General features: G+C 35.3%; 6 protein-coding genes across 8 annotated transcripts; 5 read left to right on the forward strand and 1 right to left on the reverse strand.

Annotated features, from left to right (window-relative positions):
• The first annotated feature begins 21,682 nt into the window (after positions 1 to 21,682).
• On the forward strand, positions 21,683 to 23,946 carry LOC140863143 (LEAF RUST 10 DISEASE-RESISTANCE LOCUS RECEPTOR-LIKE PROTEIN KINASE-like 2.5). 2 transcript variants are annotated; one of them, XM_073266330.1, is made up of 3 exons: positions 21,683 to 22,071; positions 22,400 to 22,441; positions 22,523 to 23,946. In XM_073266330.1, the coding sequence occupies exons 1-3, from the start codon at positions 21,726 to 21,728 to the stop codon at positions 23,659 to 23,661; spliced, it is 1,527 nt and encodes a 508-aa protein (XP_073122431.1). In that variant the 5' UTR covers positions 21,683 to 21,725; the 3' UTR covers positions 23,662 to 23,946. The 2 variants fall into 2 exon arrangements, with proteins under 2 accessions (XP_073122431.1, XP_073122432.1); XM_073266331.1 differs by having other exon boundaries at positions 22,403 to 22,441.
• Positions 23,947 to 25,109: 1,163 nt separating this feature from the next.
• On the forward strand, positions 25,110 to 27,788 carry LOC140860800 (uncharacterized). Its single transcript, XM_073263806.1, has 4 exons — positions 25,110 to 26,118; positions 26,304 to 26,387; positions 26,485 to 26,526; positions 26,617 to 27,788. Exons 1-4 carry the CDS (start codon positions 25,110 to 25,112, stop codon positions 27,786 to 27,788), a joined length of 2,307 nt encoding a protein of 768 aa, XP_073119907.1.
• Positions 27,789 to 29,015: 1,227 nt separating this feature from the next.
• Positions 29,016 to 31,601, forward strand: LOC140867086 (uncharacterized). Its single transcript, XM_073272164.1, has 4 exons — positions 29,016 to 30,545; positions 30,927 to 30,977; positions 31,080 to 31,127; positions 31,216 to 31,601. The coding sequence occupies exons 1-4, from the start codon at positions 29,051 to 29,053 to the stop codon at positions 31,395 to 31,397; spliced, it is 1,776 nt and encodes a 591-aa protein (XP_073128265.1). The 5' UTR covers positions 29,016 to 29,050; the 3' UTR covers positions 31,398 to 31,601.
• Positions 31,602 to 35,364: 3,763 nt separating this feature from the next.
• Positions 35,365 to 37,579, forward strand: LOC140866588 (uncharacterized). Of its 2 annotated transcripts, XR_012144933.1 has the most exons (5): positions 35,365 to 35,536; positions 35,688 to 35,748; positions 35,830 to 36,001; positions 36,694 to 36,906; positions 37,057 to 37,579. XR_012144933.1 is itself a non-coding variant. In XM_073271615.1 (4 exons), exons 1-4 carry the CDS (start codon positions 35,387 to 35,389, stop codon positions 36,734 to 36,736), a joined length of 426 nt encoding a protein of 141 aa, XP_073127716.1. In that variant the 5' UTR covers positions 35,365 to 35,386; the 3' UTR covers positions 36,737 to 37,575. The 2 variants fall into 2 exon arrangements, 1 of the variants encoding a protein (XP_073127716.1); XM_073271615.1 differs by having other exon boundaries at positions 36,694 to 37,575.
• A 517-nt stretch (positions 37,580 to 38,096) lies between these two features.
• LOC140867286 (uncharacterized) lies at positions 38,097 to 41,256 on the forward strand. The gene is made up of 3 exons (XM_073272359.1): positions 38,097 to 38,848; positions 39,750 to 39,783; positions 41,133 to 41,256. The coding sequence occupies exons 1-2, from the start codon at positions 38,181 to 38,183 to the stop codon at positions 39,751 to 39,753; spliced, it is 672 nt and encodes a 223-aa protein (XP_073128460.1). The 5' UTR covers positions 38,097 to 38,180; the 3' UTR covers positions 39,754 to 39,783; positions 41,133 to 41,256.
• A 6,765-nt stretch (positions 41,257 to 48,021) lies between these two features.
• On the reverse strand, positions 48,022 to 48,822 carry LOC140860801 (uncharacterized). Its single transcript, XM_073263807.1, has one exon. It carries the CDS (start codon positions 48,820 to 48,822, stop codon positions 48,022 to 48,024), a length of 801 nt encoding a protein of 266 aa, XP_073119908.1.
• Between the last annotated feature and the right edge of the window lie 9,611 nt (positions 48,823 to 58,433).

Raw genomic sequence — 58,433 nt, forward strand, 5'->3', positions numbered from 1 at the left:
AATAAGGCAAGATTAGTAGCTCAAGGATACAGACAAAAAGAAGGAATTGACTATGACGAAACTTATGCACCAGTAGCTAGACTGGAAGCAATAAGAATATTTCTTGCTTATGCTTCATTCAAGAACTTCAAGGTTTATCAAATGGACGTTAAAAGTTCTTTCTTGAATGGAAAACTCCAAGAAGAAGTGTTTGTTGAACAACCACCAGGATTCACAAATCATCAATTCCCAGATCGTGTGTATCATTTAAATAAAGCTCTTTATGGACTGAAACAGGCTCCTAGAGCTTGGTATGACACTCTAACCAAATTTCTTCTTGAACACGAATTTACTATAGGCACAGTTGACAAAACATTGTTCAAATTTACGAAAGGTGATCACACTCTATTAGTTCAAATATATGTTGATGATATCATCTTTGGGTCAAATAACCCCAAATTATGCACTAGATTCTCAAAGCTAATGCAGGAAAAATTCGAGATGAGCATGATGGGTGAACTGAATTTCTTTCTTGGATTACAAGTTGGACAAATGGACAGTGGAACATTTATAAGCCAAACTAAGTATACCAAGGAATTAATCAAAAAGTTTGGTATGGAAAATTGCACGGTTACAACAACTCCCATGGGTGCATCAATCAAACTTGACAAAGACGAAGGGGGAATATCAGTTGATGCTACAATGTATCGAGGTCTATTGGGTCATTGCTTTATTTAACAGCCAGTAGACCTGACATTGTTTTTGCAGTATGTTTATGTGCAAGATTTCAATCAAATCCTAAGCAATCCCACTTTATAGCTGGAAAGAGGATACTGAGGTATCTAAAGGGAACTCAAAATTTTGGCCTATGGTATGCTAAGCACAACTCCTTCAATCTAGTTGGATACTCAGATGCTGATTATGCTGGATATAAACTGAATAGAAAAAGTACCAGTGGAGCATGTCAATTCCTTGGGGATAGACTGATTTCATGGTTTAGCAAGAAACAGACATTCATTGCAACCTCCACGATGGAAGCTGAATACTTAGCTGCAGGAAGTTGCTGTGCTCAACTGCTCTGAATTCAACAACAGTTGAGGGACTATGGAATTGAAGAACAGAATTCACCAATCTTCTGTGATAACACCAGCACAATTGCAATTACTTACAACCCTATTCTTCACTCAAGAACGAAGCATATCGAAGTTAGGCATCATTTTATCCGAGATCATGCACTCAAGAAGAACATTCGACTGGAGTACATTTCAACAGAACAACAGACAGCAGACATCTTCACAAAACCTCTCCCAGAGTCTAATTTTTCTTACTTTCGAAATATTTTAGGACTTATCAATTTAGAGTAAAATTAGTTTATCTATTTTGTCCAAACAGTTTAGTATGACCTAAACTGAATTATTTGCAGGGCTTTAAACTAACTTTCTAGTTGTTATTATAAGTATTGATAAATTCTTCTCTATCTTAAAAGGTTTACGTATATTTTAAGGGGGAATTTCTTTTGCAGGACATCAGATAGACTTGCATCAAACAAAAAAAAAAAAAAACAACACATTCAAAATAAAAACTCATTTTATTAATAAACCCTTTTTACAATATCTATTTCTATTTCCACAGCCATTTTCAACAGGCGAAGATGCTCCTCTAATGGGTCATCTTCCACCTCTTCCAGGCCATGGAAAAGGGTTACCACCCTTAACTCCTTCTTCAAGAGCAGGAGTCGTATGCCTTCCCGGCCAAGGACGTACGCAGCATCATTTATTCCAAGCACTTGCTTGTATTTCTCCAGACGTAGCACCTCATCAGGATCGAGTGCATCTGGACCTCTGAACTGCATTTGGATCAGATTTGCTCGCAGTCGAGCAACTTTTTATTCGATAAAATCATCATGAGCAATTTTCCAGCTCTCCATTTCTTCTACTCTAGTGTTTATCTGAACTTCTTTATTTTGTTTATACATATATAGACTAGAAGTCCGTTATCGAAGAGTTTTTTTTCACATTTATTATATGTTAAATTTAAGTATTTGGAATTTCGAGAGTCTCTCGCGTATAAATTTTCACAAAATAAGGCACTGTTTATGACAAGAAAATCTCTGAAATACTGACTGCATGTAATCATCACCTGATAGCATAGTTTCTCTTACCCTTTAGTGGTATAGTTTACCTTCACTCAATTAACTACGACGCACCATATCAGTTTAGGAAAAATCAGTCGATGAACAAAATCAGTCTATTGATCAGACATTTGATGAACTTCAAAAAAAAACTTCAATTGCTCCGGATACAACCATCGAGCAGCAACTACACCCTTCAGATTTTGATAAAGCTCTACCTGAGGTTCAACTTATGAACGTTGACGAAGTTATCTCTCACATTGAGGAAGAAAATAACTCAACTCTGATGATATCAGCGCTAGCTACAGAAGAATTTGTGTCTCCCGCTCTCCTTCAAAAAGAACTTGAAGAACCTCAACAACTCTTCTTGGAAGCACAATATTCTCCAATTCATGATCAAACAGACGAGTCACTCACTTTAACTCAGATAAAAATCTCAGAACCACATCTGTCTCAAGTAGATGAGTTATCAATCCTCATCGAATCAGTTATGACAGAATCTAAGGAAGTCACTCAGTCCTTGGACAATCCATCTCTACTCAAGGACACACCTACTCCAACCGAGTTTGCTACAGAGGAAGCACCTTCTAAACTCACTTCAATTGATGATACTTTTATTTACTCAGTGCATCTTCAGGACAAGGAGTTGCAAGAACCAATGAATGAATCTTCCCCACATGATCAAATTATCAAAGATTCATCTCCTCCTGCCAAATCTATTGAGACAGAGACTTCATCTCAAACTCTAGCAATGGCTGTTCAAATAGCTCCTGAATCATCAACTCATCTGGATAAGGGCAAAGAAAAGATTGAAATGTTCGCAATTACTCCGTCCTCTCCTCCTAAAGGACAGAAACAAGATTTTTCCAAAGAATTCCTTTCAGTCACTGACAAAGGACTTCACTCTCCAACTTCCACAGCTGAAGATGATTGGTATCAAACACTTTCTCAAATTGAGAACTCAGTTTATGCCATGTCTAAGAGTATCACAAGTCTTAAAGAAAATCAACAAACTACAGACAGCAACATCTCCTTTTTGAGACAAACAATGAATGTTGAGTTTGGAAAACTTCAGAAAAAATCTTGCACTACTGGATAAGCTCCTAGTAGATACAACTCAATCAACTAGCTCATTGTCTCATCTGCAAAACTCTCATCAGTCTTTGGAGACAAAAGTTGACAACTTGAATAGCTTTGTTCAATCATTTCACAACTCATTTCAGTCCAATTTCCAAGGGATCTCTTGGCAGCTGAACTCGTTAGCAGACTTATCTCAGAATATATTGCGAGCTCAACATGAATCTCAGGCTCTACAACGCTCTCATTCAGCGGCTCATCCACCAGCTCGTAGTTTAGCATTTCACAGACCATCCTTTGATCGGCGATAATTTGCTTTTCTTACATCAGGAAAGTTATATTATCTACTCTTATATCTTTCAGTTTATCAAAAAGGGGGAAAGAGTTCTTACGAAGTGTTCTTACGAGTTCTAGTTCCTATGATTAAATCTGCATAACAAATGAATATCAGCTTATGATATGACAAACTGAAATGTTTTGATAAACACCAAAAAGGGGGAAATTGTTGGGAAATTTAGTTTTGGTATTTATAAAAGAAAGCCAAACTATAAACTGATATTCAAGAAATGATGACGTCAGCACTAAATTGAAATGCAAAGAAAGATTCAGTCTACCTCGACTAAAACTCAGTTTACCTTGCTAAACTGAATTCATCAATACATCTTTACTCAACTGATCATCTCAGAGAATAAAGCAGTTTACCCTACTAAACTGAATCTATCAGCAGTCATGTTCAGTGTACCATTGCTCAACTGTTGCGCATGTTCAGTGTACCATTGCTCAACTGATTGCGCAAAAGTATTTACAGATAAATATAGTCCGTACTCTAACACATCTGCAAAATGTAGTGCCGCGATACTAAGAGAATGTCAGCATTAGAGATCGTTGATGATAGTGACAAATCCAACGGGAATAGTTTGAATCCTATCTGAAGAACATTTTGAAATTATGACCGTTGCAAACCAAAGCTTATAAATAGGGATCTTGATCAAAGTTCAAGGGTTGATACACTGACACTGCAAGAATTTCAAATACTCCTACGTCACTCCTACTTTCACTTCGGAAGGATTCACTAGAAGACTTTGATTTATACAAGCAATTTGCACAAACCCAATCCGATTTATGACTTAACACTGCCTAAATAAGAACTCCTAGTATATCACCTTGGTTTCAGTACTAGACTGATTTTACAGTAAAGTAAATACAACTCGAAATCTTTTAGCACAAATATTGACCCTTCAATGGTCAGAATTATGCTTATCAATGTGTGAGCTTTCGAGTTTGAAAGAGTTCTTACGAAGTGTTCTTACGAGTTCTAGTTCCTATGATTAAATCTGCATAACAAATGAATATCAGCTTATGATATGACAAACTAAAATATTTTGATAAACACCAAAAAGGGGAAAATTGTTGGGAAATTTAGTTTTGGTATTTATAAAAGAAATCCAAACTATAAACTGATATTCAAGAAATGATGACGTCAGCACTAAACTGAAATGCAAAGAAAGATTCAGTCTACCTCGACTAAAACTCAGTTTACCTTGCTAAACTGAATTCATCAGTACATCTTTACTCAACTGATCATCTCAAAGAATAAAGCAGTTTACCCTACTAAACTGAATCTATCAGCAGTCATGTTCAGTGTACCATTGCTCAACTGATTGCGCATGTTCAGTGTATCATTGCTCAACTGATTGCGCAAATGTATTTACAGATAAAGATAGTCCGTACTCTGACACATCTGCAGAATGTAGTGCCGCGATACTAAGAGAATGTCAGCATCAGAGATCATTGATGATAGTGACAAATCCAACGGGAATAATTTGAATCCTATCTGAAGAACATTTTGAAATTATGACCGTTGCAAACCAAAGCTTATAAATAGGGATCTTGATCAAAGTTCAAGGGTTGATACACTGCCACTGCAAGAATTTCAAAAACATCTTACGCTCAAGACTTGATCAAGAAACTCAAAAGCTCACACATTGATAAGCATCATTCTGACCATTGAAGGGTCGATCTTTGTGCTAAAAGATTTCGAGTTGTATTTACTCTACTGTAAAATCAGTCTAGTACTGAAACCAAGGTGATATACTAGGAGTTCTTATTTAGGCAGTGTTAAGTCCTAAATCGGATTGGGTTTGTGCAAATTGCTTGTATAAATCAAAGTCTTCTAGTGAATCCTTCCGAAGTGGAAGTAGGGGTGACGTAGGAGTATTTGAAATCTTCGAACATCCATAAACAATTTCTTGTGTCATTTCAGTTTACCATTCATCCTCATACTTCATACTCCTAAACTGATTTACACCAAGTGTTTTAAATCTGTAGCTTGACATCTTTCCGCACACATTCTGTTTGCCAAACTACATTTGACACTAAGATAAACCTTGAACTCATTCTTAAAAGGATCGAGTTCCATTGTACTTAGGTAAAAACTGCTTGAAAGTATATTCACCCCCCCCCCCCCCCCCCCTTCTAGACTTTCAACCGAACCTATCATATTGAGTATAAAAATTTTTAACTTGTTTAAAATATGATTGTTCATTCTCTAAAAAAAATATTTTTCTTTACACTCCATATATAAATATTTTTATGACATGTAAAACAACATGTACTTTATATATTTATATATATATATATATATAATTTAAAACAACTCGATTGGATTACAATTGAAGAAAATTAAGCAAAAACATATTAATGTCTTATCAAGGCATTGTGGAATAAAATAATGGTAGAAAAACTATAGGTAATGAGATTAGACGAAATAAAATTATTCTCTTCATATACTTGATTAGAAGTTCGAAAAATATTAATATAACTAGAAACTATGTTATTAGCGATAACAATAAAAAAATTAAAAATAATTTATCTCTATACTTATAATCTCGAATAGGAATAAAAAAGGATAATTTAAAATAATGTCACCAGTTCCACTAAAGCTAATACTGTAAGAGTTTTTTGAACAAAATATTACAAGATTTGAAAATAAAAGTATAAAGAAAAGTTTGGATTGACTGTTGCACATTATATGAATTTGATTTCTGAAAAAAGATATTTACCACATATTAATATGTTAGATTTTTTAAAACAAGATTTTGATGAACTTATAAAAAAATATGTATATATATATCATTAATTAAATAATTATTTGTATAATTGAATTAAATACTCTTAGTATATATCTGTATATACTATATATCACAGAGTTTATATTATAAAAATATTATTTTTATTTCTATATTTTTTGTTAGGATATTGATTATTTTTTATACTAAATTATTATCTAATGTATATTTAAATTTAATTATCGAAACCAACCAAACAAATTTATTCAATAAACTGAAAAAATATACGTAAGAAAATTTTGAATATATTATTATGTATACCAAGATGATTGAGAATAAAATCAAGTCAAGCTACAACACTTGTCTTATGATTATCATGGTTTACCAGAGAAAAAATAATACATGATTTATATTTACTTTATTAATAGAATATCAACATTCATTTCCAAATAAAACTTTTAATAAAGGAAAAATAGTTTTTTATGTTCACTAACTTATTTACTTTTAGGATCTAGTCCACTAAGTTTTCAAAGTTTGTTTTTGGTACACTAAAGTTTAATTATCAACAATTATTGGTCTAATTGGTAGCGTGACACTGAAAAATACTGATTTGTAATAAATAAATAAAAACTACTGACATGACGTAAAAATGCTGAGATAAAAAATTGTTGAATTATCAAATATCACGTCAACAATTGGATTAATAATACTCAAAAATTAAATGTTAGTGCACCAAAACCAAATTTGACGACTCAATGGACTAAAACTCAAATTTGGACAAGTTAATGAATCAAAAAATCATTTCTCTGAAATAAATTACTATTTTTTACTTAAAAATCAATAATTAAAATTATCATTTAACATAAATTATTAATTACGCTTGAGATTTTGTACGTATTGTTTAAAATATTAATTGAGTCGTATTGTTGCCATCAACTATAAATTTTCTTAAAGCGAGAAGCGTTCGGTCATACAATTAATATCGGAGTCACGGTTATGGTTTCAATTCATATTGATTGAAAGCACAATAATGGATAAGATGATTGTTTGTACTGTTGTACGATTTAAAAGATTTGAGTTGCACAGTTACCATCAACTATAGATTTTAATAACACACAAATCATTTGATCTTACAGTTTGCAGCAAATATATATATATATATTAAACTCAAGGTATAAACATATAATATCACTACAAAAAAAACGTTGATCAAGAACCGACAAATATCACAAAAAAAAAAAAGTTAAAGGCGTAATATTTCCGCTTCATCTTCTAATTGAATATTCATAGTGACTGAAGTTTAAACTTGCCAGTAAAAAGTATAACATGTGATTTTAATAAAGATAAATATTTGAAATTTGATAACTTCGGTCTCAATTAAAATTGTAATTACGTGCAACGCACGTACATTTTTTTAGTATATATATATATATATATATATATATATATATATATATATATATATATAGACACAAATACGTATATATGCAAGCGTGTGTAGAGATAGTAGCTAGTATACATGACACACAAGCCAAAAATAGTGTAGTTTAGTTATTTATTTTCTATAGACAATTTCGACAATATCTGAAACACCCGACGTAGTGGATGATATTTTGGATCCAATGGTTAGAATTCCACTGATTTTTTATTCACAATCTTAATAAGTTCCATATTGCCTCAAAACATCACTAATACTCTAACAATTCTATATATATTTTAAGGAAAATTGCATATATCACCCTTGTGAAATCCCGTGTTCGCTGATAACCCCTTGTGAAATTTTTTTGAGCTAAAAACCCCCTGTGTTTCCGGATCTGTAGCACGCGCACCCCTCCTGCTGTGTTTTGTGGCTCACGCGCTGATAGATGCGAAAATGCACGGGTTTTTTTATAAATTTGGTCCAAAATACCCTTAAATCATACCCATTCAGTCCGGACATTGAACTCGTCACTTTCATCTTCCCCGATCACGACTTTGGCCAGCCGTATTTCCGACTTTCCTTGCTTGCTTTAGACTCCTCTTCACCTCCCCTACAAGCCTCGACATTTTTCTCTTCATTTTTCCCCTCAATATGTCGAGTTACAGCTCCAATCTTACGTTGGTACTCACAACAAAGCCGACTAGTTTTCCTTAATTTTCGACCAACTTCGACCACCAATCTTCCAAAAAAACCCCGATCTGTGACCCTCTTTTCCATACGAACAAAACACACACATCAATTTCCCCGATTCGTACTTCCTTTGGGAAGATAAGATATGGGCAATTTCGTTATTTTTATGGTAAAATTCTGAATGGTATGCGTGTGCTACAGATCCGGAAATACATGGAGTTTTTAGCTCAAAAATATTACACAAGGGGTTAAAAGCGAATCCGGGATATCACAGGGGTGATATATGCAACTTTCCCTATATTTTATTTGAACAATAATTTCTAAGTCATGTGGATTTTCAACAATTTTTTTGATAGAGCTTGGTTATTTTATGATTGAACTTATTAATAGTTTAATACCAGTTTAACTTTTAATAAAATTAAAATTCTAATTTTTTTTTTGAGTACGTGTGCGTTGAGGCAATTACAATCATGGCTTTTAATTAAATCCAAGATTTCAAATCATTTGACAAAAAACTTGTTTTGATTAATAGTATTCGAGTGTGATGTTTTCGTAAAATTAATTGTGAGGATGAGGTTTCAATCTAAAAAATCATGATGATGAGGTAAAAATTGTCAAACTACGTTCATTATGATTGAAATTCCAAAAAAATTCTTTAGTTTTTGTTTGTTTGTAGATAAATGAATTGAACATATTTTTTTCACGAAAATCTTAATTTGAGAATATTGAAATTTCAAAATTCGTTGGTTTTATTTGCTTGTAAATGAATTGAAATTAATTTTTTCATAAAAACTTAGTTTGTAGAAGATTTAAATATCGAAGTTCTTTTGTTTTATTTGCTTGTAAATAGAGTGAAAATATTTTTCGCAAAACAATTTAATTTTTTTAAGGAACTGATGTTAATATCTTTTATTTGACAACAATACAGCACTGATGTTGAAACGACCCTAACTCTATAATAAATAAATATGCGGAAATTTTTTTTTTTTTTATACTTACTAAATAAAATATGTACATATATGCCCATACATATATGCACAGAGTAAAAATATTTAAAATGAATAAACAATTAAATACTTAAATAAAAAAAATGCATTCTTAAAAATATAATAAATATCTGAGTCAAACATTAATTAAAAATATACTGCATAAGTAAATAAAAGTTTGCATGCACTGAAAATATTAAATAAATATTCTAGACCCTCAATCACTGAAAATAATAAAAATGTATCATGCTGACAAAAACAATAACATGCATAGCGACTCAGAATATTTCACGGTCACGGGGCCATTGCATGCATGCTCATACGTCCTCGCCTCCGGTGGGTACAATGTCATCCTCAACGTACTCACCTGCACCATACCAGTGTAGTGAGCCTAGAGGCCCAACATGCTAACATAACAAGGGTTTAAAATAATATAAACCAATTTAATACTAATACATACATATACATGAATGAGCATGCTTAAAAATTACATAACATAACTTACTTAAATAAACATAATACATAACATAATACATAACCTTATTGAGCAATTTATTTTCTAACATAGCATGGTTGTATCCGTAGTGTAACCTTAAATCATACATTAAATACTGATCAGCGTGGAAACCTACGTACGTGGCCGGTGACGAATCACCTCTTAAATTGGCAGTAAACTGCCCTTCAATCATATGGGGACGAATCCCCCTTAAATTGTCACACTACTTCAACTTCCAACATAAAATATTTTTACTGCTCAACTTAAACATTAAATCATGCATAAAATATTATTTCATGAATGCATGTACTTGAATAAAATGTGTGTCCATCATATATATTTAATTTAATTTCTTATTAACATATAAATATTAAAATAACTCAAATGCATAAAAATAATTAAATATATAATCAGGACACATGCAAATTTTCTCATGGATGGTCCTGGACTGCTGGCCCTAACACTCAAGACCATTAACTTAAAACTGGCCCATTAACATACTTAAGCCCATTATTTCAGACTTTAAGCCCAAATAATTATTCTAAGCCCAATTAAATTAATAAAGCTCATTAAAATTACACTAAGCCCAATAACACTTAAACTGGCCCATTGGGCCCAAAAACCCAAAGACTGGCCCATTAACTTTTATGGGCCCAAAAGCCCAAAAAATAAATGGACTAACTTAATTAAAATTTTAAAAGACCAAATAAAATTATTTGGGAGTCCAAATAATTTTATTTCAATTTAATTGACTCAAAAATCCATTAATTCATAAAATATTTTAAAAATAAAAAGACTCGAGCCCGGCCCACCTAACCCGGACCCGGACTCACCTGACCCGACCCACTAACCTACTGACCCGACCCGGACACCTCAGACCCGACCCGGACTACTCCTAACCCTAAAACCCGAACACCCCCTCTTCCCCTCCTTGGCCGCCGCGTGCAGCAGTCCTTTAGGGACTGCTGCCGCCTCACTCCGGCCACGATCGGCCGGAGCGCCGCCGGCAGGACCTTCCCAGGGTCCTGCCGGTTCGAACCATACTTTGGTTCGAGCCCCATGCACACTGCACGTCGAACCCGAAGCCTCAAATCCCGAAACCCTAGCCTGCGACTTCCATGAGCCCGACTGCACCCTCTTGCTTTCTGGGCTCTTTTGGCTTGATTCGCCCGAGCCAATTGAGCCTAGGTTCACCCTAGACGCCCTAGAGACCCCAACCAGCAGTCATCCAAGCCATGGTTAGCCAAAAACGTGAGCATGCTTATGAAATCAAAGAACAATGCGCCTACAACCAACATTCAAATCGATTTTCTGAAAAAGTCTTAATGATTTTCGATGCATACACAACACACACATTAATATAACTGATAGGCACGAAAAGTATAGAAGGAAATCATGCCTTTCACCGTAGGAGTTGATTAGAACGCACGTAGGACGTTTCCGGGACGACGGGGCGAACACACCTTCGAAGCTTTAAAAGATTTGAGCTATGGAACCTCCTAGGCCCGAGGAAGAAGATGAAGATGGAGAATGGAGGGGAGGGAGGCGGCTAGGAGCTTAGAGACGTGAGTTTGGGTAGATTAGGTTAGACTTTTGGGTTAATTAGAATTTAAATAGGATAATAGCTTATTTAGAATTATAATATACCATAAAACATTTCTTTAAAATCCCTAATAATTATAATAATCTGATGGGAAAGTTAAATCCCGAAATATTAAAATAGGGAATTTTTAAAAGTGGTTAAAAGTCATTATTTTGGCTAATTTTGGATAAAATGGACTCCTAAAATTAAATAAAATTAAATACTTTAAAATTTTGGGATAATAAAACTCAAAATAATAATTTAAGGCTCTAAAAAGACTCATAAAATAATTTGGATCGAAAGTTGTCATCTCGTCCGTCCACGGTCCCGTCTACGCGATCAAATAATTAAAATACTAAAAATCATAAAAATCACTAATTATGGGTTAAATGCTTAAAAATAAATTAAACCATGCACAAATAATTCACATAATTATTTAACCCATAAATCATAAATTTAAATAATTAAATATCCTAATTATGCAGGCAGATTTACGTATTTAAAAATACCGGGTGTTACAATTCTCCCCCCCTTAAATTGAATTTCGTCCTCGAAATTAAAGTACTTACCCGAACAACTCCGGGTAGCGAGTCCTCATGTCTGCCTCGGTCTCCCAAGTAGCTTCCTCCTCTGAGTGATTCAGCCACTGGACTCTGACCATCGGTATGACCCGCGTCCTAAGCCTCCGCTCCTCCCTAGCCAAGATCCGTACTGGTCTCTCCTCATACACTAGATCTGGTGGCAACTGTAAGGGTTCGAAATCCAACACATGCGACGGGTTGGAGACATATCTCCGAAGCATGGATACATGGAAAACGTTGTGCACTGCCGCTAGCCCTGGAGGTAGAGCTAAACGATAGGCCAACGTGCCAACTCGCTCCAAGATCTCGAATGGCCCTATATATCTCGGATTAAGCTTGCCTCTCCGTCCAAAACGCGCTACTCCCTTCATGGGTGACACCTTCAAGAATACGTGATCACCTACCGCGAACTCCAAATCGCGTCGTCTGGCATCTGCATAACTCTTCTGCCGACTCTGCGCAGTCCTCATCCTATCTCGAATCTGCGTCACGATGTCAGCTGTCTGCTGCACAATCTCTGGACCCAACAAAATCCTCTCACCAACCTCATCCCAATGCACCGGAGATCTGCATCTCCTCCCATAAAGTGCTGCATATGGAGCCATACCTATAGACGACTGAAAGCTGTTGTTATAGGTAAACTCCACTAATGGCAGTCTAGTCTCCCAAGATCCTCGAAAATTAATGACACAAGCTCTCAGAAGATCCTCGAGAACCTGGATCACTCTCTCGGACTGGCCATCTGTCTGGGGATGAAATGCTGTACTGAACAAAAGCCTAGTCCCCAAAGCTGTGTGCAGACTCTTCCAAAATGCTGAGGTGAATCTCGGATCTCTGTCTGACACAATAGACACTGGTATGCTATGCAGTCTAACAATCTCTCTGATGTAAAGCTCTGCATACTGTGTCAAAGTGTAGTTAATCCTTACCGGCAAGAAATGAGCTGACTTGGTGAGTCTATCCACAATCACCCAAATCGCTGTACACCCTCTGGTACTCCTCGGTAAGCCAACTACAAAGTCCATCGTAATATTCTCCCATTTCCATTCCGGAATAGGGAGAGGTCTAAGAAGTCCCGCTGGACGCTGATGCTCTGCTTTGACTTGCTGACAAGTCAAGCACTCTGACACCACTCTCCCGATGTCACTCTTCATCCCGGGCCACCAATACGTTAACTGTAAGTCTCGGTACATCTTCGTACTTCCGGGGTGAATGGAGTACGGAGATGCATGAGCCTCTGCTAGAATCTCGGCTCTCAACTGATCAACGTTCGGTACCCACATCCTCCCACGGTACTGAACGATGCCATCCTCCACTGTATACAAGAGACTACCTCTGGCCTCATCTCTCTGTCTCCATCGCTGTAGCTCCTCATCAGTGGACTGTCCCTCTCTAATCCGATCTCTCAAAACTGGCTGCACCGTCAACACTGACAAGCTCGGTGCATGGCCGCTCGGATAGCACTCCAACCCAAATCTCTGAATCTCGGTCTGTAGTGGTAACTGCACAGTCAAACATGATACCACTGACGACTTCCGACTCAAAGCATCTGCCACTACATTAGCCTTACCCGGATGGTAGCTAATGTCACAATCATAATCCTTAACAAGCTCAAGCCATCTGCGCTGCCTCATGTTCAACTCCTTCTGGGTGAAGAAGTACTTGAGGCTCTTGTGGTCGGTGAAAATCTTGCACTTCTCGCCGTAAAGATAGTGCCTCCAGATTTTCAAAGCGAAAACCACTGCTGCTAACTCCAAGTCATGCGTCGGGTAATTCTGCTCGTGAATCTTTAGCTGCCTCGACGCATACGCAATAACCTTACCACACTGCATAAGCACTGCGCCTAAACCCAGTTTAGACGCGTCGGTGTACACCACTAACTCCTCGTGTGGTACTGTCATCGCTAACACTGGTGCTGTAGTGAGTGCTTCCTTCAGCTGATCGAAGCTCCTCTGACAGTCTGAACTCCATATAAACTTCGCATTCTTCTTGGTCAAGGAAGTCAAGGGTACTGCAATAGAGGAAAAACCCTTGATGAACTTCCTGTAGTATCCGGCCAAACCCAAGAAACTGCGAATCTCTGAAGCATTCTTCGGAATGCCCCAATTCTGCACTGCCTCCACCTTAGACTGATCGACTGCAACTCCATCTCTCGAAATAATGTGGCCAAGAAATGCCACCTGCTCAAGCCAAAACTCGCACTTGCTGAACTTGGCATACAACCGATGCTCCCTCAAAGTCTGCAATGCGGTCTGAAGGTGCTGTCTATGCTCCTCGATGCTCCTAGAATAGATCAAAATATCATCAATAAAGACTATGATGAACTGATCCAGATATGGCTGAAAGACTCGGTTCATGAGATCCATGAAAACCGCTGGAGCATTGGTCAACCCAAATGGCATCACCAAGAACTCGTAATGCCCATATCGTGTCCGGAAAGCAGTCTTGGACACATCTGCATCCCTAACACGCAACTGATGGTAACCAGATCGCAGATCGATCTTGGAGAACACTGAAGCTCCCTGCAACTGGTCAAACAAGTCCTCTATCCTCGGCAGTGGATACTTGTTCTTCACTGTGACTCTGTTAAGCTCTCGGTAATCGATGCACAGTCTCATACTGCCATCCTTCTTCTTCACAAACAACACCGGAGCTCCCCAAGGAGAAAAGCTAGGTCGAACGAAGCCTTTCTCTAACAACTCCTGTATCTGCTCCTTCAACTCTTTCATCTCGGTAGGAGCAAGCCTGTACGGTGCCTTAGAGATAGGCACGGTGTCTGGCACTAAGTCAATACTGAACTCCACCTCTCTCACTGGTGGAATTCCTGCCACATCCTCCGGAAAGACATCCGGAAAGTCACGAACCACCTCTAACTCTGATAATGATCTGCTAGATGGCTCTGAAGTCGTGACAATACTCGCTAGAAACCCCTGGCAACCCCGTCTCAACAACTTCCTCGCCTGAATATAGGATATCACCTGAGGAATATCACTGCTCTGAGATGCATAAAAAGTGAACGGGTCGCCCCCTGTAGGTCTCACTGACACTGATCTCCGACGAAAATCAATCGAAGCTCCATTGACTGTCAACCAGTCCATACCCAAAATAAGATCAAAACCACTCAAAGGCAAGACTACTACATCTGCTCGAATGGAGTGTCCCTGCAGCTCTAACTCCAGTCCTCGAATAACCTTCGAGGTAGACATAATCTGCCCTGACGGCATAGTAACATCATACCCGCTGTCACTACTCTCAGGTGTGATGCCTACCCGCCTGATAAACTCCAGGGAGATAAACGAATGCGTAGCCCCTGAATCTAGCAACGCAAACGTGGAGTTGCCTCCAACTAGAATTCTCCCTGCACGCAGAAAATTCCCAACAGTTTCATACCACTTCTAATTTTTTTTTTTTTTTTTTTTTTTTCCAAACGAGTCACTACAAGTTCTTAATTCTAATCACAAGTAAAACATGCTTTCTATTCTAACATGCAGTTACATGACCCAAATAACAAGAATTTCAAATTAAATACTAAATCTTTAACCAACGAAGAATTTATTAAAATACTAGGGATAGGATGTACCGGTGATCAAGGAGGTGTCAGGATCGACCTCCTCAGCCTGCATCACGAACACCCTACCAGCGGTGTTCTTCTTCCTGGGGCAGTTAGCAATCTGATGCCCCGGCTCTCTGCAGTGGAAGCAAACTCCTGCTCCCAATAGGCAAGGTCCCGAATGCATCTTCTGGCACTTCGGGCAAGTGGGATGAGCTATGGCATTAGGGGCCCCGCCCCTCTGCTGCTGCTGCGGCCTCTGCTGCTGTGGCCTCTGCTGCTGATTCGGGCCCTTAGCCGGCCCTGTATACTGTTTCTTCGCAGGTGGCTGCGAAGATGGTCGCTGATATCCTGTCTGTACAAACTGCCTCTTGCCCTGCTGCTCTCTCTGGATCGCTCTCCGACCCTCCTCAGAACGCAAGGCCCTGCTGACTGCAGACTCATATGTAAACACGTCTGCCATGCGCACGTCATGCCTGATCTCAGCCTTCAGGCCCTCAACAAACTGTCGCAGCTTCTCCTGCGGACTATCAGCAATCATGGGCACAAAACGACAGCCCCTCTCAAACTGGCTTATGTACTCCACCACAGATCTGTCCCCCTGACGGAGACTCATGAACTCCCGGATCATGCGACTGCGCACATCCTCAGTGAAATATTTGGCGTAGAAGATACGCCTAAACTCCGCCCATGTCAGAGTAGGTAGATGGACTCCTCGTACTGCACCCTCCCACCATGAGGCTGCATCACCTCGCATCATGTATGTAGCACAGCTCACCCTGTCGGCGTCTGTGATCCCCATATAGTCAAAGATGGACTCAAGTGAGCGAATCCATCCCTCAGCCACCAACGGATCGGTGGTCCCCAAGAACTCCTTAGGCCCCTTCTTCTGGAACCTCTCGGCGACGTCCTCCTCGTGGGACAGTCTGGGACGGGCTGCCTGCTGCTCCAGCAAGGCAGTAATACCCGCCATCATCGTGGCACTGGCCTGCTCCAGTGCTGTCATGGGGTGCTGCTGAGGTGGCGGTGGAGGTGGAGGTGGATGTGGAGGTCTCCCACGTCGATTCACCTGTCTGGGAGGCATTCTGCACCACCACATATTTATTTACGTAAATCGCCATGCATAACTAAGTGTTTTAAAATTAATGCTAACTTAAATTCTAGAAATTAAATCATGCTATAAACATTTAAAACTTACAGACCGGTAGCGTGGATTTCTGAGCTCGCATAGCAGTGAGGACCCCTCCAAGGACCGTGCTTTGATACCATTTGTAACGACCCACTGTATCAAGACGAGTCTTTTCAGCGTGCTTATGTCCTCACTCACACGCACCCTGGAAAACTTCCCAGGGGGTCACCCATCCTATAATTTCCCCAAGTCAAGCACGCTTAACTTTGGAGTTCTTATGTGATGAGCTCCCGAAAAGAAGATGCACCTTCTTGATATGAGCAGTACATATGAAATCTTTTAAACCCTTCTCAACTATGTAGTCCCATACCTACACAGTCTCAGAATCCCCTCTCATTCCGGCACGGGATCGGTTCATTCATGTCTCCCTCCGCCTAGAAGCCTACCAGGAGCCGCTCATTGTCCGTGCAACCTCTTGGCACCGGCGATCACTCCCTGCCTCCTCAGCCCCGGGCGTCACATGCCCACCAGCTTCCGCTTGGTTCGTCCCCGAACCATACCGTACTAAGAGAGGTCGGCTCTGATACCAACTGAAACGACCCTAACTCTATAATAAATAAATATGCGGAAATTTTTTTTTTTTTTATACTTACTAAATAAAATATGTACATATATGCCCATACATATATGCACAGAGTAAAAATATTTAAAATGAATAAACAATTAAATACTTAAATAAAAAAAATGCATTCTTAAAAATATAATAAATATCTGAGTCAAACATTAATTAAAAATATACTGCATAAGTAAATAAAAGTTTGCATGCACTGAAAATATTAAATAAATATTCTAGACCCTCAATCACTGAAAATAATAAAAATGTATCATGCTGACAAAAACAATAACATGCATAGCGACTCAGAATATTTCACGGTCACGGGGCCATTGCATGCATGCTCATACGTCCTCGCCTCCGGTGGGTACAATGTCATCCTCAACGTACTCACCTGCACCATACCAGTGTAGTGAGCCTAGAGGCCCAACATGCTAACATAACAAGGGTTTAAAATAATTTAAACCAATTTAATACTAATACATACATATACATGAATGAGCATGCTTAAAAATTACATAACATAACTTACTTAAATAAACATAATACATAACATAATACATAACCTTATTGAGCAATTTATTTTCTAACATAGCATGGTTGTATCCGTAGTGTAACCTTAAATCATACATTAAATACTGATCAGCGTGGAAACCTACGTACGTGGCCGGTGACGAATCACCTCTTAAATTGGCAGTAAACTGCCCTTCAATCATATGGGGACGAATCCCCCTTAAATTGTCACACTACTTCAACTTCCAACATAAAATATTTTTACTGCTCAACTTAAACATTAAATCATGCATAAAATATTATTTCATGAATGCATGTACTTGAATAAAATGTGTGTCCATCATATATATTTAATTTAATTTCTTATTAACATATAAATATTAAAATAACTCAAATGCATAAAAATAATTAAATATATAATCAGGACACATGCAAATTTTCTCATGGATGGTCCTGGACTGCTGGCCCTAACACTCAAGCCCATTAACTTAAAACTGGCCCATTAACATACTTAAGCCCATTATTTCAGACTTTAAGCCCAAATAATTATTCTAAGCCCAATTAAATTAATAAAGCTCATTAAAATTACACTAAGCCCAATAACACTTAAACTGGCCCATTGGGCCCAAAAACCCAAAGACTGGCCCATTAACTTTTATGGGCCCAAAAGCCCATAAAATAAATGGACTAACTTAATTAAAATTTTAAAAGACCAAATAAAATTATTTGGGAGTCCAAATAATTTTATTTCAATTTAATTGACTCAAAAATCCATTAATTCATAAAATATTTTAAAAATAAAAAGACTCGAGCCCGGCCCACCTAACCCGGACCCGGACTCACCTGACCCGACCCACTAACCTACTGACCCGACCCGGACACCTCAGACCCGACCCGGACTACTCCTAACCCTAAAACCCGAACACCCCCTCTTCCCCTCCTTGGCCGCCGCGTGCAGCAGTCCTTTAGGGACTGCTGCCGCCTCACTCCGGCCACGATCGGCCGGAGCGCCGCCGGCAGGACCTTCCCAGGGTCCTGCCGGTTCGAACCATACTTTGGTTCGAGCCCCATGCACACTGCACGTCGAACCCGAAGCCTCAAATCCCGAAACCCTAGCCTGCGACTTCCATGAGCCCGACTGCACCCTCTTGCTTTCTGGGCTCTTTTGGCTTGATTCGCCCGAGCCAATTGAGCCTAGGTTCACCCTAGACGCCCTAGAGACCCCAACCAGCAGTCATCCAAGCCATGGTTAGCCAAAAACGTGAGCATGCTTATGAAATCAAAGAACAATGCGCCTACAACCAACATTCAAATCGATTTTCTGAAAAAGTCTTAATGATTTTCGATGCATACACAACACACACATTAATATAACTGATAGGCACGAAAAGTATAGAAGGAAATCATGCCTTTCACCGTAGGAGTTGATTAGAACGCACGTAGGACGTTTCCGGGACGACGGGGCGAACACACCTTCGAAGCTTTAAAAGATTTGAGCTATGGAACCTCCTAGGCCCGAGGAAGAAGATGAAGATGGAGAATGGAGGGGAGGGAGGCGGCTAGGAGCTTAGAGACGTGAGTTTGGGTAGATTAGGTTAGACTTTTGGGTTAATTAGAATTTAAATAGGATAATAGCTTATTTAGAATTATAATATACCATAAAACATTTCTTTAAAATCCCTAATAATTATAATAATCTGATGGGAAAGTTAAATCCCGAAATATTAAAATAGGGAATTTTTAAAAGTGGTTAAAAGTCATTATTTTGGCTAATTTTGGATAAAATGGACTCCTAAAATTAAATAAAATTAAATACTTTAAAATTTTGGGATAATAAAACTCAAAATAATAATTTAAGGCTCTAAAAAGACTCATAAAATAATTTGGATCGAAAGTTGTCATCTCGTCCGTCCACGGTCCCGTCTACGCGATCAAATAATTAAAATACTAAAAATCATAAAAATCACTAATTATGGGTTAAATGCTTAAAAATAAATTAAACCATGCACAAATAATTCACATAATTATTTAACCCATAAATCATAAATTTAAATAATTAAATATCCTAATTATGCAGGCAGATTTACGTATTTAAAAATACCGGGTGTTACAGATGTAGAACTGACATATCGTGTCATATCAGCATTCCCGATTAAAAATGACTAAAATTACCAAAAAATTGAATATCCTAAAACTGAAATTTGAAAACATAAAGAACCAAAATCACAAAGTGACAAAAATTATAGGACCAAAAATGCATTTTTCCATATAAAATAATGAAATTATTAGTGTAAAAATAAAATGATTGTTACACTCGAGAATACGAAAGTATGTTGCAAAATATATGGAAATATGCTTTTTCATCATATATTTTTGCCTCTTTGCGGGTTTGATAATCAATGTTATCAAATTTCGGTCTTAGTCTATTATCTTTGTTTGTTTGTTTTTTCAAGGAGAAATTGCATATATCACCCTTGTGAAATCTCGAGTTTGCTGATAACCCCCTATGAAATTTTTTTAAGCTAATAACCCCCTGTGATTCTAGATTTATAGCATGCACACCCCTTTTGATTAAAAAATGACGAAAATACCCTTGACTTTTATGAACTCTTTAATTTATCATTTATTTTATGTAGGGGTATTTTCGTCATTTTTTAGCTGAAAAGGGTGTAGATGCTACAAATCTAGAATCACAGGGGGTTATTAGCTTAAAAAAATTTCATAGGGGGTTATCAGCAAACACGGGATTTCACAAGGGTGATATATGCAATTTTCCCTTTTTTCAATGTCTTTTTTTTTCAATGTCTTTGCGGGTTTGATAATCAATTTTGCCTCTTTTTCGACTTGGAACCGACATGTTAACAAAAACTAAAATTTAATAATATAAAATACTATAATCGCAAAGTGACAAAATTATGAGGACAAAAAAGTGAGGGTCATGCTTGACATCACATAAAAACATTTTAATTCAATGGTGACAATTGGATTTAACGTGAGACATACTTTATAAATAAAAGTAGCGTCGTCTAGAATTTAATCTTTGTTAATAATTAATGGCTTCCACCAATCCTTGTCCTCTCGAATTATAGAGAATATCATTTAGACTTTGTCAACTAATATATAGTAGTATTTATATTTTCATTTGTTTTTTTAGTTGAACGAGAGTTTTGTGATAATTGACTCGAACTTATAGTCTCAAATTTGAGGTATTAATGGCGTTAGATGTGTTATATTAGCAACGATTATTTCATTTTGAGGATCCTATTTTTTGCATGTTCATCTGGAATTCTATTTAATTCATTATGTAGTATGATGAAAATTTCCAAAAATTATTCAGTAAGTTTATGCAGATAAAATTTTTGGTCTTCTAATCAATCAAAATTTAATGGGTAAAAAACTATTATTTTGGCATTTGTTCTAATTTTCATCAAAATAATATCATGATGCTCTATATCACTGTGTGTCAATATTTTGCGGAAAATCAGGTAAAATGTAAAAGTAAATCAATTATTATATTAAAACAAAATTTTGACCGAACCAAAGCTCGATCTAATCCAATTTGCAAAAGAATTTTATAATTTTGTGTTTAAAAATAAAAGCTACATAATACGAATATACTTCAATTTTTTTTTTAAAATGGTTATTATAAAAGGATTGATTTTAATTTATAACAATCGGCCTCTACACCCTTTAATAGACCCGTTCCTAGTTGAATCTTTTACATTTTCAAAGTAAATAAAAGAATTTTGGTCACATTAGATAAAGACTTGACTGTTTTGCTCCACCAAGTCATGTCAAAAGTTAATGGCTAGCTAGCTCTGCTGGTCTACGCTGAAGCTTCGCGGAATGCAAATTCATGACTTCTTGGGTTTTTAACCAAGAATGCCAAACATGATCAACAATTAACCATATGATTTTGTGCATAATGCATAACAAAATCAAGTGGCACAAATATTTGTTTCACTTCATACTGTCAGCCAGCCTGTTTTTATCAATAATTCCCGATTCTCGCGGCCAGTTGGAATCAGGTGGTTGTGAGAATGGGCATGGCTCCGATCCTTCTTCAAGGAAATGCAACATCACGGTGGTGGTGAGTGCGGGTGGGACAGCAACGCCTCCTAGTCCTAGCCCCAGTACCGTTGTTGCAAAACCAACTCCGCCGGCAACGCCTTCAGGCCCAAGTACTGTTGTTGCGAATCCAACTCCACGGGCGAGACCTCCTAACTCTGATGTCCTGTCGCCGAAAGGATCTCCAAGTACGTTTGATTCTATAATAAAGGTTTATAGGTAGCATTTTCAATTCGTTACAATGGAATTCGGATATCTCCACAATGGTATGATATTGTCCACTTTGGACATAAGCCCTCTTGGTTTTGATTTTAGAACCACCCAAAAGGCCTCGTACCAATAAATCCATGATTTTTACTTTAATTTTTCAATGGACTTTAGTTGACCATTCCTTTGACATTAGAAATGTTATGCTCAACTTATAATCACAAAAACTTATCATTCTGTTTAGGTGTTATAAAATTCTCCAAACTTGAAAAATGGACTGTCTAATGTGAAGAAGATTGTACTATATAGCAGGTACAGCCGGGCTGTCTACTGTGGAGAAGGTTCAGATAGGTAAATCCTCTACTGGCCCCCGGTTTCGTTTTTCGGTTTTAGGACTCTGAAATCTATTGTCTCTTTTTGTTTTATTTCAAGGGATGGCCATAGTTGTAGCAGTTATGGTTTCTGCAACCTTTACCATAGTGTGTCTCAGAAGACAATGTCGTCTCAAAGGATTACGAAATGGTTTGAACCAAACTAATCCAAATGTTGAAAATTTTCTACTGAATAACGAATATCTGGCTCCGAAAAGATACACATATTCCCAGATCAAGAAAATAACCAAATCATTTCGGGATAAGCTGGGGCACGGAGGATATGGAAGCGTGTACAGAGGAATGTTACCCGATGGACAAATTGTAGCTGTCAAACTTTTGACAGAGACCAATAGTAATGGAGAAGATTTCATTAACGAAGTTGCGAGTATCAGCAAAACTTCTCATGTCAATATTGTGAATCTTTTGGGGTTTTGCTCTGAAAGAAACAAAAGAGCTTTAGTCTATGAATATATGCCCAACAAATCTTTAGACAAATTCATCACCACCAATGGATCACTCCATACCGATTATCGACTGGATTTGGAAACCTTGTTCAAGATTGCAGTTGGTGTTGCTCGAGGTCTAGAATATCTTCACAAAGGTTGCAATACGAGGATAGTTCATTTCGACATCAAGCCTCAAAATATTCTCTTGGACGAAGAATTCTGTCCCAAGATCTCAGATTTCGGGTTAGCAAAACTTTGCAAGAAGAAGCAGAGTGTTTTGTCCTTAGCTGGGACAAGAGGGACTGTAGGATACATTGCTCCAGAAGTATTCTCCAGAAATTTCGGAGGAGTTTCTCACAAATCCGATGTCTACAGCTACGGCATGATGGTTCTCCAAATGGTAGGAGCAAGAAATGTCACTGACATGGGATCAATGCAATCCAGCGAAAACTATTTTCCGGACAAAATTTACGAGCAAGTAATAATTCAAGAAAATCTGAACTTGGATGACATTGCTAGCGAGGAGGAAGTGGAAGCGGCTAGGAAAATGTTCTTGGTGGGATTTTGGTGCATTCAGACCATTCCCTCGGACAGGCCATCGATGTCTAAGGTAGTGGACATGTTAGAAGGGAGTCTTCAATCTATACAAATTCCACCAAAGCCATACCTATTTAATCCTCCCAATTTGGGGCAAGGATTTTCCTCCTCAGCCTCTGGAAACGTAGAGATAGAAATTTCTATCGACGATTAGCTTCTATCTAACAAGTTTTGCTCGTTAATGCCCGAAAAAGAAACCAGTTATTGCAAGAACTTAAAAATTTTCATGCATAAATTTGAGAGAAATTATGTTTTCTTCCTATAACTTCACAAATCCCTTTTTTTCTTATGGACTCAATGATTCAGATTAATGGGCTTGGGTTTTTACTATTATTTTCTCTGTTTTGGGTCCAACAAACTTATATATGGACGATGTAATTTACTTTCTAAAACTAAGTTTTATGAAATAGTAGTCCTTGCTAATTGCAATTTAGGTCGTGTTTGGGAGAGCTTCCTAAAAGCACTTTTCAGCTTTTTGTTAATAAAATTTCAAATTTTTGTTAACGAAAAAGCTGAGAAACGCTTTTAAAAGCTCTACCAAACACTACCTTAGTATTAGCTAGTTACTTCATTCTGATGCAAAAATCAATCATTTATGAATTATATGGTGACAAATATGATTTTGTACTTCTCCTGTTAAGGATCGGACACTCATATCCCGGACCATACAAGTCTGCATCTCACATTAAATGCATCAAAAACAAAGCAAGCTACTCTGGATAGAAATAAATGAATTCCTGGAAAAAAAATTCCTTATGATGAATAATATATTCAACTTTAACATTGTTATTTTACATAAAATAATAAAAGTTTTGACTTTTGGAAATTAAACCAAATGTTCTTCTTAAGTCATTTTCCCAAATCTGACATTTTCTTATAGACAAGTAAAAAATAATACGAAGTCAATATACTAATACTAGTGGTCTAGTGGATGAGGTTGCATTCGGACGAATGAATTTGAAGCGATGATTTGATTTTGGAAGAGATTTAAAGAGTGATTAAAAATGACATCCATCTTGAGTGAAAATGAATAATATATTGTCATTTGCTAAAACATAAAAATCACCACACAAGCATTTGAAAACGATATAACTTCTCAAGTCTTTTCTTATTATAATGGAAACTAGCTTCTTGCTGTACACTTAACGTACAGTTTGACATATGGTCGTTTTATTTTATCATTTGAAATTTTCTCATGGCTAAATAGATGGCTGATGTAATAAAACTTTGTTTTACATTCTATGATAATACAAGAAATTAATATTGTATTATATAGATTGAACTTTTTTTATGATTCTTGATAATTTATAAAATTATTTCAACCAAATCGTCGGGCCCTTCAAGAATTTTTCCTAAAGAGAAAAAAAAACGATGTTCTGATAAATAATTCAAGTTACGTGTATTTGATGTGACTCTTAATTTTTATGATTTGATTTGTTCATCCTCTTCGAAATTCATGGTTATCTTTGTAAACTCTAATCTTTATGCCATCATTATATTTACATGCACAGTTATTTGGTTACATGAGTTATCCTTAATTCTCTTTGCCTGAAAATGTATCCTATTACAAATTGTTGTGTCCTCAAGATCCTTCCCATAATCATGATTCTGTTGATAATCTCTTGTTCTTACTGTCACCAATATGAAAATTGCGGCCAGTCATTCATCAAGAACATAAGCTATCCGTTCCGGGGAGCGAATGGTTCGAGAACTTATAGAATCCTGGAAATCAACTTCAGGGTTGCGAGACAGGTCTTATGGAACAGCACTTTCCTGACACTGCTCCACAACAAAAGCCTAAATTTAAAACTTCTCATATTTCCTTCCATTTTTAGTAATAATGGTACAGATCATGGAACAGGAACTAGAAATCTGGTCATGACAGGAGATAGGATATCCGGGCAGGGTATTGATGTCACAAGCAACAGCAGCTTCCCTGTTCCGGTTGACAGAAACATGACTCCGGCCTTGGCGAGCACCACTTCTACCACGAAAAATGTTTCGCATGATGCCCTTACTATAGGGACTTCGATGCCATGGTTGGCTAACAACACTAGCTGCAAGAAACGCACGTTATCTGATTGGAAGTGTGACGATGATCCATACGCAGCATCAGTTAAATGCTACATGCAAAAACGAAGATTGTTAGCGGAGAGGGGTGGTGCTCCCTTGAGCAGTCCAAGTAATACAGAGGGTCAAAGATGGATCATGGAGAGGAGTGGTCTCCCCCTTCCCAGCCAAAGTTACAAGTTGGGCCCTTTCCGGCTCGTGGATAGGGGCGGTGGTGCGTCCTTTCCCAGTTCACGATACACTCGGGGCCAAAGATGGCTAGTGGAGTCTGGTGTGCCCTCCAACAGCCCACTTCTTCAGCTGGAGTCCAGGGAGGATGAGCCCTTGCCCAGCCCAACTTACTCTCAGCACCTGGAGGAGTTGAGGGTTGGTGAGCCCTTGCTCAGCCCATTATATACACAGAGCCGAAGATGGCTTGCAGAAAGCGGTATGGTGCCATCTCTCAGCCCAAGTAGTCAGGCGGGGCCAATAGGCAATCCGCCTCCTCCCAGCCCGTTTCCAAGAAGACTTGGGCCATCTCCCAGCCCCCTTCTTCCTAGAGGTATTTTATATTTCATCTAATACTCTTTGTGTTCTGTTTTTAACAGCTACCCCTATGTATCATATTGACACTGGAAACGATACAGGCAACTTATTTTTCCAATCGAATTTCTGTGAGTATCGAATTCTACAGTTTCTTGTCATGTCAGTGGACTTAAAATATAGCATGGCTTGGTTCTTGACAAGGTTTCGCTCCTGGTCCCGGTCCCCGTCCTAGTCCCGGTCCTGGTCCTGGTCCTGCCCTTGCACCTCATATTCAAACTGTAGATGGTAAGTATCAACATAACAACTGCAAGTTACCATCTTTTTTATGGAGCTCTTCATTATGGAAGACATTATCATGTTTGTTTCCTTCACTATCTTCCAGGATCGAGAAAAGGGATTTCTCTTTGGGAGAAGATTGCTATAGGTAAATAGTCTAGATATAAGTGGATTACTTCATGGTTGTTATTAATCCTTTTGCTGGTTTGTTTACTTTAAATGTTGCCTCTGTACACAGGAATATCGTCGACAGTGGGTTTCGCTGTTATAATCTTAGTATCATTTATCATGATTCGCAAATACGGAATTTTACTTAATGGAGCTGTTGTAACAATACGATCCCATATCATGATTCTTCTCCAAAAACTACGTCGGAAAACTGGACCAGAGAAGACCAATCCAAAAGTGGAAAGTTTCCTGGCCAAAAATGAATCTTTGGATCCGAAAAGATACAAATATTCTGAGATCAAGAAAATAACCAACTCCTTCAGTGAAAAACTTGGGACGGGTGGATACGGTAAAGTGTACAAAGGAATACTACCTAGTGGCCACCTTGTTGCTGTCAAGATATTGAAGGAGACAGGTAGCACCGGAGAAGATTTCATCAACGAAGTCGCGAGCATCAGCAAAACTTCTCATGTCAATGTTGTCAAACTGTTGGGGTTTTGCTATGAAGGGAACAAAAGAGCTTTGGTCTATGAATTTATGCCCAACAAATCTTTGGACAAGTTCATATGCAACTCTGGATCACGCGCTACAGGCGATCAGTTAGGTTGGGAAACAATGTATGACATAGCAGTTGGAGTCGCGCAAGGACTAGAATATCTTCACTCAGGCTGCAACACGAGGATTATTCATTTCGACATCAAGCCTAAAAACATTCTTCTAGACGAAAACTTCTGGCCCAAAATCGCGGATTTTGGACTAGCTCAATTGTGCAAGATGCAGCAGAGTATTATATCTATGGCTGGAATGAGAGGTACCGTCGGATACATGGCTCCCGAGGTGTTCTCCAGGAATTATGGAGGAGTTTCTCACAAATCCGATGTTTACAGCTATGGGATGATGGTTCTTGAAATGTTCGGAGCAAGAAACAATGTCGGAAGGGGACCAATCCAATCTAGTGAAAGCTACTTTCCAGACCAAATATATGAGCGTGAAATACTTCGTCCCTCTAGAAACTTGGACGCCACTTTGAGAGATGAGAAAGAAAAGACTAAAAGGAAAATGCTTCTGGTCGGGTTTTGGTGCATTCAAACTACTCCATCGGCGAGACCATCGATGTCTAAGGTCGTCGACATGTTGAAAGGAAGCCTACAGTCCATTCAAATTCCACCAAAACCAATCCTATTTTCTCCCGTGGAGTCGAACACAAATACTTCAACACAGGAATTTGAAACTTTGAATTAGCAGATTAGCCAAATGGCTAACAATGTTAGTTTGCTCTTATGTTATGTTTGACTCAAGTGCTGGAAAAAACTCATCTTTCTGTGGCTCGCAACAGTGTTTGTTCAAAACAAGTTTTATATAAGTCAAAAATGTCTATTTTCTTTTTCTTTTTCTTCTTTTTTTACAGGGACGGGTATCACTAACAATTTTTCCTGTCTTTCGGTGTGACAATGTTTTGATGAAATAGTTTCTCACCACATGGCCCAAAAAAAAAAAAGACAAATGAAGGTTGGAGGAAAAATAATACATTCGCAAAGAGGTTTCATGGAATAAAATAGAAATAATTCGATTAAATAGTTTCACTCAATAAAAAGTTTTAAGCCTATCATGTATAGTAAACGAATATTATTGTTGCAAGATGGATGGGAAAAAAAATATTAATAAGAGAGTATTAGTTTCAAATAAACGGTATTCGATGAGTTTAGTTGCTTTTAACTAAACAAAGTATCAAAACAAAAACAAAAACAAAAAGGTTTCAAATTATTGGATAAAATCAAATATTGACAAATCACATGACTAAAACTCAAAACATGGCGATTCACAAGACAAAAAATTGCAATTTTTCCATAAAATTAAATAAGTGATTGTCATTTTCATTTATTGAATTAACTAATTTATTCTAAACGAACGGTTGCAAATATTTGCTACTAAAAGGAAAAGGTGGAGGAGTTGGAGAAGTTGAAAGTAATACTAGCCAAATGCCCACACTAACACATCCTACGGCTAATACTAGTTGGTTGTTTGTAATTTTAATGGTTAAGAATAAATATCTATTCGTAATAAAATTGAATTCTATCGAAATCAACATCAATGATATTTTTCGAATTCTTTTTCAAGCCATTTCTACATACATTACAAAAATGCTTACACAAAATAATGGATACACACATGCATAAGATATGCACAATGACTGAGGGCAAAGGTGGGCACTTTGGCCGGCAGATTTTTTTGCCCATAGTAGGTATGAGATCTAGGGCCACTCTAGGTCAAAAACAATTTATTGCCAATTTTTTGGCTCAGCAAAGAGTTGAGAGTGGAAGACTTTATTGCCCAATTTTTTTGGTTACCAAAGCAGTGAGTGCAGCTCCTTGTCAATTTTACAAGTGAATCATTTTCATTAGTTGTAAGATTTTTATATGCTATTTCTCCATCACTAATTTCATAGTCTCTATGGCTACATGAAAACTACATGCTTCGGGACAACCATTATATTTACATCCAAGATGCAACCTCATGCTAACATGAGTTATCTTATCCCTTCTCTCTATCTAAACATGTATCCTATTACAAACTACTGTTTGATCACAATCCTTCCAATAATCCTGATTGTGCTGAAAATCCCATGTTCTTGTTGTCGCCGATATGAAAATTGTTGCCAACCATTTCATTGTGGTGGCATCAAGAACATAAGTTATCCCTTCTGGGGAGGGAATCGTTCTGTCAATTGCGGTTATCCTGGATTTGAGTTGTTCAACTGTGAGGGAGAGATGGCTCTGATCGGAATTGGTTCGAGAACTTATCGTATCTTGGAAATCAACTATGCAAGGCAGGCTTTCAAAGTTGCCAGACAAGTCTCAGGGAACAAAATCCCCCAAGTACTTCTCCACAAGACAACCTTAAATTCGAAACTTTTCAGATTTCCATCCCATTTAAGTAACAGTACAGAAACAGAAAATTTGGTCATGACAGGGGATCAGATGTACATGCAGGGAACTAATATCACATGCAACAGCAGTTTTCCTATTCCGATTGACAGAAACAAGACACAAGTCTTGGCGAGTACCTCTTCTTCCACCAAAATTGTTTTGCATTATGTTGTTGCTAAAAGCTTTACGGTCAAGTGGTTATCTAACAATACTAACCGCAAGAAATGCACGCAAACCTATCAGGAGTGTGGTAATGATCCACATGCAGCATTTATTAAATGCTACATGCAGAAACGAAGATGGCTAGTGAAGAGGTGGGGTGCTCCCTTTCCTAGTCCAAGCAACAGACAGGATCAAAGATGGCTCAAGGAAATGAGTGGTCTCCCCTTCGCGGGTCAAAGCTACAAGATGAGCCGAAGAAGGCTCATCATGAAGAGGGGAGGTTCCAGTCCACGACACAATCAGGGCAAAAGATGGCCAGTGGAGATGGGTGTGCCCTCTACCAGCCCACATCTTATGCTCAAGAAATATCTTGGTGAGCCCTTTCCTAGCCCACCATACACAGAGAACCAAAGATGGCTAGTGGAGAGTGGTGTGGTGCCCTCTGCCAGCCCAAGTAGTGATCAACATTGGCAAAGCGAGCCGCCTTCTAAAGCAAATAGTCATCCGAGGCAAACTGACCTCACTCCCAGCTCATCTCAAAGTGGGGATGTCCAAACTCCCATTCCCTCAAGTAGTCAGCCAGGGCAAAGCGGCAATCAGATCCCTCCCACCTCGTCTCAAAGTGGAGATGGCCCATCTCCCATTCCCCCGAGTAGTCAGCCAGGGCAAAGCGGCGATCAGATCCCTCCCACCTCGTCTCAAAGTGGAGATGGCCCATCTCCCATTCCCCCGAGTATTCAGCCAGGGCAAAGCGGCTATCAGATCCCTCCCACCTCGTCTCAAAGTGGAGATGGCCCATATCCTATCCCCTCGAATAGTCAGCCAGGGCAAAGCGGCTATCAGATCCCTCCTACTCCCAGCTCTACTCAAAGCAGTGATGGCAAATCTCCCATCCCCCATTTTCCTAGAGGTATTGCATAAATTATCTAATAGGTGAGGAATAAAGGTTGAAATGAAGACAATATGCTTCTATTCTCAGTTTCTCACACAGCATATTTACTCTCACACAACATAATGCTTTCAATTTTCGGTGTTTTAAACAATTTGCTGCATTATAATTTTCCCTTGCATAATCATGGAACTAATGTCTACTACTATTATACAAGTTGTACACAGTACATACTCCATCCAAAATACCAGTCTGGTGGTCTACTCCTGTATATCCATTCTAACACTGGAAACAGAGCCGGAAACTTTTTCTTTTTCACTTTAATTTCTACGTGAAATTCTCTAATTCTACAGTTTCATGCCAATTAACTTACATATATAGCATGGCTTGGTTTTTGAAAAGGTTTTGTTCCCGCTGACGGTCCTGATCCTGATCTTGATCCTGCTGTAAATGGTCAGTACAAAAACTCCAATTGGTTCCTACTTATGCAATCATTTTCAAGTTCTTCACTGGGAAAGGAATTATCATGTTTGTTATTTTCACGGCTTCTCTCAGGATCAAGAAATGGGCTTTCTTCTGGTGCGAAGTCAGCTATATATATAGGTAAGTCGTCTAGATATACATATAAGTGGATCTCTTTGATTGATCTTCTTTTCGGTTTGCTCAAGTTATAGTTTACCTCTATACACAGGGATACCAGTTGCAGGGGGTTCTTTAGCTGTAATTACTCTATCATATATCCTGATCTGCAAAGCTGGATGTTCACTGACTGGAATATCTATAAATATAATATTACCTATCAAGATTTTCTTCAAAAAACTGCCTTCCAAAACTGGACTTAAGAAGAATAAACCAAGTTGGGGGACATGGTAAAACTTGTTGCTGTCAAGATATTGAGAGAGACAAGTAGCACCGGATCGGAGAAGACTTCATCAATGAAGTTGCAAGCATATATCACCAGAACAGGACTTCTAGTGTAATTGTTGTCGAATTGTCTATGAATTTTATGTTTCTACGCAAGTACTTCACGTGGAAGAATCAATTAGATTGGGGGAAAAAAATGTATAATATGATAAATTAGACAGACATCATCTTGTGAAATGAAAAATATGATTTTGTATTCTTTTCTTCTCTTAACCTTTTTAGGTACGTACAAACATTTTCAGCATATATGGTTCCAATCAAATATTAGCCTTTAAGTACTATTATTTTAGCTAGGAAGCGTAAATAAGCCCATGATTGCCGGGATATGCACGATTGTGAAAATATTCATACCAAGCTGAAAAGCTTTAGACATGTTCATGTGGAATTGGAACAATCAATATTCTGGCACAAATCGTTGATTTCGAACTTGTGCAATTGTGCAAGAAGCAGCAGAGTATCATAGCCCTTGCCTGAAACAAGAGAGATTACCTTAATGAAATAATTTTCAAAATATCCTTAAGTTCCAAAAATACTCAAAAAATTAAAAATACCCGTCAAAAAAGTTTTTTCAAAAAACAATATTTAGCATTCATTTGAACCCTTTCTACGTGAACACAAAAAATTATATTAAATTTCAACTTTACAAGTTAATAATTAAAATCAGAAAGTTTATATATACTAGCGGATCGTGACACACGTGATGCATATATTATACAAACAGATAAAGGCACCGTTTGGTTTGAGAAGCTGGACTAGAAAAAGCATTTTTTTTAATTAAAAAAAAGTGTTTTTTTAGTTAATAAGGTGTTTGGATGGCAAAATATTTTTTTTAAGTCAAAAATAGAGTTTTTCAAAAGCCAAAAATTATAGCTTAAAAAACACTTTTTTTAAAAAAAAATCTACCAAATCCAAACGGGGGCAAAGAATGAAAATTTTGAAAAGAAAAGTTATATATATAAGACAAATTAGTCATTTTATATGACCTTATCTTTTCTTAGCCATTAGATTTTTTATTATTTACCAAAATGAAATTAACTTTGTGAGTTTTGGTGTCTTTTTAATTACGAAAATACCACAAACCTCTAAAATTAATGTATTTGTTGCGTTTTAGTAACTATTTATTTATGAAAACACTATATTTTTGTAGTTTTTAATTTTACATTTTTTTCTTTTTTGCTTTTTCTTAAAACACACGGGAGTACTAGTATATATATATAAATGATATTATAATATAGTTAAATCATGTAATCAATTTGATAAGATGGATGGTTTTATACAAATCCAAAATCATACATTGATTATTGATTCCATATAGTTACTATGTTTAATATTGAATTAATCAAATATTACATTGATTCATACTAAACGTCATTTTTTATTTATGTACTACCACTAACATAAATAAATACTTATCGAAATAAAATCAATTTGTAAAAATCATCTCATAAAAAATATTTAGAACTAATTTAATTATCATACTAAATTTACCATTTTCGTGATTGTTAAAAAACTTGCATGAAAAACTCAAAAATAAATTGCATGGAATAAATTATTGGAAAAATTGTTTTTTGTTTTGTATGTTTGTCACTTTGCGATTTCGATCATCTATATTTTCATATTTCATTTTTAGTCCGCTATCTTTGTTTTTTGGCAATTTTAGTCATTTTTTTTTATGTAACACAGAGCCAGTCCTTGTTGTCTAGAGGACCTGAGCGAAACTATAAATTATGCCCTAAGTTTTTCTTTCGATCAATAAGACGTAACACATTTCCTAAAAGTTCATAAAATACACAAAAATTAATCAAACCATAAAAAATGAATCATTCAAATTTATGTAAAAATTAATTAAAGAACAAAATAGATTTGAAAAAATGATTACTCCACAAAGCACTAAATAACAACAATAAAAAATTAACAAACCTGAGCCTGCCAATAAGAAGAAAGGGTTTTCTCGTGAGATTGTGAATTTATTAACCAAAGTGTAGCAAAGGTTTTTCTCTTCACCAGTTTACGAAGTGATTTTTTTTTATAAGTATAGAATGAGATTTTGATCGACAAAAAAGATTGTGAATATATACATTTTGAGTATAATTGACTTATTTTTAGAATTATTTTATTTGATATATAAGTGTATATATATATATTCTTAGAATTTTGGGCCCTAATTTTTTTTTCAAAATTTTTGGGCACTGGGCAAGAGCCCCGGTAGCCCTACCCCAGGATCGGCTTTGATGTGACGCTGATGTGGCACAATGCATTGCTGATGTTGAGCTGACGTGTATATTGTCACGTAAGTATTTTCGAAGAAAATGATTAAAATTATCAAAAATCGAATTATATAGGGCTAAAACTGAAATACCAAAATTGTATTTTTCCCTAAATTAGTTCTAATAAGTTTGTAATAATAAATTGAGATGAAGAAAAGTGTAGAATTAGGGCAATTTAGGATTTTCAAATAATACGAGGCTATATTATAAATTTTTAATTAAGATTAATTTTAAAATAGAGGTTACACGGGATTATCAGCACAATCAGGTTGGAAGGATTGTGATCAAACAGTAATTTGTAATAGGATACATGTTTAGATAGAGAGAAGGGAAGGATTGTGATCAAACAGTAATTTGTAATAGGATACATGTTTAGATAGAGAGAAGGATAAGATAAATCATGGTAGCATAAGGTTGCATCTTGGATGTAAAACCGAAAAAACCGGTCGAACCGAAAATTTTGGTTTATTTGGTTCGGTTTTTTAGGTTTTTCGGTCGGTTACAGTTTTAAATTTTATGAAAATCGGTTTTTCGGTTTTCGGTTTTATACCCCAAAAAAACCGGGAAAAAAAAAAACCGAACCGGCCGAATTTTAATTAAAATAAGATTTTTATGGATATTGGCCATTGGGCCTTACAAATGAGCCTTTATTATCACTTATATGCTTTTTTTCTTACAAAATGTGAGCCTATTTTAATTAAATATGGTTTTTATGAAATATTTAAATTGAAGTTAATATTGTTACTTCTAATGAAATAATTTATGTTTTATTGTTATTAGTTCTTTATTATGTATTACATGCATCAAGTGAGATATCAATTTAGTTCTTAAATTTTTTTTAGTATTAACCTTTTTATATTTTAGTTTTAATTTTAGTTTTAAATCTATAATTATTTTAAATAATGCATATTTTTCTTTGTCTCTAAACTAATATTTGCAGCCGTGCAAAATAACTTAAAACGTATAAAATCGACCAAAAAAACTAGACCGTATCACAAAAAAAAAAACCGGACCGAACCGTAATAAAATGGTTTGGTTTCGGACCAGAGATTTTGAAAACCGAAACCGAAAAAACCGAACCGTAGTAGAGTAAAACCGAACCAAAACAACCGATGTCCACCCCTACTCAACTCTATTAAAAATCAACTTTTAAAAACTCTACTAAGATCCTTTAAAGAATCCATGAAATTCTATTAAATACAATAATTAAATTCTAAGATACAATAATAAAATGTCAAAAATTATATTTGATTCAACTTAAAATATTTGAATGGACATGTACTCCATACATACTTTTTTTTGCATTTCTATTAAAAATATAAATAATGTTTCTATAAAAAAAATTTAAAGATTATATTAAAATTAAAATGTTAATAATAAATTTTATATTATGACGCTATGATCATTTAAAATTCAAAATTAAGATAAATATAGAAAATTAATTAATTAGGATTTAGGACATCGTAATTATAGATAAGATATAAATTTATTAATTTATGTATGTTTTTATACTAATTTTGTTAATAAAAAATTTAATATATTTGCAAGTTGTGAAAATGATTTTTTTTGTTTATATCCTTAAATATTATTTTGTTTTACCAGTGTATACTATATAGTATATTTGTAAATTACAAGCCCCAGAGCCCAATCCTCTCCAGTCTCCAGACTCAAATGTCGGTATCGCCAAACATGGCTATGGAACGAGAAACAGCGGAAAACGCAGACGAAAGAAGAGAACTGGCCTTGGCGGCGGCGGCATCTTTACGGTCACATTTCAAGCCCAAAAGTGGGATCACCGCGACACAGGTCTCCAAATTCCAGGTATTTCTTAAAATTATACGAGTTCCCTTTGATTTCTCCATCTTCAGTTTCTCGTTCTGTTTTCTGCACGTGTTTTTTGAAACCCTAGAATATGCTGTCACTTGAATTCTTGATCCTGGAGCATAATTTTCTGTTTATCAACCTTCGCTAGGAATTGCACAAGAGGCGATTACAAATCAAAGCGAAACCTATAGAAAATAAGAGGGGCAAAGGTGAGGAAAGTGTCTGCAGCTGGGATTTCGTCTCTTTGTGATTGAAATTAATCAATAATTGCTGCAAATATTGGTGGTTAGGCAAATCTTATAGGAAGAGACGCGAAGCTAAAGAATGCAGCGGTGGAGATGAACCGAGTAATTCTGTTGGAGAATCCTCCACCCCTCCAATCTTGAGAGATACTCCATCCGTTGAAGAAAACGTTATAGCCGGAAACTTGGTGGCAAATAAGCGGAGAAAGCTGCATTGGGGGTAAGTCGGAACTTCAGTTTACCTTGTTACCAGCTCTTGACTAGCTAAGAAACCAAAATTCAATTTTTCTTATACATAGATTTCTGAATACAAGAACTGTAGAGTACATCATGATCTCTAACTAAGCCAGGAATTTTCTCGGGCAAACTACCGGACCATCCTTGAAAAGGGCTAAAACTAATATCGATAATTTATAACATTTGCGTCGTCTTAAATTTATGGTTCAAATCTTACTTCGATAAAAAAAAAAAAAAAAAAAAATTGTGTTGTGTTTGCTTTTTATGACCATAAATATGAAATTGTCTCATAATTATGATGGGTATGTCAGATGTATTATCATACATATATTGAGAACAATATAATTCTTCGTTTTCTTTCCAGGTTTTAGCACAATCTTATCTTTGATTGTTTGGAATTTTTGAGTTGTTATAAATGAGAAACAGGAGGAGAAAAGTGTATGAGAAACAGGAGGAGAAAAGTGTGTATTTTTTTGTTATATTATAGCGATATTTTTGGCAACTACTAGTCTCTCACAAAATCACAGCTACAATATTTAATAAAAATAGGCAATTGAAATAAGTGAAAAACAAGCATGAGTAGATAGATAGGCTGGTAGATCATCAATTTCAATTTTGTGTACTTCGATCCTGTTTTCTATTTTTGATTCTCGACTCCCTTTCAATGTTTTCCAGGCTTGACACAAAGGAAAGATGGGAACAGAAGTCTAATATGTGAAAAGTGACCGGAACTAAATTGGTGATGCCTGTGGGGCTCTTGGGATAAGGGGGCCTGCCATTGTTGAAAACAAGATACATTGTCTTGTTTTCAGCTAATATGCGGGAGCAATGAACTATGAAGGATACTTGTGGGTGAAATTATGTACCAACTGCAAATGGTTGTCCAAGGCACGTCTTACATTTACTTTTGTAGAGCTTGGACTCTTGGTTTTGATATAGAAACTTTGTGAGAAATATTGTACAAGACAAAAGATAGAAATGTTATTAGAACTCCAGTAGTCTGGAAACTGTTTGATAGGTCTGTTATATCTTCGCCAGCCATAACTCCTAACAAAAGCACAGGAAGAAAAGCGAAATGGTGGCAAGATCAAGTTCCCCAACAGCACTAAATGGTGGTCATTGATATGAATCCCCAATATTTGAAATCATTTCAAGTTGCTGAATCAGAGCATGCTCAATTTCTTCCAAAGATTGGCCCTCTGTTTCCACGACAAAACCAGATACATACATGACCACCAGAAGACAGAAAGATATATGCAAATCCCAGGTACACCACTGTCTACTGATCCCGAACTTGATGATGACACTGAAGATGTATGGGCCAATTATGAAGTTTGATATCTGTTTAAGTTGGAATATTTCCCAAGGAAGCTCATAATATCTAAACTTGAATTACCGTGCAAATCTGAAAGTTTCTTTGTATTTTGTGCTGTGGTACGAACTACTACTAATAATGAAATTTGGCATGTGGTGGTTATTGAACTTTGCCAAACAAGCGTGGCTAAATCTTCAAAACCAACTTGCTGCTTCAATATAGTGTATGGATCCAATATACCGTATTTGCTTATACATATGAGAGCACCGATCCAGATGATTTCACCCCGAACTTTGTCAAATTACAAAGTACTTTTGTAGAAAATTACTTATAATCGAAAATTTTGAGATTTTCAGTATTATATTTTTTTATATAATTTTTTTTTTTTTTTGTGATTATTGTTAAATACTTGAGAACTTTCATTAGATTTGCTTAGATATTTTTCTAAAAGAAAAAATTAAAAAAATTTATGTATTTTCAGAAAGTTTGTCGTAAATAAATTCTTGGACTTAAGTATTAATTCATCATAGACATCATAAATAAAGGGAAATAAGTAGGAAATCGAAGCTTATTTTCCTATTAGTGGCAATCAAAAGAAAAAATCTACCGTAGATATATTACTATAATATATATAATATAATATTTCATTAAGTAATTCATATGTAATTATTAAAGTAGGTCTCCACTGTGATATGAACGTTGGGATAAAATTTTATTCACACTCGTGTTTTCTTCTTTATTAGACCGTTGGAGAGTCGCGTCTTTTAAAAAAGAAACCAATTTCTTCCAACTCGGAGAACACAACGCAACAAATCAAAGCAAAATCATCCACAAATTTTCTTCGATCATGGCGGAGAGCGATGGCTCTCGCTCTCTGGTTCTACAGAATCAGACCCTTGATTCTCTTTGCGCTGCTCTCGATCCTAAATCCCTGATTCTCTCGCAGTTCTCCGACTACGGAACACCGCCGTTCCTGCAACTCACAACCGATAGTTTCATCCTCGAGAGAGGTCCCAGATACAAAGAATACTCCGATCTCAGGGAGAAGAGGAAAAGAATGAAGAACTTGGCAGAACAGCAACGAGGCGAAAAGCTGCAGAAGCGATCGATTTTGACACCACCGAAGAAGCAGGTGAAGTTCCAGGGGAGTTCGGATTTCAAAACTCCTCCGAAGAGGCCGAAGGAATCATCATCCATCTTGACCCAGTCCGTGCCGGATTTCTCGTCGGTGCTGAGGAAGGAGAACCGTAAGCCCGCCTCGCCGCTGCCGCCGATCAACGAGCGGTCCGTCACGCCGCCGGCGGGTTTTTTGAAGAGCAGAAGGGTTTTGGGTAACGTGGGAGGAGGGAGCAAATCGACGAGTTCCGCGGAGAAGAGGAGCGGGGGATTGATGGCGAGGAAGAGTTATGCGAGCATTGATGAATTGAAGGGGATGTCTGGTGTGGCAGGAAAAGCAATTGATAGGGAAACCAGAGGGAGGACTAGTGGCAGAGGAATTGGCAGGAGTTTCTTGGGGTGATTTTTTTTTTTTTTTTTTTTTGCCTTTTGCATTTTGGTGATTCTTTGAATTTTTCATACAGTGTTTGGCTACAAATTTAAATTGATTTCATTTGTTGAAATTAAATTTGCTGTCTGATGTTTAGATGCTGGAACTGAAATCTGATGCGCAGAGCTTTTAGTTGTCTTTTGTCAAACTTTCCGACTTCGTTTCTGTCGCTCCATGTTTGTTCTTGTTTTTGGTGAAAGTTTAGGGAAAAAAAATCAGCTTCTTCAAGGGAAATCATATTTTTTGAAGCACATTTGGCCTGCGTATTTATTTTCCTCAATTATAAATAAATACCACAAGGCCACCAACTAGTTTCTACTGGTTTTTTTTTATTTTTAATTTAAAAAAATATATATATTACACAAATAATGTAGGGTAGGGAATTTTGCAATATTACTGTAATACGCCCCTGCCAATAGCGGACGCTGCATTTAAAATGCAGCGTCCGCTATTAAAGCAAGTGGACGTTGGCAGCATCCCCTTTGTTATTTTGCATCACGGGTGTTTTGACCCGTGATGCAAAATTATTGTGCTTGTTATAAATATCATGTCACACCTCTCATTATTATGTGCACCGAAATCTGATACTTTTATTTTGCAAGAAAACAGCCGAAGCTTTCTTTTCATTTTCTTTACTTAAATTACTTCTTTTTTTATTTAATAGAATAAGAACCCAAGAAGCACCGAAGCTTTTTTCTTTTATTTTTTGAGCAAGCACGAAGCTTTTGAAATCTTCTCCGCCTTGTTTTCTGAATTAGGTAAGTTTGTAATGTTATCGTTTTAATTTTTTTTATATTTTGCATGCAAAATAATTTCTCTTAGAAATGATGTTATTATTCATATGAATTTTTGTTTATATTGTTTTTGCAGGTAAATTTGATATTAAACCTGAAATAACATAAAGGTACGTATTAATATTATTAAAACAAATATTAAGTTTTGTGAATATTTTAAATAATACTATTATTATTCATGTTTTTTAAAGTTAAATGTTGATTATAGTTTGTTGGTTATGTTAATATATTATATTTTTATATTATATAATATTTTGATGAATCCTTCGTGTTCTATAATTGTACTCTTTATTTGATTGTTTTTGTTTTTAGTAAGTTTGTCAATAGTATTAATTCATAAATTAAGTTACTACGTAAATAAAAATTCAAGATAGATAGTAATATTATGTTTAACTTAACTAATTATTGGTTTTTCAATCTTAATTAATATATTATTTTATTTATTTATGATTATTTGAAACAAGATAGGTTACTTTTAGCTAATTCTAACGTTGAAATATGTTATTTAATTTCTAATTATTTTTCATTATACTTTTACATATATAAATATATATATATATATATATATATATATATATATAATTAATCATAATATGTTATAATGATATATTGGTAATAAATTGATAATTGAAAATAATATATCATCGATCAAAATTATAGTTGAAATATTTTTAAAATAATATTTCTTTAAAATATATAACAATATATATATAATATAATTTAATATTTTTATTTATTGTTTATTTACATAAAATTCATAGTGTTAAAATAAAAAAATTATCTTATAAATATAACGTTGATAATCACTTCATATTTTTATTAAATATTATAAAAAATAATATTCATACAACATTATTTTTATATATTAAATTGTAATATAACTTGTATTTTTTAAGCTTTAAATTATTTAATTTTTTGGTAAATATAAAATTTTTGATATCCGAATATTTAATATTTTGTGTTCATATTAAAATGTGATATAAAAGATTTATAATATCACATTTTTAGACTACTTAAACATATATTTTTTTGTTATTCTTTATTTTATTTTGATATGATAAAAAAATATGATAGTTTTTTAAAATATTTAATTTTAGTTGTATCAATACACAAAAATATTGCATTTTGAGTATTTTTTTAAGTAAATAAAAAATTTAAAATATAAAGAAAGTTAGTTTAAGGATAAATTTGTTATTATTATTAACGTATTTACAAAGATTATTGACATAATTTTTAGTAATCTTTTGTTATTATTATTATTATTAATTTTATTTTTATTGTTATTATTTTTATTTGAAAAAAATAAAATAATTAATGTAAATTAATATTTTATTTTATTTCCAAATAGCATGAATTCGATCGTGATATGTATTATTTTATAGTGTATTTATTATAAGTATAATTGATTGTTATGATTATTTAACTTATTGATTAATGATTGTCATATTTTTTTTTTCAGAATGGCAAGAGTACAAGATTCGAGCGTGTTGTTTTTGCAGCCATCACATATATCATCAGTAGTTTCTTCGGAAAATATTGATGAAATTATTCGAGCCAAACGATCGGACAATTTGATATGGAAATTATATACGGAGAATGGGTTACATAGCCGTGTTAAAGCATTTTTACATCATATGGGATTTTTGGGTGTTTTGCAGTGTGGATTTCGTGTTTATGATCATCATTTGATCACTGCTCTGGTTGAACGATGGCGACGTGAAACACACACATTTCATTTTAGATGTGGTGAGGCGACTATCACGTTGCAGGATATTTCAGTTATTTGAGGTTTACCAATTCATGGCGATGTTATATTTGGTACTGATGCGTCACATACAGTGGGAGTTTGGCAAGACATATGTTTTCGTTATTTGGGATATACGCCATTAGCGACGCATTTCAAAGGAGGTCACTTGTCGATGACCTCTTTATACGAACACTGCACCTCCACATACATTGATGATAATAGTTCCGATGTTGATGTTGTGAAATATAGTCGGTGTGTAGCATTGATGATTATCGGAGGAATAATGCTACCAGATTATCAAGGAGGATCGGCAAGATTGATTTATTTACAACTGCTCCGGAACATTGATCAAATAAAATCTTACAGTTGGGGAAGTGCAGTTTTAGCGTTCCTATATCGTGAGTTGTGCAATGAAACACGTATAGGAAAAGCTAAAATAGCCGGACCTCTATATATTTTGCAGGTATAATTTATAATTATTAAATGAGATTAAATTAATATTTATTTAATTATATTTTATACTCATTACAGGTATGGGCATGGAGTAGGATTAAATGTGTTAATCCTGATCGACATGGCTTATCTCATTTTGTGGCCCCGAATCCTGCTGATGATATTATGCCATTTTCTCCCTACGGTGCTCGGTAAAGAAATTATTGTCACAGTATGAACTTTGATTAATTTACTCGATATTTAATCATTTTTTTATTGTAGGTGGAATAATGTTTTCAGTTATACTCATGCACCGACACACTCTGTTCGAATTATAAGAGACACATTTGATCGTATGAATGAAATAAATTTTAATGCATACATCTATTATTTAATTTAAACTCATACATGAAAAATGTACAAATAAAACAAGGTACACATTTATTATGAAAAACGAACGAGAAACATTATTATAATATTAATATTACACGATACAACAGTCTTCATATATGATGTTCCAGGAAAAAAATATATGAAAATTAATTTCAAATACGATACAACAGTCTTTATTACACGATACAACAGTCTTCATACACGATACAACAGTTTACCAATTACTGTCCCCGTCGTTGTCTCTCCCTGACCATTGGTCTATCCATCTCGTTCCTCACTCGAGTTGTTGTATCCCTACCAGTTCTTCTTCTTTCACGTCTAACCGAGTTGTGATGTAGCTCAAAGGTAGGTGGATCCCAATATCGTTCATCGGCAAGAGGTTCAAATCTACCTTCATACGCCGCGAGGTAGTTCGATATGTTGTACCATGACTGAACTAGGGTTTTCGGATCTAACGAATGGTATTTCGCGGTGCAAATAGCGTGAGAACATGGGATTCCAAAAATTGTCCATTTACCACATGAACAATCACTAGTTGATAACCTCACCACTTGTATATGTTGACCGCGACTTGGTCTGCCCCCGGTCGCAACTGAAGCAGTGTGAGTCCTTATATCATATTTGACAACACGATGTTCGCTAGATTTTCTTGCACATTCTTCATATTTGCGACATGCATAGTCCGACCACAGCTGATTTTCCTGAACCATGCGTTGACCCTTTGCCACACGTTCAATGAAGTACTGTACACATCTTAAAAGAGTCAAGTGCACTATCGCAGATATAGGGAGTCTACGAGCTCCCTTTAACACACTATTCAAGCATTCAGACATGTTTGTCGTCATCACCCCATGACGCCAACCTCCGTCATGAGTCATACTCCATTTCTCCTTTGAGATTCCAGCCAAGTACTTGTGTGCTAAAATATTTTTATTCCTGATGGCCTCCATTATTGCGTCGAACTTACAGACTTGATGTTGTTTGCCCGCCTCCCAACATAAATCTTTCAAATGCACATCTTTAAATCTCGCATTAAAATTTGAGCATACATGTCTCAAACAAAAACGATGCACACCATGTGGAGGTTTAAAATAGTGGAGATCCTCAGCTGCTCGAACAATACCCTTATGCCTATCAGAAATTAGGCATACTCCACTTTCACCACAAACAACATACTGACCAACATTTTCCAAGAACCATTTCCAGGAATCCGACGTTTCTCCATCCACGATTGCAAATGCCAGCGGCAACACCTGATTGTTTGCATCCAGAGTGACTGCGATCAATATTTTGTGCTTATATTTTGTATACAAATGTGTGCCGTCAACGCTGATGATTTTCCAACAGTGGCGAAATCCATCTATAGAAGGCCTGAATGCCCAAAAAACATAGTTCAATGTTTTTATTGATTCGTTGTTCGATCTAAGATGCTTCCATTCGACAACTGTTCCGGGATTATATTTGCACAGAGCACGCATATATTTCGGAAGCAGTTGCACAGAACTCTCCCAAGTCCCATAAACAATTTCCACTGCGCGTTTCAGACTTCGCCACGCCTTCGTATACGAGATTTGGTATCCGTATTTATCCTTCACGCTCTCCATGATATATTTAATCTCGTACGAAGGATCACAACGTACAATACCCAACAACATCTGTGCGACCATATCGCTATTCAGGTTATGATGGTCTATGCCCACGTTGGTAGATATACACGTGTGAGGACCGCCATATCTAGTTATTTTCCAGTAACCCGTTTTCTCTTTGAACGAAGCTCGAAGACCCCAACGATATTGGGCGGTAGAAGAATCATTTCTACACCGTACCTTCCACAGAATGCGTGTGCTATCGACTACACGATACTCACGCCTGGAAACTCTGACTGAAAAATCTTTCACAGAAGCAATGAGATCATTCTTATCTTTAAATAACATGTTCACACCAAGTTCTCCTCTTTCCGGATTGTAATAACTTGCTCGTGCCCCGACAGGGACACCGATGGAATCCGGAGTCTCTTCTCCAAAGTATTTATTGAAAAACGAGGGCATCTCAGAATCAGTGGAGATAAATGGTACGACTTGCCTCTGTAATGTTTGACGAGGTGGTGGACGAGATGACGTCCCTTCATCGATATTTGCATGTGTGTTCACGTGTTCATCATCATTCAAATCATCAGCGTCGTTGTCATCTTCTCCAGACTCCCCATATGACATCTCTGGTTCAGTATCACTAGCACTTCTAGGAACATCTCCATAATCATTTCTAGGAACATCATTGTGTTGAGCGAAATTCTGGTTGTTTGAATACAAATTTGTTGCACCCACGTTTTGATCCCAACTCAGACCTGTATTTGTCCAGCATGGAGGAACATGTTCAAAAGGACCAGTGATATGTTGATCCCACGAACCACCCTCACGATTCAACTGCATATTGCTCAATCCTTCTGTAGCATGTGGAATATATGATTCTTCATCCCGATCAATTTGATTTGCTTCAACATACAAATGCAATACATTTATATTGGGGCATTGCATTACAAACTCCAGAGCGTCAGCATCAGCAAGGTCGACTGGAATTTCATGCCATATTGATTTATCCAGGAATGAGTATTTCGTAGACAGCTTCAGATTAAAATTCATCGGATCAATGACCAACATTTTATGCACATATTCAACCAACTCGAACAAAGAAATTGATCTCAATACTCGAATCGGTCTAATATACGGGATACTATATTCAACCGACCCATTCTCAACAATAACGTGACCACCAAAATATAAAAGAACATCAATGTTATCCATACTGGAGATGAAGTTTCAAGAAAAGTATTACAAAGACAGAAGGAGGAATGAGAAAAAAAATAAAAGAAAGAATATTTTTTTAGAAATTGTGAAGAATTTCTTCAAGCAAAAAAGAGTGATAGACATTGATTTTCTTCAAAATATTTGTTATTATATAGATAGAAAGTTGAACGATTATATTTCAAATTTTTAAAAGCTTTAAACACATTATTCAATGTGGTCAAAAGTTATGTGGGAATCTTGTCAGGATCATGTTACTGAATTAGTTGTCTGATAAAGTTGGGAATCTTGCTGGAAAGATCACGATTTTTTTATCGGGAGGTTGTGTGTATTATTGTGGTGATTTTATATGTACTTCATAATTTTGTATATTATTATTGTGATGATATTTACGTGCTTGATAATTTATTTGTATATTATTATTGTGATGATTTTTACGTGCTTGATAATTTATTTGTATATTATTATTGTGATGATTTTTTATTTGTATATTATTATTGTGATGATTTTTACGTGCTTGATAATTTAATTAGTGTCTCGAATCACGTCCGTATTAGTAGGTAGCGAATGATAAATCAACGTCCGCTTTTTGCAGTAGCGGATGATAAATCAGCGTCCGCTTTCTGCAGAAGCGGATGATAAATCACGTCCTGTCACATCCTCCGCTTTGGCAGCATCCCCTTTTTGATGTTTTTTAATTTTTATATATTTGCCATTATATAATATTAATATATATGTATGCATGACAGAACTGGTAGACCAGCATTTGATTGTCGATTTTCATAAAATTTCATAAAAGCAGACATTGATTAATAATTATATTATTAATATAATTACAATACAGAATTGGTGGACAGCAATTTAATGGTCGCCCCTTGATGGAAAAGTGGACAGCAATAAATAATGGTCGCCCGTGATGGAAAAGTGGACGCTGCTTTTTGCAGGACACTTGCTTTAATAGCGGACGCTGCATTTTAAATGCAGCGTCCGCTATTGGCAGGGGCGTTTTGCAGTAATATTGCAAAACCCCCTGCCCTGCATTATTTGTGCAACATATATTTTTTTTAAAATTAAAAATAAAAAAAAACCCAGTTTCTACTAGTTCTTTAAACTAATTTGTTGTCATTGACAATTTATGAAACCCCAAATGGAAAGAAGATTAATACGCTGACGACTATATTATACTTGGAGATGTATTCGAGGTATAAAAATAATCATAAATGTTTTCACAGTTTTAGGATAAAATCAACCTGCGAAAGAGCTTAGGGACTTCATTCCCCATCCAATGGATGGGATCAGGGTACACCAAGGATAGAAATTTCTATTGGTGGCACAGACACTACTCCAAGAAATATTCAAATGTGAAGATTCATGTGAGATTAGGGTTTATTATTTTTTAGTAGACATTACATATATTATATAGACTATAGTGTTGTCTATACAAGTGGGTTGAAAATATCTGTTATAACCTGCGTGATATAGTGTCGTAATTGTAATCTAAATCAAGATATATAACTCGTATTAATAATGACAAAAAGTCCCTAAGACCAAGCTGCTTCCTTTTTTTCGAATGATTAATTGAACAATATTTATCTCGATCGCATCAGTGGCGTCACACATCCACGAGTACTTATGGAGTAAATAACAAACTTATGAAAGATTATGAATTAATAAACTTTGATGGCATCCATCTCTACAATATTAATGTTGTGGGCTTGATTTTTTTTATATATAAAAAAAAATTTAAATCATTGTAGACCTGATTCTCTGATAGCATCTAGTCGTTGTAGTGTAAATTAAAGTAACTATTAATATTAATAAATTATCAAATTAGTACATGAACTATTTAAAATGACTTAATTAGTATATGATTAAATTAAAAAATCAATTTTATATTGAATTGCTTTTAATTAACTCCAATCAGATGCACATGTGGCTTTTTAAGATTCTTTTATTGAATAAAATTGCACAAAAAAAGTTATATTTACTATATAATAATAACTTATAAGAACAAAGTTGTATATCATGGATTTGAAAAAAATTTCAATATTAAAGTTGTATATTATTAATGAAAAGGCTTCTCATTAGAAAAGCTTGGAGATCAACCCGTTTGAGTTGCAGGGTTGAAGTGAGCTGGGCGGGCCAACTCGCCATATTTATTTTTAAAATAAAAAAAATTTAGTAAATTATTTCAATCGATTTTCTTTCTCCATGCTCATTTTTTTTATTAACAACTAAAAATTTATTTATTTACTAATTATCGAGTTTTTTTTTTCTCGGTTGATATATTTGATAAAAAAAATCTTTTAAAACGTATTACGGTCAATTTTATGATATGTTTTATTTTTATGTCAAAATAATAAATGGATCTAATATATTTTCACAATCTCTTTTTTGGTGTTTAGACCTTTTTATCTTGGTTATCTAGATTTTATAATTTTAAAATATTTTTATATATCTTCATCCTCCAGTTTTGATAGCTCTAGTTTTAGAACATGATTTTTGAAAATTTATTTTGCTAACTTAAATATATTAGGGGTGGGGGTTGAAAGGTGTTGAACCCCAAAAACTCTCCCATACGTGGGAGTTTTGGCGCCACTTTGGATAGAAGCCTTTGGAATTTTGGCTTTTCACATATGCTATTTACCCAAACTAGAGAAATCCAGTTGAACGAATAGCTGAGAGAATGATCAGGTGCAAAAGAGCAAGAATACTCCGACAAGATTTCAAGGGGAAAAAAAAAAACAACAGAAAAAGATATACCTGCAAGAAAATGAAAGATACAGCCTTTCATATGATATCATCCCTTCTTTCCCTGTGCAATATATATGGAATAATGGCAAGCAAACCACCCCAGGTCCCCATTACACATTTCTCCAAACTTCCATTAATTGCTTTAAAAGAAAGATGGTACATGGAAAAAAAAAAATTATGCATGCAGCTAGCTAGCAAGTAGATGTTAGTTAATTCATTAATTAATAGTACTTCTTTTTGTTCTTGTCCTTGCCACCAGAAAAGATGTACCCAAAACCGAAGATATTTGCCAGAGGAATATTCAAAACTGGATTAACTTTAATCCCATTGTTAGAGGAATTGTTAGTCTTCTTCAATGGCGGCCTCTGCTGGTTTGCAGCTGTTGTATATGAATATGAAGCAGAGTTCGATTTCTCCGAGTGAATGTTTGCTGAATTCTTGAGTACAGTATTCTGCTTCTGATTATTTGAATGTTTCGCGCTAGCTGCCGATCCCGTTGAATTGCTTCGAGCGAAAACCGGCAGCGGGCAGAGCCGCCGTGCGTATCCGCTGCTGCAGCTCAAGCTCGCGCTGCGCTTAAAACTCCAAAAACATGGCTTGTGATTCTTCTCTTTATCTTCTGATTCTGATTCGGGACTCGATGCTTTTGCGGAAAGGTTCTTGCTTTGGGCAGTTTCGAGACAGTACTGAAGAGGTGGAGTAAGTTGAAGCGGCGGTGGAATTGGAGGAGGTGGTGGCGGTGGCGGCGCATGGGATGTTCTTGACGTGGATAGTAGTCTTTTCTTGATGTCAGTGGGCAGGATTCTTCCGCCGGAGAAAAGCTCGTCGGCGGAGGAGGATTCTTGATCGAGGCTTGCACGATAAGCACAAAAATGGAAATCATCGCTGGAGGAAGGAGGACCAGACACGACGTGTTGTTCGACGAGTACTACGTGATCTGTTCGCGGAAGATCATGCGAGAATGAGATCCGTGGACTCTTTACGCCGCCGCCGCAGCTGTCGGGGAAAACTGCGACCGCCATGGCCCTGAAAAGATTTTTCAAATTCTTGGCAAGATCCTGGAGATGATCATAATATTGCATTGTATCACCATATATACATATATATATATTTATATATATTATGTCAGAACCAAGGGTTGTGTTATTTGTGCTAGCTTTTTCAGATCATAATATAATGAAATAAGAAATTAGAGCATTAAAGATTCAAAACCTAACATATAATAATGATGATAATTAAGGGTGGGAAATGGAAAGACTGGAAATTGAAATTCCAACCGTCGAACAGGACTGGTTTGCATGCAAGTCTTGAATATGGATTCTTGGAAGAAGGGACTATTTAAGGAAAATGTTCTTTTCCTGTGAAAACACTGATGCACAATCTCGATTACTCGCTGGCACAAGTATAATTTCATAATGTCATATCTAATAGAATAGCCTGAAGTTGATTTCCGCATCATGAGTATATGTCATGGAAAATAATGGACCCATATATCTAAGTTAAATTGGTCATTCAGTCTTGTATATATTCAGTATAATTTTGCACTAGCTAGCATCTTGATTAGAGGTGTTAAAAAGGATTAGCGGAGTACGTCGGCTCATAACCTCTAACCCAACGTGCATACATAGTATTTTGGCGGATTGGGGCAAGCAGATACATAACTCATTGCAACACACCATTAGACGAGACGAAACAGGTCGATCTATCATTTAGTGGGTTGAGAAATTTACGACCCAACCCACTTATTTTTTATATGACGGAACGGACCAATCCAACAGAACTAACTCATTTTGACACTTCTGATCTTAATAACCAAGAGATGAGCATTATGGAAAGAAGTGGATGAATTCTTTAAGAAAAGCTTGAAAATCACATAACGAATTAGTAAAAGTTTAATTGAAAACATTAATCTTGTGAAATTCTGATTCCTGAAAACTTTTAATATATAAAAAAAGAGATAACTGCAATTTTGGTCATATATGTTTGTCATTTTGCAATTTCAGTCATCTATGTTTTCATATTTCAGTTTTAATCCTGCATGTTATGATTTTTGGCAATTTCAGTCTTTTTTTTCGAAAAATGTTTACGTGGTACTGTACACGTCAACTCCACATCAGCACTGAATTTGTGCCACATCAGCGCCACATCGGAAAAAGGACTAAATTGCCAAAAAATAAAGATAGCGGACTAAAACTAAAATATGAAAATATAGAGGATCGAAATCGCAAAATGACAAACATACGGAAACAAAAAATTAATTTTTCCTATAAAAAATGATCTATTAACAATTGTTCATATTTTTAAATTTTGAACACACACTTCCCAATGTTTTCCAGTCTTGAGACTTGAGTACAGGCACCTTTGCAAGTTGTTTTGAGGGGATGTATTCTCAAATTTTGAAAGTACGAGGAATTATGAGTTGCGAGAGGTTTTAAACCATATTGGGATTTTATAGTAACTGTGTATGAAATTAACCTATTAATATATTAGCTTCCACTCCCGTTTTTGTTATAAATCTACTTTATTTTATTTTATGAATAAATTGTATACATTAAATGAAATGAAGGTGGCACAAATTGGAGCATAAATCATATAGGTGTGAAGAATATGACATCTTCTTGTTTCTTTCATGGAAACAAAAAAAAAAAAAAAATCGGAAATTGAAAGTGCCAAGAATAGTCTTTTGAAAGAGAAATATATTATTTTTTAGATGAGTTGGCGAATCATTTGAGTGGATGCTTTGCAAAAACGAACTTGATGAGTTCAAATTAATTTGATGATGATTTACGAAATTAATACGTCTGGCTTATACGTTATATTAATTGATAAATTTCAGATTTATATTATTATATATATTAGTACTCACAACTTGATAACATGATCTGCCAACTACAAACCCATGCATTGTATATATCTAATTAAAATGCCTTTTGTCTTCCAACAATAATTATTTTCATCATTAAATTGCTTGGTCCATGTGCTAATTCATTCTCATTTAATTTGCCTTTCTTCTTCTTTTTTTTTTTTGGCTAACATTTATCAGTAGCGTATGATCCATCGATCGGTTTCTTCGTTGAGGTGTAATTGCATGCGGAAAGGATATTTCTTCACACGGGTACTCTAGAAAATTGATTGTGAAAATAATTTAGAAAAATATATAGAATATATATATATATATATATATATATATATATACACACACACACACACATTTATATTGTATTGTGAGCAGAAAACATGCATATTATATTTGTTAGAACCTAATGGGGGGATTTAGGTTCTATTGGCAACTTTAGCAATTTAAAGCGATTATGCAAGTATGCAAGCGGAAGACTTAAGCAATCAAATAATAAATGCGGTAAATAAATGCGTAATGTAAATAAAGCAGTAAAAGGGATAAGAGATGTTTATGGAAGTTCGACGATAAATCGTCTACGTCTCCCCTTCTTGGTTAAGTCGATTAACCAAGGATCCACTAGCACTTCGAACGTCTTGGTCTTGATGGCTCCAAGGATAGCCTTACAACTTGACACGATCACCGCGCCGATACAACTCAACACTCTTGGCCTTAAGGGCTCCAAGGATAGCCTCAACACAACACTTGGCTTCACACTCAAGTGCTTACAACGATAGCACAACATACTTGGCTTCACACTCAAGTGTTTACAACAATAGCACAATCAACTCACAAACTATTTTTACAAACACTCTCAAATATATCACACAAACACTTTGATAGTGAGAAATTGCTTGCAAAGGAGAGAAGAGATGAGTTGGGATGTCTCCAAATGAACTTGGATGGCCTCTATTTATAGTTGGCAAAGATTTGAATCTGATTTGAGTGCTTGGAGCGTGTGTTAAGAAGTCAAGGAGAGACAAAAAAGTGTTCGGCGCCGCTGCCATCTTTTTCCCAGCACTGAGCGGATTTTGTGGAAAAATCATATCTTTCAATCTAACCGTTGGATTGATCTGAAATTTGAACTGAAGCTTTAAAACATCCAGATATTCATTTTGAACGGTCAAGATTTGATTTGAACGAGTCAAAAATTTCCAGTAATTTTCTGAAGTCACTTCATCATGTTTTCGAACCTGTTCTGTGCAACAAATTTTAAAAATTCATATCTCTTAATCCATCCGTTGGATTGATCTGAAATTTGGACAGAAGCTTTATAACATAATAATACAAAATCTGATCGGTGAAGATTTGATTTGATTTTCTCAAACATTCCCAGTTATTTTCTGAAGTCGAATCTTCATGGTTTTGTTCCTTGCAGAAGTGGGTACTGTGAAGCATATATGAAAAAATTCATATCTCTCATTCTAGCCGTTGGATTGCTCTAAAATTTTGAAAGTACTTGTAACACTTCTTTATCTAGATTATGAACGGTCGAGATCCTATTTGGAGTCATAAAAAATTTCCAGTAATTTTCGGAAGTTGTTGCTTCATACTTTGGCTTCTTCTTGTCTTTTTCTTCATATCTCTTAACAATGTTCCATCCATTCAATGAGCAATACAAGACTTTATAAATACATGTATAGCTTCAAAATAACTTTCAATAATTTATTTTTAAATAAATCTAATCTGTAAAATCTCACTTTAAATGGTTAGTAACAATTAACCGAGTTTTGTAATCATCAAAACATAATATTATGAGACTTGTTAATGCATTAAAAACATTAATCTCATAACATGAGATTTGTATGCGTTTAAGGCGTAACAATATTTATTTTCCAAAAATATTTAAAGAAAAATTAATACCCAAAATTATTTATTTGAATCAAGTAATATTAATGGGAATAGTTGAACGGTCTAAAATAAAGGAATGAACACACAGTTCGTTGACCACTAATAAGACCCAACCACCTTCGTTTTTTCTCTTCATTTATTGCTTTATTCTAAGAGTGCTTTTTTAAAGCTATAATATAATATTTGTAAGATATAAACTCTTAATTTGTGATCTTTAAGAAATTATTAACACTAAAATACTCTAATTATTTAAAAGTTCTCTCATAAAAATTACTGAATTTTGAACACTCGAGTCATTTTTTATTTTTTTTTGGGAAATGTGGACTCATGTTGTAATGCCCAGAAATTCGTCACGTAAATTCGCATGCATAACTAGGGAATTTTATAATTTTATAATAATGTAAAAATATGTTAAATTGTTTTATGAGTGATTATTTAAATTAATTGATTTATTTGCATGTTTTAAATATTATTTCGGCATTTAAATCTGTATGATGTGATTTATGAATTTATTTGAGAAAGTTTATTTTATGATCGCGTAGGCGGGACCGTGGACGGACGAGATGTTGTTTTCACCCAAAATATTTTATGAGATTTTTAAGAGCCTTAAAATATTATTTTAAGGTATAATTTGAAAAAAATTATGGTATTTATATATATATTTATTTATGTGCTAGTTTTTACCCAAAATAAGTTATTTTAATTACTTTTATTAACCTTTAAAAATCTCGTATTTTATTATTTCGAGATTATTAAGTTTTTAGCAAATTATCATGTATTTATTTTAAGTTTAAATTATAGTATTTATCTATCCTAATTATTTATTAACTAATTAACCTAGTTTATCCTAAGTATCTACCCAAAATCCCTCCCAAACCTACGATCGTATCCCCTAGTCGCCTCCATCACCCTCTTCTCCACCATCTTCATTGTTCCATCAGATATTTCTTAGCCCCATAGCCGAGCGTTAAAAGTTTTTGGGTTATTTAGAAGATTTGTTCGTCCCGGCGAGCCCGATACGCGTCGTTTACAGCGTTTCGTCTAAATAATTCTCAAGGCACGTTTGATTCCATTCTTGAACACCATTTAGATCACATTACAATGTTTTTAAGTATGAATGATCTGGGTTTAGCATGTGTTTTCGGTTTTGTTTGTTGTTCATCATGATTCTCACGTTTTCATTCACATGGCATGGTTGATGATGAGTTTCTGGTCTAGGCTGGGTTCGAGCTTGCTACCCACTGGTTTGGGGTCCTAACTAAGGTCCATAGGGTCGGTTTTGGCTCGGTGGTTCAGGGCAGGAACCATGCGGGAATGAGCCATGACAGCAGCTAGGCGTGCAGAATTTTCTGTCGGGTTTGGGGCCTTTGGCCGAGCCATGCAGGGCTTGGCTCGGGCCAGGCCTGTGTCGAGGGATGCATCTGGACCTTGGGGTGGTCCAGGTGTCGGAGCTCCGGCCGGTAGTGGCCGGAGATGGTCAGAAAGTCCATGGCTTGGGGACTACGCAGACTGCGCAGCAAGGGAGAAAGGAGAGGGGGTCGGTTGCACCATGCAAGGCATGGGGCTGGGCCAGGGCTGGTCTGTTGGAACCGGCAGGACCCTGGGGTGTTCCTACCGGCGGAGCTCCGGCCAGGGTGGCCGGAGCTGGGCTGTAGCAAGGGGAAAAAGGGGTGCTGCCGTGAGGGTTAAGAAAAGAGGGGCTAGAAGCTTGTCTTGAGTTTAAGCGGGCCGGGCTCGGGTTTTTTGGTCCGGGTCGGGTCTAAAATTTAATGGGTCAAATTATTTTGGTCCGGGTCTAGATAATATTAATTGGACTCGGGTTTATTTTTATTGTTAATTAACTAAGAGTTTAAGTTATTAATTATTGGGTTTGGGCTTGATTAATTAATTTAATTGGACTAGTTTAATGGGCTTAAATAATTAATGAAGTGAGCCCACTAATTTGTCATGGTCCGTGTGATCCATGAGAATTATTGGGTCAAGTTGTGTCGGGTTTAGTAATTTAACGATCAAATTTTTAGGTTAATGGACTAGTTAATAATTTATTTGATTAATTTTGAGTTAATTAATTTAAATGGAATTAATTAATATTTTAGTGAGCCCATTAGTTTTCCATGGGCCTGGGGGGCCATGAAACTTAATGGGCCAGGTCAGGTTGGGCTTTTGGGTTTTTGAGTCAGTCTAGGAATTTTTGAGTTTAAGTCTAGTGGTCAGCAGCTCGAACAAGTCCTTGGAAAATAAAAGGTCCGTAAATATATATTTAATTCATGCATGTATTTTATTAGTTATATAAGTAAGATTTTTAATAAAATAAATTAAATATATATTTACGGGCAAATTTTCATGAAGTAAAGGAATAATGAGAATTTTTAAGTTCATGCATCATTAAGAATTTTTATGATAAGTTTAATTGCATGTTAGGAAAAAATAATATTTTTATGGAAGTTGAAGTGAAGGTGGAAAGTGATGTGGTTGGAGGCCGGGATACCTGGGTCCGGTGACCTTCCTAATAATGTTTATGTTATGATGAGCTTATGGATCCGGCTGAGAGGGCTGGTGAAGTGGCATAAGAGGTGGAGATCCCACCGCCACATACGTTGGTTTATAGATTGATCAATCGCTTAGTATGATGCCACCGACATGGATACGACCTATTGAGAATTAAGAAATCATGATAAGTTATTTTATGAGATTTATTAAGTATGATGATATATGTTTAGCATTATGATAAATCAGTATAATTATTTTTATTTCATGTTTATATGCATATAATTTTAAGATCATGCACGTATATTTATATTCACGTATTTTATATGATGTGTGCTTGTATGTGGTTTCATTTTGTTATGTAAGGATAGAACGTGCTGAGCCCCTAGGCTCACTAGATTTAAATGGTGCAGGTGAGCAGAATGTTAATGAAGTTAATGTGTTTTCGACTGGCGGCGAGGGCGTATGAGTATCCAGGCGGCTAGAACCCGTGACCATTGCTCTAAGATAAATTTTATGTTGAGACTAAAACATTTATTTCTGCATATGTTTTATTATTATAGATTTTCAGTATATGCATGAATTTTAGATTTAAGTATTTATTTTATAAGTTTTCCTGAAATTTTTGTGAAAGAAATATTATTTAGAAATTTTATTATGACATTCTTATAAATTATTATTTAGTAATTAATTTTAAGTATTTAATTGCATGCGTGTACTTTTATTGTACTTATTGTGTTTATGTATATTAACTTAAGGAAAATTATTTTTAAGTATGATATATATATATGTATGGGCATATATATATTTATATTTATTATTTTATTATTAGAGAGTTAAAAAATATATATATATTCAATAGGAGTTCTAGGATGTTTCACATGTATTGACTAATATATAATCCTCGTTCTATAATCCATTATAAAACTTTTTTATATTTCTGTTTCTAATTCATATGGGTAGTTGGTACTACGAAAATTTAAAAACCATCTCGATTATAAATTACCAACAAAATAACGATATTTTAGTTTATACTCCAAAAAATTCACACATCAGAATCTATTTAGAGCATCTTCAACCATCCTCCATTTTGGAGGATTCTTCCAAAATGGAGGATGGTTTGGCCTCCAACCATCCTCTATTTGCATCCTCCATTTTGGAGGATGATACAGTGATCCTCCATATTTGGAGGATCACTGTTCAAATAGAGGATGGATTTGGAGGATGACATATTTATGAAAATGTCATCCTCCAAAATTATTTTTTAGACCTTAAAAATAATGAATTTATTTTTTAGTCCCTATTTTAAATTATTTTCAGTTTTTATATTAAATATTACTTGGTAAATTGGTCTAATTTTTATTATTTTGAGTGTTCTCCCATTTTATTTTTAAAATTAATTTCAGTGTTTAATTTTTTTAGTTTAATTAAATTTTATTTGTTTTTTTTATAATTTTTCAATAAATTAATTGTAATTTTATTATTTTTAAATAACATTAAATGGAAATTATGAACAAAGTAATTAGAAACACACAAAATTAATATGTTTAACATTATAATACATAATTATTAATATATTACACGATTTTAATTTTAACCATATCCAATTAATATAGTTGAAAAACATATTATGTAATTTTTTTATTATATAAATATATATGTTTTAAAAAAATAAAATAGAAAATGAAGTATTTGGTAATATTTAGAGGATATGGGTTGGACAAAGATCGATAAACGCACTACACGTTCCTCCAAATCGAAGAAAGAATAAAGGACTTCAACTAGCTAGTTTCCTGAAAAGGACTAGTATCAATTTTTTTCCAGAAAAAAGGGAAAATAGAAGTAGAAAAAAAAATCACATTTATAAGATAATAATGGGAAAGTCGGGAATTTCAGACATTTTATTGGGATGATTCATTGAATTCAGGAGCATTAAAAAATTTACTGATAAAACTTGAGAATTTTGAATATATAGATCGTATTAAAATTTTCGTTGATAAAACTTGCACCTTTTTTTTGAAAAAAAAAATGCATGTGTGCAGGAACTTTTTAAGCGAACAACTGTAGTTGTTCGAAAATCATGAGATTATATTGTTGAGGATTTATAGCTTATCTGACATCAAGTGATCAGTGTCTCGGATTTGAGATTCAATTGTAACAATATCTTTTTCCAACTCAAAAAAATAAATTCATGAGATTAATCCGAATTACGACTATTAACTCTGTATTGGACTTTAGTTTAATCTAATCTTCCATGTTATTCAAATTAAACTCATTTTCATTTGGTTTATTTGGCGAAGAATGAGTGAAGCTAGAATGCTTTTGGGCGAACATTTTCAAATTATTTAAGTTTATACGAAGGTTTTATTAGTCAAATTACTGCCTTTTTACTTTCCATTATTTTTGGTGCAACTTTGCTAAGTTCATATTCTCCAACCCAAAATTATATTTAGTACAAATTCTACACTAAACCAATGCAATTTCAACATCAAACACATTATGCAATATCTATATGCGACCCATCTATTTCAAATCTTACATTACAAAGAATATTTTTCGGAATATTCTTGAAGTATTATTTCATATTTCGCTTAAATTACTTCTTATCATTAATTCAATACACATGTATAAAGTTAATAATGTAAGTATAGTTATTTTTATATGTGACATATTTAATTGTTACGTTACTTAATTAAAAAATTTCAATTTATAAAATTCATTTAAATCACATAATTATGTATTATTAAATTATACCAAATATCTATTAATTATTTATAATTCTTACAAATAAATAAAATTTTTAAGAAATTTAAAAATTTATGGAAACGCCGTCCCTGTGCCAAGTTTGATGCAAGGTTCCCTACTTCCCTGTGCCAAATTTGGTGCAGGGAAATTGGGGGCACCAGGCATTTTAGCGCTTTGGAGCAACTTTTGAGTGTGCTAAAATGTCATTTTAGCCCATCATCGGAGATGTTCTAAGATGGCAACCACCGTAACACGATCTGATATAGGGTTTTAGTTTTAACCAATTTTATTTTTTCTTGAATAATAAACAAGTAGAATGTCTTTATAGTATTCTAATTCATAAACAGATAAGCATGTTTTACTTTTATGGTTTAATAGTTATATTATAAGTCAAACTAGCCAAACTGACAACAGAGTTAACCAATTTATAAAATGTCATAAATAATCTAGAAAAAAGACATAAATATAATGAAATTTCTCAAACAAAAATTTCATTTAGGAATTCTCGAAAAAAAATTAATAATTATAATAAAAAAAAAGACATTTTATGGCTCTTGAGTCGATCAACTCATGAAAGCCTAAAAAACCTAATAATACTGCATATATTTCCTTGGGCTTATTAGATAAAAATTAAGTGAATACTTAACAAACATT

The sequence above is a fragment of the Henckelia pumila genome, chromosome 4 (genome assembly GCF_033568475.1).
Source record: "Henckelia pumila isolate YLH828 chromosome 4, ASM3356847v2, whole genome shotgun sequence".
Lineage (NCBI taxonomy): Eukaryota > Viridiplantae > Streptophyta > Magnoliopsida > Lamiales > Gesneriaceae > Henckelia > Henckelia pumila.

Excerpts from the sequence above, each read along its gene's own strand:
- LOC140867086 (XM_073272164.1), top strand. The coding sequence starts at position 29,051 with ATGCAACCTCATGCTAACATGAGTTATCTTATCCCTTCTCTCTATCTA. Across the intron at positions 30,546-30,926 it reads CATCCCCCATTTTCCTAGAG|GTTTTGTTCCCGCTGACGGT; the intron begins GTATTGCATAAA and ends GTTTTTGAAAAG. Across the intron at positions 31,128-31,215 it reads GAAGTCAGCTATATATATAG|GGATACCAGTTGCAGGGGGT; the intron begins GTAAGTCGTCTA and ends CTCTATACACAG.
- LOC140867286 (XM_073272359.1), top strand. The coding sequence starts at position 38,181 with ATGGCGGAGAGCGATGGCTCTCGCTCTCTGGTTCTACAGAATCAGACC.
- LOC140860800 (XM_073263806.1), top strand. The coding sequence starts at position 25,110 with ATGATTCTGTTGATAATCTCTTGTTCTTACTGTCACCAATATGAAAAT. Across the intron at positions 26,119-26,303 it reads CAGCCCCCTTCTTCCTAGAG|GTTTCGCTCCTGGTCCCGGT; the intron begins GTATTTTATATT and ends GTTCTTGACAAG. Across the intron at positions 26,527-26,616 it reads TTGGGAGAAGATTGCTATAG|GAATATCGTCGACAGTGGGT; the intron begins GTAAATAGTCTA and ends CTCTGTACACAG.
- LOC140860801 (XM_073263807.1), bottom strand. The coding sequence starts at position 48,822 with ATGGCGGTCGCAGTTTTCCCCGACAGCTGCGGCGGCGGCGTAAAGAGT.
- LOC140863143 (XM_073266330.1), top strand. The coding sequence starts at position 21,726 with ATGATTTTGTGCATAATGCATAACAAAATCAAGTGGCACAAATATTTG. Across the intron at positions 22,072-22,399 it reads GTCGCCGAAAGGATCTCCAA|CAGGTACAGCCGGGCTGTCT; the intron begins GTACGTTTGATT and ends TGTACTATATAG. Across the intron at positions 22,442-22,522 it reads TGTGGAGAAGGTTCAGATAG|GGATGGCCATAGTTGTAGCA; the intron begins GTAAATCCTCTA and ends TTTTATTTCAAG.
- LOC140866588 (XM_073271615.1), top strand. The coding sequence starts at position 35,387 with ATGTCGGTATCGCCAAACATGGCTATGGAACGAGAAACAGCGGAAAAC. Across the intron at positions 35,537-35,687 it reads CACAGGTCTCCAAATTCCAG|GAATTGCACAAGAGGCGATT; the intron begins GTATTTCTTAAA and ends AACCTTCGCTAG. Across the intron at positions 35,749-35,829 it reads AGAAAATAAGAGGGGCAAAG|GCAAATCTTATAGGAAGAGA; the intron begins GTGAGGAAAGTG and ends ATTGGTGGTTAG.